This window comes from Pygocentrus nattereri, chromosome 8 (genome assembly GCF_015220715.1).
Source record: "Pygocentrus nattereri isolate fPygNat1 chromosome 8, fPygNat1.pri, whole genome shotgun sequence".
Classification (NCBI taxonomy): domain Eukaryota; kingdom Metazoa; phylum Chordata; class Actinopteri; order Characiformes; family Serrasalmidae; genus Pygocentrus; species Pygocentrus nattereri.
Window position 1 is genome coordinate 29,085,003 of NC_051218.1, and position 72,089 is coordinate 29,157,091.

A 72,089-nucleotide genomic window follows, 5' to 3' on the forward strand; every position below is an offset into this window, starting at 1 on the left:
CAGTTTTTTTTTCCAACACCAACTGAAATGTATGTGGACATCCAAAATTTCAATGATTTGCATAGAATCTTGATATAAGATAATATCGTAAAAATCAAATGCAATTTTTCAGATAATGAAAATGCAGCATTTTTTCACAAAAATGCAAAAATGTGTCCAAATATTTTCATGTTGTCTCAAAGTGTGACTTTCAGCGTGTAAAGTTGTTGACAATATTGAGCTAGTGAAGTGTGGAGTATATCCCTAGGTTAACAGAATAGTACTTTGAGATGGAAATAATACAAAATAAAAGCTTTGGTAAATCAGACTTTCTGGCTAAGGTGTATCCTGCCTTCCACCCAATGACTGCTAGGATAGGCTTCAACAACCCCCCGCTCCCACTGCGACCCTGAAGGATAATCTGATGTGTGTGGACATCGGAATTTTTACATATCAAAAAAATGCAACAAAAACACAACATCACTTGTGTATTGTGTACAATGTTGTTTGAGATTGTTGGAGTTGAGTGAGCAGTTTCTCTTTTGGGCCAGAGACTCTTGGGCTTTCTCTCTCTCTCTCTCTCTCTCTCTCTCTCTCTCCCTCTCTCCCTCTCTCTCTCTCTCTCTCTCTACTGGCCATCCGTAATGAGCCAACACTAATTATCCACCAGAGGCACTATGCTAACCTTGGGCTCAGCAGCCAAGGACTTCCATCAAACCCCAGCCAAGAATCGCCACGGAGGAACCCGTGCGTATTAATGAGGCAATAACACTACATTTCATCAAGGGATGAGGCGCACGAGTCGCTGGTATAAATACACTAGATGATGTCAAACCTCTATTTAAGCTGAAGACAACGGTGGAGTGTGCAAAGGCCAAAAAGGTCCACTCAGTGCAGTAAAGCACTGTTAAGCTCTGCAAAGCGCTGTAAAAACCTGATTGGAGACAAGTGATCATTATTAAATTGCCAGCTAGAACATAAATGGCATTTTCAGAGGGGTCAGAAAGGATATCATTAAGTTGTTTAACAAGCAGGCATTTTTTTCACCATGTCAGTTAATTAAAGGAAGTATTGGTGAAAATAGACAGCAGACTGAGATCAGAACCTCATGAATGCTGGATATGCACTAGTCTCCACTTGTCAATCAAAATACACAAGCAATGCTTGACCATGTGAATAATAATGTGGGAATATGTAACTTGTGTGTAAATGTATGTGTTTATTATTACAATTTATCATTATCAGAGATACATTTTTCTACTTTGTTTTGGATATTTTGATGCTCCTTTATTTGTAGCATGTTTACATCATGAATTATAAAGAAAACCAGCTTGATCAACTTCTTTAGATCAATCATATTATCCTACCAAGCATAATTAATCTAATATTGCATGGAGTTCATGGTCTATTTGTTGAATGTCTCATTTTCCAACTTGTGGAAAATAAGACATTTTGTGGATTCTGGCCTAATAAACTTGAGACCTATGTTCTGTGGTGTTCACTGAAGTGTTGTCATCATTGCAAATGTGCAAAGCGTCAAGCATAACCTCTTAAAAGAGATGGTTCTTCAAGGGATTTTAGTAAAAAAAAATGGTTGTATATAGAACAACCAACACGCACTCAAAGAACCCTTTGCATGATTAAATAGTTCTTCACATGTTGAAGTGCTTCCTCAGATTAATGGAGAATGCACCGTAGATGATTCTATATAGAACCTTTAGTCCTGGGGTTCTTCTTATGATGTCAAAGTTGTAACTACTAAAGAACACGTTGGTGCTATATAGAGCAATTGACCCTCTATAGCACATTGTCCATCAATCTGGAGAAAAAGGTTCTGTTTAGAAACTTAAAGCACCCTTTGCATGACTAAATGTTGAAATACTTCAGATTGATTTTCAACTATAAAATATAGAACTATAGAATCATCTACCGGATGTTCATGGTTCAATATGAAACCATACTCTTTATTTAAAAACCCTTGAAGGACCATCTTTTTTTAAGTATGTAGAAAATGCTCAACTCAACTCACTTCTGGGGTTATTGATCAACATCTCTACTTCAATTATATATCTCTTACATTGGAATAAAGTCCTTGTTTGCTTGTCAAACTTTTTTTGTTATTCATTTTTGTTATTCAAAGTTATTACTTTTTTGCTATGGCGGCACGGTGGCATGGTGGGTAGCGCTGTCGCCTCACAGCAAGGAGGGCCTGGGTTTGATTCCCCGGCCGGGTGATCAGGGTCCTCTCTGTGTGGAGTTTGCATGTTCTCCCCGTGTCTGCGTGGGTTTCCTCCGGGTTCTCCGGTTTCCTCCCACAGTCCAAAGACATGCAGTCAGGCCGAGTGGACATGCTAAGTTGCCCCTAGGTGTGAGTGACTGTCTGTGTCTGTCTGTCTGCCCTGCGATGGACTGGCGACCTGTCCAGGGTGTATCCTGCCTTCCGCCCGATGACTGCTGGGATAGGCTCCAGCACCCCCCCACGACCCTGACGGAGAAGTGGCTTAGAAAATGGATGGATGGATGGTTTTTTTGCTATATGTAGGCTAGTTCCGTTAGCAAAGCATACAACTCAGGTGGACTCTCTGGAAGTTGGCAAGAAGTCCACAATATTCCCTTTATGCTCTCCAGTGAATAACATAATTAGATGGTGCTATGGACTTTCTCCATAACTTACACATTACGCCTGCAAGTTTGATAAAGATCAGAGATTAGATTTGCCAAATCTCTATTTTTTGTTACCCACTGTATCATCCTAGCTCTCTCTCCTTGTCATTGTTCACACCTGTGTGCCTGTAACCTCTACTCATAGTCATTATTCTCAGCTGTTCCATGTCTGAATAGACACCCCACTGATTTCTGTTTCCCTGCCATTCATTGTTTGATTGTGTGTTGTTGGAGCGCTCATTTTTCTCCTTTTCTCCATTTTTTAGGTTTTTGTTAGTCTCTCCCAACGTCTAGGTTCCACGTGTTTACTGCTTTTGATCTTGGACTGTTGGTTTGCTTCTGGTTTTACATTGTCTGCTTTTTTGTTCTTAGGGATATTCCCACTGTCCTTGTTTCTGATTCCCCGCTTCACTGTAAAAAGTGCAGCAGTTACATTCTGGCACCTCAGGCACCATTTAAGGTGGAACGGTAAATTGAAGCTGGCAAATGAGAAGCTGACTTAAGCCTTGCAAAAATTTGAAAGTTGAGAAACATTGTACAAGAAACTGTTCTACTTTTGTTGAAAAGTTTCCTGCCGGAGGTGCGAGAAAAGCAGATATAGCTGAGTCAGAGCAAAGTACATCTTCGTTTAGATATTTTAGCCTATGCTAGTAGGACATATTGAGACATATTTCCAGCAAAGGTGGTAAAATGGATATAAAATTTTGTGTCTTCCAAGGTGGTGTGAATTTTGTTGAAAGAATAAAATGACTCTTATTAATATTTGGGTTGCCGACCCCTGAGCTGGTCACTCTCAGTGGTGTGTGCCACAGACAGACATAAGCAGCATCATTTAATGAATGTTAGCAAAATTTCATTTCTTACCTCCTTAACAAGCCATGTTTTATTACACACTTTTAAAGCATTAGAATAGGTCCATTAGCTTGCATCCCTGCAGTTACTGAATAATAAGCCTTTGTATGAAATAAACCTGGATTGTTAAGGGCTTAAACATTTTAGGCTTTTAGCTCTGGACTAGTGCTATGGCTTTTTTTCTCTTTCTTTCTCTCCCATTATTTAAGACAAATGGCTCAGTGCCACCGCCACCCTGACAGCCGCAAGGCCAGCCGACTCAGCAGGATTTTACTGGGTTTCCAATATTCTGTCCACTGCTAAAACTGGCTTTTTATGCCTTTGCACTGTTTTGTATGCATATGGCAGTAAGAGCAAGAAATATAAATATAATCCTCACTAAAACACTCACTAAAACATGACCTTCTATCCTGGTACGCATTTATGATGCCTGAGATATAACAGTCAAATCTCATCTTCTTGAACTTCAATTATTTCTAGGTCTCTGGTGCAACATTCAATACCATTTTAATCAATAAACATGTCATCTCACTTTCACCATGTTAGAGCTAAGCAGTAAAACGCAGGAGGCATTTTAAAATGGTATGTCTGACTGAGGAGCACAGGAACACCTCTGAAGTTGTCTGTGCAACTTTGCAGTGAAAAACAAATCAGAACTCCTATAGAGTTTGACAGTCTGGCAGCATATCATCATATATGTATGTACACACTGCTCAAAAAAATAAAGGGAACACTTAAACAACACAATATAACTTCAAGTAAATCAAACTTCTGTGAAATCAAACTGTCCACTTAGAAAGCAACACTGATTGACAATCAATTTCACAGCTGTTGTGCAAATGGAATAGACAACAGGTGGAAATCATTGACGATTAACCAGACACACTCAATAAAGGAGTGGTTCTGCAGGTGGGGACCACAGACCACTTCTCAGTACCTTTCTGCTTTCTGGCTGATGTTTTGGTCACTTTTGAATGTTGGTGGTGCTTTCACACTCGTGGTAGCATGAGACGGACTCTACAACCCACACAAGTGGCTCAGGTAGTGCAGCTCATCCAGGATGGCACATCAATGCGAGCTGTGGGAAGAAGGTTTGCTGTGTCTGTCAGCGTAGTGTCCAGAGGCTGGCGCTACCAGGAGACAGGCCAGTACACCAGGAGACGTGGAGGAGGCCGTAGGAGGACAACAACCCAGCAGCAGGACCGCTACCTCCGCCTTTGTGCAAGGAGGAACAGGAGGAGCACTGCCAGAGCCCTGCAAAATGACCTCCAGCAGGCCACAAATGTGTATGTGTCTGCACAAACGTCCACAGATGGGGATTGTGCTCACAGCCCAACACCGTGCAGGACACCAGGATTGGCAAATTTGCCACTGGCGCCCTGTGCTCTTCACAGATGAAAGCAGGTTCACACTGAGCACATGTGACAGACGTGACAGAGTCTGGAGACGCCGTGGAGAGAGATCTGCTGCCTGCAACATCCTTCAGCATGACCGGTTTGGCAGTGGGTCAGTAATGGTGTGGGGTGGCATTTCTTTGGAGGGCCGCACAGCCCTCCATGTGCTCGCCAGAGGTAGCCTGACTACCATTAGGTAATGAGATGAGATCCTCAGACCCCTTGTGAGACCATATGCTGGTGTGGTTGGCCATGGGTTCCTCCTAATGCAGGACAATACTAGACCTCATGTGGCTGGAGTGTGTCAGCAGTTCCTGCAAGATGAAGGCATTGAAGCTATGGACTGACCCGCCCGTTCCCCAGACCTGAATCCGATTGAGCACATCTGGGACATCATGTCTCGCTCCATCCATCAACTTCATGTTGCACCACAGACTGTCCAGGAGTTGGCGGATGCTTTAGTCCAGGTCTGGGAGGAGATCCCTCAGGAGACCATCCGCCACCTCATCAGGAGCATGCCCAGGCATTGTAGGGAGGTCATACAGGCATGTGGAGGCCACACACAATACTGAGCTTCATTTTGACTTGTTTTAAGGACATCACATCAAAGTTGGATCAGCCTGTAGTGGGTTTTTCCACTTTAATTTTGTGTGTGACTCCAAATCCAGGCCCCCATTGGTTAATAAATTTGATTTCCATTGATGATTTTTGTGTGATTTTGTTGTCAGCACATTCAACTTTGTACAGGACAAAGTATTCAATGAGAATATTTCATTCATTCAGATCTAGGATGTGTTATTTGAGTTTTCCCTTTATTTTTTTGAGCAGTGTATATATATATATATATATATATATATATATATATATATATATATATACACACACATATACGTGTGTGTGTTCCTAACATCTGTACATGCAAGAAATTATACTTGAATGGACAGCTTGCCAATGTTCTTTTAGTCCATTACTCATGAATTGCTCACACTAATTGGGTAAATGGAAAAAAAAGTTTTGTTTTTTTTTGTTATGACAGCACTGATATATAACTAATTACAATGACTGGGAGTCTAAAGTGATGCAGAGTGTGTTTACTGGGTATAATCCAGAAATCCAATACAGGCAACAGGGAGTGCACAAAAATGAGTGTTGGCACAGGCATATCTGTAAAATCAAATGGACATTCAGTTCAGTTTTGTTAATTCTCTGTAGTGCCTTTCGTAACCATTAAAGCAGTTTTATATGCATACATTTTTGCAGTTCTCATTCTACCAAAATGCACCACAGAGCGCCACATGAAGTTATTCTTACCTGTGGCCAACAAACTCTATAACTCCTCCCTCAATGTGTGATTCACAAAGTGTGGTTCATCTGTGCAATACTCAATACCAAACTGTACTGTTCATATGTGTAATAATAATAATTGTGTGCAGTAACTCAGAGGTGCAATAATTTGAACTGCTTTATACAAGATGTTTCATATTTATTATCATAGTCACTGTATTCATAAGAGTCTGCCCTGCGATGGACTGGCGACCTGTCCAGGGTGTATCCTGCCTTCCGCCCGAAGACTGCTGGGATAGGCTCCAGTACCCCCCCGCGACCCTGACGGAGAAGCGGCTTAGAAAATGGATGGATGGATGGATGGATGAATGGATTCATAAGAACTTAAATCTCATGCACATATTGCAAATTTCTCTTTTCGTTTTGGATGCCCCAACATGGATGCCCCTGTAGTTACTGAATAATAAGCTGTAGTATGTAAAATGCCTGTGAATTTTAGGGGTTAAACTGGATAAATTGAGCTAAATATCAATGAGATACAACAATAAAAATTGAATAAGTTAATTATGTGCCAATAAATATCTTCAATGGGTTAATTTATTATAGGATACACTTTTTCAGGTCAGTTTAATGTAATTAGTTTAACTTAAGTTATTCCTACAATCCTAGCTATTGTAGCAATACTAAATATGTTAATTATTAAGTTCATGAATGCAGTATGTAGGAACTATAGAGCAAGTTGTCTGACCATTAACCTAGATCATAAACCAAGAGTGTATTTTCCAACCAAGTTTTACTGCTGGAAAAAGAGAGGAGGTCACTGAAGAGGTTCAGCTTATCTTCAGTCCAGGGACTTAACCAGCCATAAAACGATGACATCATAATACTAAAGAGGAGCCCTCTGACATTGAAGAGTGTGTGACATTTTTCTTGACCTGTTCTGGGTTATGTGGACTGGCGACCTGTCCAGGGTGTATCCTGCCTTCCGCCCGAAGACTGCTGGGTTAGGCTCCAGCTCCCCCCCGCGACCCTGACGGAGAAGCAGCTTAGAAAATGGATGGATGGATGTTCTGGGTTATGACCAGAGCAGAGACATGCAGAATTCTACGGGAAAACATAGAAGTCACAATTTCACAAAACTTTTGGCTAACAAAGTTTATAACATCATGTGACATCACATGTTGTTTAATGGTATCATGTTGTGTAAATTCATTCTTTTTCTTTAATTGTATGTGAAAAACACAAAACATGCTGTTTCATCTCAAATGGAAAAAGGAAAAAAAATCATGTCTGAAACATTGAGATGATTTTCAGAATTCTATGATACACCAGTGGGGTGCTAACAACCTTAAATCGAAGCCTGTTCGTTTGGTGAAATAGGAGTAAACATAAACCCTGTTTACAGCACAGGTTTCTCTTTGAGTTGTGAATTTCCAAACATTGGGCATCCTCTCCTACTTTCTAATTGATCCCACTTTGAACTCGGTCAATCAATCAAACTTTATTTGAGGGTGATTCTAATTTTCATTGAAGACAAGCATTTACAACATTAAAGGGATTGAAAAAGAAATTAAAAACCAATTTAAAAACCAATTTAAAAACAAAACCAAGATAATAAACCACTTAATACGATTTCCACTTAATTGCTAAATAGTAAATAATAAAACTAAAAATGAAAATTCAAATATAACCCCATTTCCAAAAAAGTTGGGATGCTGCACAGAATGTAAATAAAAATAGGATGCAATGATCATGTACATCATATTTTTAAAGGAAAATATTAAAAAGACAATATATCAAATGTTGAAACTGAGAAATTTTATTGTTTTTTGAAAAATATTTGCCCATTTTGAATTTAATGCCAACAACACATTCCAAAAAGTTTGGGACAGGGGCCTGTTTACTGCTGTGTTTAATCACTTCTTCTTTAACAGCACTCTGTAAGTGTTTGTCTAAACCACCAGCAACAAAAGTGAGTACACACCTAAATGAGATTACACCTCTAAATGTCCAAATTGAGCACTGCTTGTCATTTTCCCTCCAAAATGTCATGTGACTCATTAGTGTTACTAGGTCTCAGGTCTGCATAGGGAGCAGGTGTGTTCAAATTTGTAATACAGCTCTCACACTCTCTCATACTGGTCACTGAAAGTTCCAACATGGCACATCATGGCAAAGAACTCTCTGAGGATCTTTCTCTGAGGAAGAGCAGGGTCCACTCAGAACAGACCTTGTGTTGGTCGTCCAAAGAAGCTGAGTGCACATGCTCAGCATCACACCAAATGCTGTCTTTGAAAGATAGGCGCAGGAGTGCTGTCAGCATTGCTGCAGAGATTGAAGAGGTGGGGGAGTCAGCCTGTCAGTGCTCAGACCATAAGCCGCACACTACATCAAATTGGTCTGCATGGCTGTCACCCCAGAAGCAAGACTCTTCTGAAGTCTGTACACAAGAAAGCCTGCAAACAGTTTGCTGAAGACATGTCAACAAAGGACATGAATTACTGGAACCATGTCTTATGACCAAGATTAATTTGTTTGGTTCAGATGGTCTCAAGCATGTGTGGCAGCAATCAGGTGAGGTGTACAAAGATAAGTGTGTCATGCCTACAATCAAACATAGTGGTGGGAATGTCATGGTCTGGGGCTGCATGAGTGCAGCAGGTGTTGGGGAGTTACATTTCACTGAGGGACACATGAACTCCAATATATACTGTGAAATACTGAAGCAGAGCATGATCCCCTCCCTCCGGAAACTGGGTCGCAGGGCAATGTTTCAGCATGATAATGACCCCAAACACACCTCTAAGATGACCACTGCTTTATTGATGAGGCTGAGGGTAAAGGTGATGGACTGGCCAAGCATGTCTCCAGACCTAAACCCAATAGAACATCTTTGGGGCATCCTTAAGCGGAAGGTGGAGGAGCGCAAAGTCTCGAATACCCACCAGCTCTGTGATGTCATCATGGAGGAGTGGAAAAGCATTCCAGTGGCAACCTGTGAAGCTCTGGTAAACTCCATGCCCAGGAGAGTTAAGGCAGTTCTGGAAAATAATGGTGGCCACACAAAATATTGACACTTCAGAAACTGTCTCTTAGGGGTGTACTCACTTTTGTTGCTGGTGGTTTAGACATTAATGGCTGTATATTGAGTTATTTTGAGGGAAGAATAAATTTACACTGTTATATAAGCTGCACACAGATGACTTTTCATTGTGTTAAAGTGTCATTTTGTCAGTGTTGTCCCATGAAAAGATATACTTAAATATCTGCAGAAATGTGAGGGGTGTACTCACTTTTGTGATACACTGTATATATAGTTCAGCATTAACGATACCTTCACAGATGTATACGTCAAACATGCCATGTCCACTAATGCCCCCCTAAACTATAAGGAATACCGGCTTTAGAACTGTGATATCAAGATGAGTGGTCTTTAGCCCGGAGGACACAGTGTCCGTGATTTCCAAAAAGACTTTCAAATGTTGATTCGTCGGCCCACAGGACACTTTTTCACTTCCTCTTAGTCCATTTTAAATGAGCTCAGGCCCAGAGAAGGTGGCAGCATTTCTGGATTCTGTTAAAATCTGGTTTCTTCTTTGTGTTTTAGAGTTTTAACTTGTATTTGTGGATGCAGTGATAAACTGTTTTCACAGACAGTGGATTTCAGAAGTGCTTCTGAGCCTATGCAGTGATTTCCATTACAGAAACATATCTATTTTTAATGCAGTGCTGCCTGATGGCCCAAAGATCACAGCCAGCAAATACTTGTTTTCAGCCTTGTCCATTACATACAGAGATTTCTTCAGCTTCTCTGAATGTTTTAATGATATTATGTACTGTAAATGATGAAAAGCAGTTCTTTGCTATTTTATGTTGAGAAACATTTTTCTTGAATTCTTGCACTATTTGATGGTGCAGTCTTTCACAGAGTGATGCACCCCTCCCCATCTTTACTTCTCAAAGACTGCCTCTCTGAGATGCTCTTTTATATCAATATAAAATTATATCCAATATCCATAGTCATGTTAGTGACCTGTTGCCAATCAACCACCAGGTGTTTTTTTAGTATCACACAACTTAAGCAGCCTTTTGCTGCCCCTGTCCCAACCTTTTTGGAACATATTGTTGGCATCACATTCAAAATGTTCAAATATTTTTCAAAAAAGAATACAATTTCTCTGTTTCAACATTTGATATGTTGCCTTTGTATTGTTTTCAATTAAATACAGTGTTTAAATAATTTGCACATCATTGCAATTTGTTTTTATTTACATTTTGCACAGCATCCCGACTTTTTTGGAAATGGGGTTGTAAAAAGGCTATTAAGGGTAGTAAAAATAAACACATATTAACAAGTGATAGAGCTGAAATAAAATAAAAAAATATTATACAATTCAAATTTCATGATGGTTTAAGCATGCAGTTAGCACAATACTAATTGGTAGGCTATAATCCTCTGTTAGTTGTTAGCTACATTAGCCTTGTAACTCTATTGCAAAACTACAAAAACAAACTTCTGACGCCAAAAAAAAATGTCTATGTGGATCAATCACAAAGGGGGAAACTGTAATTTTATTTTTTTGCCAAACTAACTTTGTTATACCAGCATTAGCATGTACGCTTATTGCTTTAGTTGTCATTTTGCTGAGAGCTGTTCCTAAAAATTGGGACGGAAACTAATTTAGGTTAATCAGGCAGGAAACAAATTTGTCCAGCAGTTTTTTTATGAAGACAGGAACACAGACACCTCAGACCAATAAAGATTAAAGCTGGTTTAATTTGCTGCTGAAGCTAATTTCACAGCACTTCAGAAGAGTAAGCTCTACAATGTGTGACCCTGATGTCATCCATCTAATGAGAGAGAATGTCATTTTTCTGCACAACATTTCATCATGACACACCATTGCATCAGGTCTTTGTTTGAAGTGAGTTAGCCAGGCAGCTGATCCTCTGTGTCAGCCAAAGAACAACTGCAAACAAATAGTAAACATGTTTTGTTTTTTTTTTGTTTTTTTGCAAAGTCTGATACATTCCCATTGATCTTGGCCTTTTCTTTGCTAGGTATTGGCTTTGCTTCTTTCTCTCTAGACGTTGTTTCAATACACACTCAGATGCTGAAGCTCTGGACAGCATTTAAAATAATGCTCTACAACTGGGCTTGGCCTTCAGCAAAGTGCTGATGAAACAAGGTGGCTAAAAATGACTGTGTATCATTTTTTACAGGAACAATGATATGTTGCCCCCAATGTTGGGGGCGAGTCGGGGGGTGGGGGCGTTGGAGGTGTATTTTGCAAACTTACACTAAATTTCACTGTAGCAAGTTGAAGCAAGACACTGGACAGTGGAGAACCATCAGAGGTACCAGGTAAATCATATGGAGTAAAATGATATCACAATCAGTGATATCACAGCAGTTCTTTCCTTACAGTCCACATTCAGTTTAGTTTATAGGTAATAAACAGGTACATTCTATTTAAGGTACTGTGTACTTTATTTTTAGCAAAATCTTTTGATGTCAGGTATTTTTTACCCAAAATAATTGCACATGTATTTTTTACCACATATTTACCCAATTAATACTTACATCTTGCTTGACATTATAGCATTATTTATTTACCTTGACACTTCATGTTACTACTGCGTTGTCTACAATAATTAAACTGGATAGTGACTAGAATTTAAGGGACTAAGTAGATAGTGTTACCAAAATCTGTTGTTAAAAATGCACAATCATATTACATATTACATATTTTATTTACTATAAAAATCCTTCCTTTATTGAAATAAGTTTGACAGACAGTTGCCAATATTTTGGATATCCAGTGCACATTGAATAGATGGCATCAAATGGTTGCACCAGAGATTGTTTTGGCCAGCTGGTGTTGTTCAAAATTGGAAAACAAAACACAGTGCTTCATTGTGAAGCTTTTAAGTATGATATTCAATGAAAGGGCAAAAAACAAAAAATTAACCCCTTAACATTACATACTAAGGCTTATTATTCAGTAACTAAACATTAATGCAAACTGGCTGAGCTATTCTTAGGCTATAGGAGGGCAATATAAAACTTTGGGCAGGCTGGTGGGCCCTGGTCACTTAAGGAGTTTCATAGCACATAAGAGAAGACATGATAAGAACAGGAGAAATCTTTGTGTACAAAGTTAAATATTGCCTTTCTTGATTTTAGCTAATCTGGTAGCTGTCTGGATTCCCATGGCACTCAGCTCTGCCAATATATATGCTTAAGTATTGGGCTACAACTAAAATCAAGAAAAGCAGGCAGGAAAGGACATATGTCAGCACAGACCCAGGAGTGATGCGTCACAAACAGCAAACCAGAACTGCTCCAGAATACCTTGATTTAAAAGTTGTAAAGCATTTGCCAGTTTACAGTATTTTCTTACAGTAAATTAGTAAATATGAAGTGTAGATATTTTACTGACAATCAGATTGTATATAAACTTGACAGTACCCAGTTGTAAATGATTTTTTGTTGACTTTTTTTGATTTATTATCTTTTAGAAACTTGTAGCTAGCTGAGCCTGTATGACTTTCCTATAGTTAGCATTACTGCTGCTGAGATACAGCTCCTGTGATTTTGACTGTGGGCCTGTAAACAGTACAGACAATACAGCTAGAATATCATTTATAGATGAAAAAATAGATGAGTTGACAGCACATGATGCTTATGCTCTGCTCACTGCAAATATGAAGGTTGTGATGAATGTATAATTTGAGTGATGCAGTGCAGTTAAAGCTTCTGTTAATGACGGTTATTTATATCTCCGCTGAATTGTGTGTCAATGGCCCAAACTGACTTAGAAAAAAGTCTTTTCATTAACAGTAAAGTATGTTTTTCCTTCTCATGTGAAGTTATCATAAGGAGATGTGAGATTTCATTCTGACAGCAGCAAAATAATAGTTACATATGCATCAATTGAGTTTTTTGAATTGTAGAAACCTGATCATTAATGGTAGTTTGGTAATAATGTTTTGAATACTAATGAGTTAAACATAATGTAACTTGAAATGTTATTAATATTATTGTAATATAATTAACTGTATACATGCATAACTATATAACTTTCCTATAACACTGAATGAAGATACATGGCCTATTTAAAACATCCATCCATCCATCCATTTTCTAAGCCGCTTCTCCCTCAGGGTCGCGGGGGGGGGTGCTGGAGCCTATCCCAGGGGTCATCGGGTGGAAGGCAGGATACACCCTGGACAGGTCACCAGTCCATCGCAGGGCAGATAGACAGACACAGACAGTCACTCACACATTCACACCCAGGGGCAATTTAGCATGTCCAATCGGCCTGATTGCATGTCTTTGGACTGTGGGAGGAAACCAGAGAACCCAGAGGAAACCCACGCAGACACGGGAAGAACATGCCACCTCCACACAGAGAGGACCCCTGTGACCCGGCCGGGGAATCGAACCCAGGCCCTATTTAAAACAATGAAAGTATTATTTACTATCTTGCTAATTTGTGATGCACAAATCTTAACTCAGTCTTTACTTAATCATTAGTAATTAAACATTATTAAACAACAGTTAGTTGTGGCCATGCAAGCTGATTGGTTGAGGAGCATTTTTTCACAAACACTGTATCACACCGCTGAGACGCCATTGCTAAGCAACAACTTTGAGCTGTAGACGCTCAAGCCATTTGAACATTTTTACTTCTTAGTTTGCCACAAACATAAAACGGATACATTTAAGATCACATTTCACAGACAGCCGATTTGGTCCCACTCTGAAGATGAGACTACACTAAATTTCCAAACTGTCATCACCACTGAGAAGCTTTTCAGCCGGCAGCTGTGACAGAAGAACAGCTAAAAAACCTGGAATTAGCCAGACATTACCTGAATAGCATTCGCCGAACAAAATGGGCTGTAAGATGCTTTTGCAGACTGGCTGGAACAAAACAACACTAACATTGATATAGCAAAAATGACAAAACTGAGCTAAACTTGATATTGTGACAGATTTATGGCTCAGTCCATACTTCAAAGGCAAGGCCTACAGCAGACTGTGCAAGGAGCGAGCGGAGCTCATTACCCTGACTTAGCAACAAAACACTTTGGCGGAATAATTTGGCGGAAGGAACTGTGAACATTAAAACATATTAAATTCCATGTTCATGGACCAATTTATTTATTTCTTATTTTATTCATTTAACTGTTGTATAAAATCAATAGAACACTCGAGGTTGTGTGTTATCGTGAATAACATCATGACCAAATCACAGCTGTGATGCTATTACATAATAACACAATCCCTCTCATGTTCTATTGCTTAAATATCATTAGCTGGGCCTCATTAAGCTGTTGTAATGATATTGAAAAATATGTTATTTCTTATTACCCTTTACACTGTTTCTTTATTAATTTGTATATCACTGAGTTATGTTTTAAAAAAATCACATTTTAATGTATAAGTAACAATTATTTATTAACAAACATAGGCCTGATAAAATAATGAAGTATTTAGTGTGTTTTCAAAAAAATATATATAGTTTAGGGCATTTACACCATATTAAGACCTAAAATGTCTTAGGAGGGTATTGTGGTTCCATTTAAATCTATTTTAAATGTAAAAACTGCTTAAACATTGTTCTTCTTTGGCGGCAATGACAGGAAAATGCATACTATGACACTTTAAGCATGCTCACATAAGCATTTGGGTGTCTTGCAGACGTGTCTGGAGTGTGTTTGTGTGTGTATGTGTGTGTTTTGACTGGAGCCGACTGCTCCACCCTTATCATATTGATAGCTAAGCCCAGCTTCCAGCCTTCCAGCTTAATTCTGGAATAGAGATCAGTCCGATTTCTCTTTTCCTTCATTCCAGGGCTGCTATTTATTTGGACTTCCTGCTGCCTGCCTTCCATCCTCCCGGTGCAATATGACTTCAATCTGTGACCAATTTTCAGCTCCAAGTCCAATGCACAATTACCGCAGCCACTCTAAGTGAATTTCTGCACCCCGGATCAGAGCATACATATGGAGGAGGCTTAATACAAATCTGTGCTCTGACCTAAATTCAGGCCGCCGACTAGCCCCCAGCACCCAGCACTTGCACCTCTTTTTGGATATTTACATCAATTTCACAATTACCTCATAAACAGACATAAACAGCATGCTTGTGAAATTAAATTATATCAGTATGTATTTGTGTCACATTGCACAAAAAAAAGAAAAATAGAGGGTTCAGGCAAGGAGGGAGTGAAGAAAGGAAGAGAGAACGAGAGAGAGTGAGAGAGAGAGCTTCTAAATTGGTTATTGGAGAGCACTTGAGGCAATTACTAAAACTGAAATCATTACATAAATTTCCATGTTTTTCACCCCCAAAGATCTGATCACATTAAGCAGAGTCGTTGTCTCTATTTCTATCTCCTACACCCACAGACAGACAGACACAAGCATGCATGGAAAGAGAGCGAATTACTAGGTTATTTACCCAGGCCGCGGCACATCTCCAGGGGCACGTTCTGGTCCTTTTGAATCAGGTCAGGTTAATGGCTAATTTCAAAGAAATCAAAATAAAATGTATTTAGGACGTTTATACTGTGAGAAGCACATAAAACTGTGCAAAAGTCAGAGACCACCAATCATTTATTTAATTTCTATTCAAAACAGTCATCAGTACAAGCATCAGTATAAAAAGGAGGCTAATACTGAAAATGTTCAGAACTGAAAACACAGAAGCTTTAACAAAGTAAATACAACCTAATTTTACCAGTATTAAGTGTGTACATCATTCACTTCCATTCCAGCAGACTCATGTTCAAAAAAATCTGCAGAGGTATTTTAAAGTCACTCCACAATTATTACTGTCAGACTGTAAAAACTTAATGCACTGCAGATGAGACTACACTAAATTACAAAACTGTCATCACCACTGAGCAAGTTTTCAGTTGGCAGCTTGACAGAAAAACACATAAACAACCTGGAATCAGCCAGAAATGACCTGAATACTACTCGCCATACAAACTGGCTGGAACAAAACATCATTAATATTGATATAGCAAAAAATGACGAAACTGAGCTAAACTTGATATTGTTGCAGTTGTATGGCTCAGTCCATACTTCAAAAGGCAAGGCTTACAGAAGAAGTAGTGCAGTCTGACTGTAAAATCTATACACAATTTAAATTCATACCACATAATACAGCTTAAACAGATCTTAAAGCATCAATGCTGACATCTGGAACTCAGAAGATCACTTCACTCATATGATAACATATTTTGCATGCATTAATAAAAGTTAGATGGCTGCCTCCAATGGGAGGACACTTCAGATCAGAGTTTAGACTCTTATTTCCGATTAAATATTTGAGTTCAGTCTTTCTTTTGTTTCTCAGTGCTAAATTGGAGGGCAGTCAATGCGGTTCTGAGGAATTGTACTCTTGCAAAGGAATCTTTTCCCATCTGGACTCACGGTTGCTGAGGCAGCTAAACTCAAACGCCTATTTATACCAGCCGTAAACACTCTCTCACACACGGAGCGGACTTAAACACCCACAATAAACATGGACATATTTCAGATAACTGCCGTATGTTTTAAAGGCTCCTTGCTGAGTACTGGAAACTGAGCCTATAAAGTTACATGTTTATGATATCTGCATCCAGAAAAAAAAGTTTTTCAGAAGCATAAAGCCCTGATTAATAAACAAACAAATAAACACAAAGCAAGATTTTGCATTAAACCTGGACAGCTTCAGCCTAAGGTGAGGACTGCTCAACATCTATATTCCTTCCCACACAATGATATTCAACAATATGTTGAATATATAAAATACAGTACATACTTCTGGATTGCCAACATCTTCATTTTTAGGTACACTGAGTTGCGATGTATATACTTTTTTAATATGCACTTACTATATATTTGCTTAAGATATTGGGAAATAAAATGTGGCCTTTCCAAAAGCTTTATTGATTTTATATTTTGTCTTTTTTCCAATATGTGGAACGCTATGTTAAAAAATAATATAATAATAATAATAACTAGGGATGTTCAATAATTTAACATAAATTTAATCTGCAAATGTATCCCATCAAATTTATACTATATATTTATTTATATATCTAAATAAAATGTACTTAGGCATACGATCAGCTCATGTTAATATCAATTGACCTGTGATGGAATCATATGTAGATTCATGATTATACAGACATATACTGTCAATATTTACTTTACTCTCAATATTTACAACTTTACGTACTCCAAAATAGGGACATATAAGGTGAAAGATCAGATTTAGTATGGATTACATCTTCTTCTACTGGACAGGCTTATCCTTGAGCTCAGGTTATCCAGCTAACTAAGAAATCATTTCAGGAATACATCCAAAACACTATGCAGCCTTTATTAATATTGATACCTAGAGAAGAAAGAGCTCAGTTGTAGAGAGAATGCCATCTAAAGTCTGCAGTAGCAACAGCAGCAACAGTAAAAGTCCTGGAGGGTGAATCTGAAGCAGTAATATATATTATTAATGACTTTCCATTACAAATAATATGAAAAGTGGTTTGCTTCCTTCTGGGATGTTCTACCTCTGAACTGTCTGTTGCAGTAGGAGTTGTTTTTCAACTGGAGGTTACGTGAGTAAACAGGCGTCAGCACGAGATGATCCTGCTGTGATCTCCGTCTTACTGCGGCTGATCCACTGCTTTTTGAGGAGGAAAAAATAGCTGACAAACAGCTATGGAGACTCCGAGGCTTTGGAGCTGCAGATTTTAGGGAGTGAGTGATCTCGTTTGGGGAAAAGATGTTATTTTGGCATATCGGGCCGTCAAGTATGTTACTTGCCTGAGGACATACAAGTTGAGTGAATATCCTTCATTGCTTTCTCTCAATCTTTCCTTGCCGCATCTCACTCTCTCTCTTTCTCTCTCTTTCTCTTTCTCTGATTGTCTAGTGACATATTCTTTCTCCACCTGCTGCAGGCGGTAATTTCTCTCTCAGGGTTGAATGTATGTACCACTGTCAGAGAAGATAAGGCCTAAGCACACCTCCCTCTCTCTCTCTTTCCGTCTGTCTGTTTTTCGCTTTCATAGATTCTTCTGGAAGCACAGCACAATCACCCAGGATTTAATTAGCCCAACTAATGTCATTTCAAACTCAATGCATTTCTAATCCTCCACAATTACCAAACACATCAGCACACTCATTCCTGTCTGCTAGTGAGCCAAATTATCTGGCCAGGCAAAAGAGCATCCCACAGGACTATTACACCAAGCAGATGAGACTGTTTGAAAAGTGCAACTCTGATCAGACGCAGTTTGATTTTTCAGACTTCGAACTTTGCAATCAGATTTAATGATGGAAAAACAAAACATTCTCGTTTGCAGGATTTACCCATCTGGTTGGATGTTTCAGGATTAGTTTTGCTTTTAAAACCTGCTCCTATACCAAAGTTGTGATATTGCGCTCAAATTGCATCGGTTTACTTAGTTTCTTCTTTATATTTATATTACTTTTATATTCATATACTATAAGAAAAGTAGACAGACACTTTAAACAAAGAAGCTGAACAATAGACTGACCAGTCCAGAGTCCAGGCCTCAACATCACTGATTATGTTTGAGATTAATTCGATTGTTAGAAGCAGAAAATGCTAGACCAGCTTCTAAGACAGAAGGTTGGAGGCATAGAAAAATGTCCTTGCAGAATTATATCTGTGTATCTGTCTGTCTGTCTGTCTGTCTATCTGCAAAAGCATTGACTAATACAATGGGATATTCTGGACCAGACATACATGAACCATGTCCTCTGCCAAGCATTGGCTTGCACTGGGCTGTGGAGAGGTGGAAATGCATTGTCTGCAGCGATGGAGCTCCATCCAACACCTTTGTGATGAGTTGTGGAGTGATGCAGAGCTTACCATCCAACATCAGTGCCTGACCTCACTAATGCTCGATCAAATCCTCCCAACAATATTCCAACATCTAGTTGAAAGCCTTCCTAGAAAAGTAGAGGCTGTTACTGCAGTGAAGTGGGAACAAACTATTAATACCCAGTTCAGAAGAAACTCTGGAATGAGCAGGTGTCTACAAACTTTTGGACATACAGTGAATCTATCCATATGGGGGCTGTAAAGAGTAGTTAAAAATCACAGCAAGAGGGAGAAGAGAATTTATGGGCATGATATTGCTTAAGCATGCCCAGAATGGTCAGTGTTTGAGTGAAAGTCCAGTCCAGAAACATGGCAGCTTTGGCTAGAGCAGAAGCAGTTTGGAAACATCGTTAAAATTGTTCTGGGAGAGAGCTGGCTTGGCTAAACATGTGTGCTTTCTGCAGATGTACATTCATTTATCTCAGGGCAGGTTTGTGAGTCAGCTCTGAGGCAAAACCATTGGGATTTTCAGCACTTAGCTTTGTCCACTTTGGCTCTTGGGCAATGGGACGCATTCAGAAGGCCGTTTTGTGGCTCAGAGGACATTCCCTTTGGGCGCTCTGCCCCTGAGATTGGGCGGCGTTAGCCGTAGGGCAGCCCAATGGGTGTTTTGTTGCTGAGAGTCGGCCATGTTGGCTCTGAGGCAGCCCTGTGGGTACAGTCTCCTGGGAGCCGGCCATGTTGGCTCCAAAGCAAACCTTTTCAGGCCAGCTGCAGTGATTGCCCTGTTGCTGGGAGCAGCCTGGGGGAATTATTAATATGGCAGGCCACAGATGACCAGTCTGTACAAATAGCCGTCTGGAGGCCTGGACAGAAATCTCTCTCTCACTTACTCTTGCTCTTTCTCTCTGTCACATACAAAAACGCACACTTATTCAACTGCATACACACACATATTGCTTGCATGGGTCCAAGTATGTGTTTGTTTTCATTTTTTTGAAAGCTTAATGTTTCACTTTTTAAAAAGGTTAAGGCCAAAAGATTAGATTTTTTTTATTATTATTATATGTATATACACCAATCAGGCATAACGTTGTGCTGGTCTGAGTGGATCAGTCTATGCAGTGCTGTTGGAGTTTTTAAACATCTGAGTGTCACTGCTGGACTGAGAATATTCCACCAACTAAAAATATCCAGCCAGCAGCATCCTGTGACCACTGATGAAAGACAAGAGGATGACCAAAACAAACTGTGCAGCAGCAGATGAACAATCATCTCTGACTTTACATCTACAAGGTGCACTGACAAGGTCTAATAGAGTACACAGGTAGGGGACACAGTGTTTAAAACATATATAATACATACAGAATCATTAATATCCTTTCATATTTTTCTCATCATAACTCGTCTCTGATTCATTTCAAGAATTGCCTCCAGACAATTGATGAGTATCCAGAACATTAGCTTGCCTACAGTACATATTTGTACCTTTTCATATCCTAATGTTTTAAAACAGAACAATAAAATAAAAAGCCTGGAGATGAGACAGGGTGTGTGGAGTCAACACAGCTTAGAAAAAGAGAATTTCAATAGATTGTGGTACAATCATGGAATTAAAAGTACTGAGATGTACCCTTGAGGGTTCCACTCCAGTGACAAGTGGGGTACTGCCCCAGTAACAGTTTACTACCTTTATTTCTGAGAGTATGGCAATGCACATAAACCATCTGGAGATGGAGAACTTTTATATAAGAATGCTGTTCATTGATTTCAGTTCAGCATTTAACACACTTATGCCTTTAGACTGGTGTCCAAGCTAAAGACCCTTGGAATCATTAACATAGTCTGCAGCTGGATTCTGGATTTCCTCACTGGCAAACTCTCGGATAGAATGGGCACAGACTCTTTTTCAAACCTCACTGTCAGCGTCTGTGCACCGACAGCAATCTCTTCCTCAGTGTAAACAAACTGATAATTGTAAACAAAAAGATGATTGTTGATTTCAGGAAGCACACACCTCTGAGCCATGGTGGTCCATGGTGGAAAGAGTGAACTACTTCGAATTCCTCAGAATGCTCATAGCTGAAGATCTCACCTGGTCACTCAACATATCACACCGCATCAAAAAGATCCAGCATTCCAGCCTGAACCACAAGTTTCAAGAACAGTTTCTACACTCAAGGTGTTAAACTAGTCACACCCACAGTACTCACCAGTTCATGAGTATGGCACTTTAATCTTATTTCAAACTCTCTCCTTCTTACATACTTGGACTAAACATGAGCAATTGGTATGCATTGGTAGACTTCTTAGTCTCTAGTTTGTTTTATATTTATTATATATTTTTGTATTGTCTATTCTTTTTGTACTTATTGTGTGTATACATATTGTCTGTTATTCCACTAGTACATGTAAGATTAGAAATGAGTAGATCAGAGGAACAGTGAAGGTGGAGCAGTTTGGAGATAAAGCCAGAGAGGCCAGGTTGAGATGGTTTAGACATGTGTTGAGGAGGAATAGTGGATATATTGGGCAAAGAATGTTGGCGATGGAGCTGCCGGGTAGAAGGAGAAGAGGTAGACCTCAGAGAAGGTTTATGGATGTAGTGAAGGTGGACATGGAGATGTCTGGTGTGAAAGTAGAGGAGGCAATGGATAGGGCAAGATGAAGGCAGATGATCCGCTGTGGCGACCCCTAAAAGGAGCAGCCGAAAGAAGTAGAAGAAGAAGCTCTCCACTAGTACATGTGCACTCCTGTCCTTGCCACGGGATAAGTAGCCCAAATGTGTTTTGTTAAACTGTACCACCATATATGCACAATAACAATATTAGACTCAATAACAATTCCACAATAAGTTAAATAGATTTTTTTTCATAATTCTAAAACATTCTGTTGATTATTTGGGATAAAAAATCCCAGATTCAGTATCATCTCAGGCTTTCAAAGTGATGTATATATATTTATAGATTTATATATTAAGATCTATGTTCTGATATACAAAAAGACAAATATAAAAATGTCCTGACATATAAAAATAAAGCTGTATTTTTGTTTATTTATGCCTGCAGATGTATCAGAGCAGGAGGTTGTTTATTCCTTGCTTTACACAGATAACCTTTACAAGTAGCAAGAGAGGAAGTTGCACTTATGAGTGACTACAAGTTTACAAACAGATCATTTCTCACTTCCCAGGACTGAGAACATAACAAACGCCCCTCACACACTACAAAAAAGGCACATGGAGCCTCAGCCAAACTGTCTCAGTAAGTCTTCTCTCTCTCTCTCTCTCTCTCTTCCTCTCTCTCTCTCTCTCTCTCTCTCTCTCACTCTCTCTCTCTCTTTCTCTCTCTCTCTCTCTCATTGACACCTCATAATTTTTGCCATACCTGGTTTAGACAGTCGATTAAAGGAAACTAGGAAACTGAGTCTTTGCTCGGGATCTGAAGACACATATGATGAAGAGTTCTTTGGAGAGAAATAAAAAGACCCCTGAGGAGACAGAGAGAGAGAGAGAGAGAGAGAGAGAGAGAGAGTTATCTTGGAACCAGAATTTGCCTGATGTAGAGAACAAAGTGATGCTTAATGCTACAGGGAGAGCTAGCTTAGAAACACTTCTTCTGATGTTAACATGCTTTCCTTACAGATCTCAAATATGTAGGCTTGCTGTAAACATGCAAAAACAACCTCCTCGCAATTCTGGCATTGTGCTGCTTAGGGTGGACTTGTATGTTTTATAGAGCGTCTGCAATCAGAAATGTGTGAAAGTTTAGAACTCAGGTTCAGCTAGACAGGCCTTGAACATGAACCCAACAGGCTCTATCAAGCATTTGTTCAAGCACATTTTTTCTTGTGCTAATCAGTTGTAGGATACATATACACATGCATGCTAGCATATGTACACTTTGTGAGTTTGGACCATGCCTTCAACATATGATAGAATGAAGCTTCTGCGTGTAGCTAGAAAGCCTGATCCCTCCTCATAGTTGTATTAGCACTGTTGCATTACTGAGGACCAGGCAGGAGATGGGGTGGTGGTGGGGATTGCAAATATTTCCCAATAAACAGAAGGTGAGGATGTGAATATATAGGGTCTTAGATTGGAAGAAGGAGGGGTTTCAGCCATGTTTTTCCAAGCAAACTTTATTTATAACAATATTACATTAAATATGCACACACATATAGCCACCTGGAATAGCTTTGCAACGGCCTAGCAGCAACTTAGCTACCACCTAGTAGAAAACAGCAATGGCTAAACAACATCAAAGCAATCATCTTTGATATCTTAGCAACCACTAAGCAACTCTAATATCATCCTAGCAATACCTTTGCAACAACCTAACAACAACCTATCAGTTCCCTAGCAACCATAGCAACCAGTTAGTAACATCTTAGCAACCATCTTTGGGCACTATAGCAATGACTGACCACCTTGGATACTTTAGCAACCACTTAGAGCATACTAGTAATCTAATATTAGCAACAAGCTAATAAACACTTAACACAAGCAAAGCACTAGTAGCCACCAGAAAAACCACAGCAACTATCTAGCAACAGCTTGTGATACCATAACAAACATTTACCAATGTCCTAGTAACCACCTAGAATACCATAGCAACCACCTAGCATACTATAGCAACCATCAAGTAATCCCTAGAGGTCACAGACATTTACCAACTGCATCCACCTCCAGTGCCATAACAACTTCATAGCAACAATCTGGCAATGACCCAGAATATCATTGCAACAAACTACCAACGTCATTTCAGCCACTAAGATTAGCTTAACATCTGTTGTTTAACCTCTTATGCTGCAGGGTATATTTTGGTTTATCCATCTGAATTTACATGACCAAATATTAAGGCAAATTATTCAGTAACTGCATGTAATAAATGCAACTATTTATTTATATATTAATTGGTAAAAGGTCCCCTCGAGTTAACAGAAAATGTGCTTTATGATCATACACATATTGCTATGTGCTTACAATTTATTTCTCAAAGCCAAATTTCACATCCTTTGTATTATTTTATTAAAATAATTTTTACAGAGCAGATCACTGAAGAGACACCATCTGTTTATAATTTATAGCCCAGATTTGTGGAAGAAGGGGTCGACTTTCAGTAGACAAAAATAGTGTTCAGCTTCTTTTATTATAAGGGTTTAAAATGACATCTATTTGACGAAGACAGTTACAGCTCTTATATGAGACCTAGTTTTTGAATGTAGCTTATGAAATATGAAAGTTATGAAGAATATGACAAAATACGTTTTGGAACCACTGGTGGTCTCAAGGAGCTTAAGAGGCTACACAACCAAATAATGAAATAACTGCATGTACAAAACATAAGCACTTACATTAAAAGCAATCTACAATTATTTAAACTTTTCCATGTCAAGCCTACTAAAAGCTATTTCATACCCCTTCTAGTTTATATTGTTTTCATTTGACAGAATATGCATATATGCATATGTTGTTATGTGTTATAGAGTCTTGTTGGGCTGAATAGGACATTGGTGGCCAACTAAAAGCAGCTGCTCAGTTTTACCTGTAAAAATCTACCAACATTGACAGCTACCTGTGACTCATCCATTTTTATCCCAGTTCAGTCTTCTGAGTTATGACAAGTAGCCTAAACCAATATGGTGGCAATATTGATACAAAATCCAGTGGCCATTGTGACATTTATATGTATATATACCTAGACACAGCATCGGCCACTTCAGCCCATCACTGTGATACATCAATGTGTCCACCATATTGGTCAATGCAGTTTTTCTGGATACAAAGAACTATAACATTCACATTTCTCAACCAATTTCAAATTGTTGTTTCATATTTAGAAGTTCATGATCTACATGGAGTACAAAAAAGTTCATTCAAATCTCAAAAGTTCTAATCGTTGCTAGGTGCTTAAGAGGCGAGTGTGTGTCAGCATTAGGCTCACATGAACTGAATTACTAACGTGGTGGAGGATAATTCATTATCACACAGAACTGCAAAAACTCACCATTGGCAGGCATAGACTTGGCTGGTGGAACGAGACTGAAGTTAGCTTCTTATTTGACTTTTCCATTTGGCTTTAAATGATACAGCAGTTACCTTAATAGCGCATCAGCGCCGAAATGTAACTGCAATGCCATTTAAGATGGAAAGGAAAACTTGCATAAGAACCTGGGAAATATGAAGCCAACTTTAGCTTCATTTTTCAGTTTACATCATCATCATTTTAGTTAGGACACAGTTAATTCACTATTAAATGCAGAAGAAAAAGAAGTAGTACATATTTAAGTACTACTAATAATATAAGTAACTAATAAATTTCCCACCACCTCATATTTCTCTTGAGAACCCTTCAAGTGTGAGAAAACTAACTAATAAATATTTACAGTCAAATAAATCATTTTAGTCACTCAGCCAACACAAGTAGCCTGTCATAAAAATCTGTTGGGAGAAAAGGCCAATATAGATGAAAATCTTGATTATGGCAACTTAGTTACTATGATTTCTTATAAAGCTTCAGTGTCAGCTTTCATAGTTAGCTAGCTTTAATACCTAACATCGGATAACAATAGTCCAAAATTGGTGGCCAACCAAAAGCAGCTGCTCAGTCTTACCTGTAAAAGGTAATTCCTCAACATCTACCGACATTGACAGCTACTCGCGACTCATCCAGTTATGGCAAGTAGCCTAAACCAGTATGCTGGCAATATTGACACAAAATCCAGTGGCCACAATGGCATCTATATGTGCATGTCTGTGGAATGGGAATCTACTAATGTTCTGTAAAGCTTGTCCAATCAGAAAACAGAATTAATTGAATTAATTTTTTTTCTCTTTTTTTTTTCTTTTATTTGGTTGGTAGGGAGAATATTGTATTGTCATATATCAGCAAAATCAACAGTGGATAAAAGGAAGGACATTCATGAATAATAATTTTTAAAATCTTATAAAGGTTTCTGGGTGTAAATCTTTTGATCTTTTGAAGTGTGGTGTGTAATGTGTGTGTATGTGTGTGTGTGTGTGAAACTATTCATGAGAGCTTTTCTCTGGCCAGTGAGGATAATCAGCAGTGTGAATGGAGGAAAGCTCAGTTTCCCCTGTGCTGCTCTTTTTGTGGTCTTTCAGCCTGAGAGCTCCACATCCTGCCAGTTCCTGCCTCTTCATTATCGCTCAGACGAGACCAAACGCTGGACCCAAATTCAATTATTCCTGCATAAAGAGCTCAATAACCCACCCAGGACATTATTGAAAGGCCCTGCAGGAGCATCCGCTACTTCTTTTTTCCGATGTAAATACAGGGATCTAAATATGGGGTTGGCAGGTATTGCTGAGACACCAAACGGCCAAAAAACGATTCAGATCATTGAGTTTATCTACATTCAGTAGTGTGAAGAATATTAAAATTACACTGCACAACTGAGGAAGCTTATACTTATTTAGTTTTTTTATTAGTACTCTTTTTTCTACACTATCAGAAATAAAGGCATCACAAAGGCCCTTTGGGGTGATACCATAAAAGAACCACCAGAGAAGAGCCTTATAGTGGATAGTTCTTTACAGAACTCTGTTTATAAATGAGATGTATGAGTATAAACTACTTTATATGCTTAAAGAACCTTCACATAATGAAGGTACATTTTCCTAGAACTGTGTGACCAATTATGAACCTTTTATTTCTAAGAATGCTTACTTTACCAGTATCTATGCAATTTATAAGGAATTAACCTCTTTTTTAATGAAAATTATATATAATTCAACAATGTATATGCATATAAAACATAAGAAGGAAGAGGTTATTGCTGCTATCAGATCAAAACCACATCTCCAAAAATACAATTTACAGAAGGAAATAATATCCTTTACTTTGAATGTAAGTCAATGTAATCAGACTTTCTTCCAAGTAATTTTGGGACAGTTATTTTCATCCATTTATTATGAAATGTATATACAACAGACATGTTCAAAATATGTCAAAAACTGAAAAACACATACAAGGTTTTGTTATGACAGCAGCAATATAACAGCTTGGGCTCTTGCTCTAAACACATATTTTATGTCATGTGAAGGTTTTTCATGCTGCTGTAATCACTGAAACTTCAGATGATTACTAATTAGTGCACATTTTTTGGGCAGCCAGCTCACACTATGAGAACTTTTTGTAAAATTAGTTAACACCGGCTGAGATTGTAAGGACTCAAAAAGAAAAGTTTTTTTGAAGACCCATTTGAGGGACCTATTCAAATTGACAGTGAGCATGTATGATGCTTATTTCTGAGCAGTGGTGGACAGTAACTAAGTAAATATAATACATTACTGTATTTAAGTTTTTTTTGTGTATCTATACTTTATTGAAGTATTTCCATTTTGAGTGACTTTGCACTTTCACTCCACTACATTTCAAAGTAAAATATCTTACTTTTTACTCTTTAGTCTGTTGTTCCTATTGGCGTATGTGTACATAGAAAAGCAACATGTCAAAAAGAAAGAAGCATGAAGCAAAAACACCAATCAGGGCACAGCAGCCACTTTGTTTTGAGCTTGTTTTGACCTGTTGGACATACTGAGCCAGTGCAAGCATACAGTTCAACGTCAGTGCGGCAGCGTCAACTATTGGGAGTGTCTATTCAACATAAATGATGAATTAATTCTGTGTAAATAGAGCACAATATAGAAATATGTACACATATCCAGTCGTTACTGACGTTTCTTTTTTTCTGAATCTAAACAAACACTATTTTATTTTATAGTAAATTAGTTTCGGTTAGTTTATGTTTATGAACAGAGGCCTACAGATATAGTAAAGGAAACTCATTTGTGAACCTGCGTTTAAAGAAAGTTTTTATTAAGCTTCAACTTGTAACTCAGTTGTAAATAAATCTTAAACTGAAACTTTGCTTGTTTGCAAAAAGTTATTTCAGAGCCAATCGGTTCTACCTAATGGAAATTGTTTGCCTTCAGTGTTTTGTGCTTATGATATTTTAATAGATAATTTAATAGTGTCACTAATTAATGACATTCTATTAAAAGACTGGTTTATCAAGAGAGACACTGGAGTATTTTCACCTAAAATGAGTTCATGAACCAAGTCTTGTTACAAAAATGGAAATAGGACATAGTCATATTTCATCTTTTAGTACTTTTACTTCTGATACTTAAGTACATTTGAAGGCAAATACTTCTGTACTTTTACAGAAGTATTTCTGTAAAGGGAGGACTTCTATGTACATAACCCATATATGTGTTCCAGCTGAGCAACAAACATGGCAAAAACAGTGAAAAAGCTCTTACAAAAGCTAAGAGAAGGAATGATTTCATTGCAACAAAAAGGTAATATCTACAAGAACATATCCCATCCAACCTACGTGGAAATGGCATAGGTTAGCTCTCCATCTCTGGAAGTCTCTTCCTCCACATGTCCAACAGACTAATTCAATCTCCAGATTTCAATATAATCTTATATGTATCTCTTCTGTCTTGCTTCTAACTATCCACAGCCTTAAATTAGCTCTTTACCAAGTCTTTTCATGTCTTGTGAACCTATGGTTTTGTGCTCTTGTCTCCATGGAAGAGATATAAACAGGAACAAAAGTATTGGTGAGCATGATAAGAAGAACACTACACAAGCAAGAACTCATGCCAAGACACCCTGTTGCATGCCAAAAGTAAATAAAATGTCAACTTGAATATGCAAGAAGAAATTTGGACAGCCCTGTGGTGTTCTGGAAGACAGTTTTATGGAGTGATGAGGTAAAACTAAATAAATAAACTGTGATAAAGTAGAACTGTTTGGACTCATGGATCAGCGATAAGTCTGGCATAAGAAAAGCAAGGCTTATTACAAAAACAACCCCACAGGGGTGGTTCAGTCATGTTGTGGGAGTGTTTTACTGCTGTAAGAACTGGCAATCTTGACCATGTAACTGGCATCATGGATTCTTTGAAATACAATTTCAGAGAAGAGTGTGGTGCCATCAGTGCATAGATTGAAGCTTAATGATCATTGGGCATTGGACATCCAAGTCAACCAAAGCTTGGTTCTGGGATTGGTCCTGGACTGTCCTTGAGAGAACATCTCAGTCCCCTGATTAAAAACCCTTTGAAAACCTTTGGTGGGATTAAAAAACTGGCAACGTGGAAACCTAGGAGCATTAATGCACATGAGGAATGAGCATAGATTCCAAAAGTGGAGCGCCAGAAGCTTCTGAGCACCAACTGCAAACGCTGACATTATAGGTTATAAAGTGTGAAGATGAAATATGCCATGAAATACTTACTTTATTTTTGTTTTTGTTTTTTTTTTGGAACTGTTGGCAGGAAACCCAACTTGAAACCCAACTTGAACATGTTGTAATAAACTGTTTATTAAAGTCTTCATTGATAGATTTTCTCCACGTGCATAGTTGTGTGAGCTGGGAGTGCAGTTCCCAAGCTTTGTCCAGCAGATTGTTAGAACGATAAATGCTTAATGAAGTTTTGTAGATTGTGCAGAATACTTAAAAGCTGCTTAGTTTAGGGCTGTAATGCTGCAAGCTTAGCCAAAAAGATATAGGATTTTACCATTTACCTGCTGAATTATCACATTTTACCATGATTATTATTAGATTTTTATTAACACTGAGCCTTTATATAAGATGATATTAACTAGTTTGAATCCTGTTTTAAAATTGATTACAACCACTGGTGCATTTGTGAGATCCTGCTGGTGTGGCATTCCTCTCTGTGAGAGGAAGCCCAAAAAAACCAAATCCATTGCTGATAGTGTCCTCTTGTGGGGGATATTGTGGAGGAAATGAATTATCTCTACATTTTCTTAAATACTTGTAAAATTTTAACCTTTTGTTTCCAGTTAAAATGACCTATCAGTCTATATATCAGTTTTTTTAGAAGTATTACTAATTTTTCCCTTTAATGCTTCAGTATTTTAATTTGTGCTCCACTAACTTTCTTAGTACCAGTGCTACCTGCTCAGAAAGTTTAGTTACAGACCCTGTATTGTATGTCTGGGAATGTGTGTTGCAGCACACAGAAAGCAATGACACTGTCTGGGTAATGCTCATGCATGAAAATAGTTATTACCATTTTAAACCTATCATATAGACTCTCATACAAATGTCACCTCTACCTGTCCTTTTCTCAGTCTGTGTGTGTATCATAGGTCTGTATGCAGGTGTGTGTGCAGCTCAATGTGTGTTCTTTAGAAGTCATGCCCAAAGCATGAAATCTACATTTAAAAAAGAAACATATAAAAAAGTCTCATTTCACATATTGTATATGCACCTTTTTTTCCTTTCTTTTTTTCCCTGTTGGACAGATGAAGCAAAACCACAGTGAAATATAACCATTTGGAATTCAATTATTAATCATGTCAACTTGTGCTTGGCCCTAGCTCATTGTGGACCCCAGAGCTGAATATGAATGCATTTGAGATCGCTCTAACAAACCCCCGGTCACACACAGCGGCTGGTGGGCAAGCGAGCCGTGAAGCGGGAGGGTTCGGGGGGCACGGCTTCTGTGGGGTTCGTTTAAAAGCATGCTAATGTACTCCTCTTCAAATCCTCCCCTGCTTATTAATATACATATTTAAAAAGAGAACATTATGCAAATCAAGCCCCAGCTCCAGATCAGATTTGGAGATTCACAGTTTGGTCTGAAATGTAATTCTGTACACATTAACCATCCACCTAAGGCAAAATATTGCTGTTTTCCACCAGTTTAATCTAATTACTCCACAAACATTAAAACTTCATTTCAGGCTGTCTTGACTGGGGAGGGGGGAGTTATTGGGGGTTGCAAATGGGGGGTTTTCATTCCATGGGGGGGTGATGACCTGTAAAATCTATTCTTATGAAAACAATGAGCAAAGAGAGCATACACATTTTGGATTTGGTTTCCAATCTCACTCTGTACGAATGAGTGATTTGATGGCACCGCGTGGTAAATAAGTGACCCATGCTGACCCTATGGCACCAAACATCCTCACCCAGCAGTGTCTAGATCATAAAAGATTTCAGGACGTGCTTGAAATGAGTCGCTGCTAATGTTCTTGGTTTTTTGGGGCTTTTTTTGTTGTTTTTTTGTGTTAAAGTAAGCCCCTCGGTCCTGTTTGCCACAAATAGTAAGACAATAACAACTCAAAGCTTTACGCCCCCTTGAAATGCACATTTACAACCACAGAGCAGTTTATGAATTGCACTTGTTTTTTGTATTTCAGTTTTTTTTTTTTCCAGCGTCCCTACTTTCTGCTCCTGCTGATCGTCTTAAGTTGTGTGTTTGCCTGGCAGTCAAACTTCCGTACTTTTGTCTGTGTGTGTGTGTCTGTTTTTTTAGGATGCTCAGTCAGTTGCTATGGTAACCAGGAAGTGGGGTTTTGAGGTCCCTGTTGCTAACCTGTCGCCCCCGGCGATGCCTCTTAATGCTCGGTCGCTTTCCATCATTCTCCGTTTCTGAGGGTCGCTTTGAAAAAAAAGGAAAAAAAAAAATGCTGCCCAATCATGAACACGGCGCAAAGGCGGGAACAAAGGAATACGTTAATCCGTCCTGCTGCTGAGACTGGTTCTGATGTTCTTTCAGGAAGCTGGCACTTCCTAACCAGATTTAGGTTGTCACGACCTGAGCATTCGCCTAACACCATCTTCTGGCCTGGCTCTTGAAGAACAATGTTCTAGATTTGCTTGGCAGGAGCAAAGTCTGCAACAACTCGCATTAGGTGCGTCCTCATTCCAACAGGAAGCCCAGCATGAATTATTCATCGGCGGAATATGAATATTTAACACTCGCTTGCTGATTAAACTGCTTTAAAGTTTGAAGCTCCAACACAGAATGATGGTGTCATATAGCTTCCATTCAGGCCCTTTATCCCTTTGCAGAAAGATAAATTTCCTTAAACGAAGCTTAACTTTTCCATCCGTGTTACGATAATAGCGGAGACAGTGCATATTCTAAAATATTCCGGAAGGGGTGCGCACGTTTTTACAGCACTATCCCTCGAGGCTGTAATCTTACTTTTCTCTGTCTCACTCCTTTTCTGTCATACGCACATCGAGGCAGTTAGATCTAGATCCCTGTAGTGTCAAGCTGTCTCTTCCGTTAGCGACACTTCGGACATGTTCCAGTCTGAGTCCATCATCCGGGCAGCCATCAGACGTCCACTCTTCAAACCTCTCAGCAACTCCTGCCTGTTCAGATTAAACCACACTCCAGGTGTCCGCAGTGTTTGTGTGCATGTGGGTGGGTGTCAGTCAGTTTGAGTAGATCAGTTTGTTGATAGTGAGTGAAGGGCTGCGGTTACTGCTTTAAGTCTGTATTGACTACATGTTGATTAGTCCAGGGTATTGCTTGGAACAGCTGGGATTAGAAGTGCTTTCATGACTCTTTGTGGGTGTTTCACATGTGTTTGCATGAATGACAGGAGGAAAGAGAGTGAAGAAGAAGGAGAAGAGGGAAAGTTCATGGCAGCTTGTCGCTCTTTTCTTGCTTTCTCTCAGGCCTTTAAACAGGCACTTTGAGCCTTGCAGAAGCACAATGATCATGGAACCATCTGCCACCATGTCAGTGTAACCTTCACAGCAAGTGGAGGTTTCTTTTCTATAAAATCTGAAAATTTTCAGTGCGGTTTTTCAGGTATTTATCAAGCTCAGGCTTTAAAATGAGATTTTGACTCATTTCTAGAGACATGAGGTTCTCTTAGAATCACAATGCTGAGTAGTTTCATCCTTTTATGCACAATATGAAGACACTTCTTCTCTTTAAGCACATTCTTTGAATACCAAGAGTACAAACCACAGGAACTGTTGCAACAAAGCTTGTATCTACAAAATGGTACATTTATAGGAGATTTTCCATGTAATTTTCAAATGCTTCTATTAGTCTACCCATTATGACATTTTCAAGGAAAGCATGCAATTTGGTAAAGAATAATAATAAAATAAAAACAAATGTACAAAAGATGGAGAAAAGGTTTTTTCTAAATGCATTGATATGCATCCACCAACTGCAGCAGACCTGTGTCATATATACAATATACTAGAAAATAGAAAGCAAAATTTGCATGAAGATACATTCAACCAGCTAGAAATGGAACAGACTGTGTCACTCTGACCGGTAAACAATGCAGCATATCAGGAACTGCTTTACTGTTTTATTTGCATATTAAAACAGTTACCAAAACGTATTCACACATCTTGGTGAACTATAATGTGTTTTGTAGGGTATATGTGTGTCCACAGTGAATGTTTATGGTAGAGCTAGTCACAGCAGGCATATGAAGTTAAAGCAGGACATATTGATCTGTTGTGAAGGGCGTAGGAGACTGCATTGAGTGTGAGTGAGTTTGTGAGTTTGAGTGTTTGGAGCAGTTAAGCTGTGAGTGCTCTGGGGTGATGTAGGGTGGCTAACCTTTTACTCTTCTAGCCTCACCTGTCTGAGGAATGAAATCCAGTTCATTTAGAATAAAAGCACGGTCTGGAAGATGGGCCAGATCAGTTGGTTAAGGAAAGGGATAGGTTAGAGGGGCGGTTAAGGAAAGGCGTAGGTTTAGGTGTGGAGAAAGTTATGTCTAGGGAAGGTTAGGCATAGGTGTAGGGTATGTGTAGGTTCTGTAGTGTTACGGTAGTGGTAGGTTTATGGTAGGGGTAGGTTATGTGTTAGGAAGTTAAAGTTAGGGGTAGGTGTATGGTAGTTAAGATTAGGAGTAGATGTAGGAGAATGTTATGAGGTAGTTAAAGTTAGGTCTAATGTAATTAGTGTTAGGGTAGGTGTAGGAAAGTGTAAGTGGGCATAGGGTATAGGTAGGTTATATGTTAGGAAATTAGTGGTAGGTGTAGGGATAGGAAAGGTTATGTGTAGGGCAGGTTAGGTAAGCATAAGGAGAAGGTATGTATAGGGTATGTAATGTAAGGGGTAGGTGTCTGGTAGGAGTAGGTTATACTGTATGTTAGTAAATTAAAATTAGGACTAAGTGTTGGGAAGATTATGCATACGCACATTAAGATGTTTGGGTAGTTGTATGGGTAGATTATCTGGAGGGCAGTTGTCGGTTATATTTAGGGGAGTTAATGTTAGGATATGATGTAGGTTAGTTGTTGGCATAATTAATGAGGGGTAGATGAATATTAATTGTAGGGTAGTTCATGTTAGGGCATATTGTAGGTTATGTGTAGGGTAGATAATGTTAATGGTAGGTTTGGAGGTAAGTAGGTTATGTATATTAGGGGTAGATATAGGGTAGGTTATATGTAGTATGCATATGGATATGTTACGTGTAAGCAAGATAATGTTGGTGGAGATTATGTGTAGGCTAGGTAAGGTGTGGAGGTAGGTTATGCATAAGTTAGCTAAGGTTAAAAGTAAGTTATATGTAGGGACGTTAAGGTCAAGGGTAGGTTATGTGTAGGGTAAGCAATGTTAAGAGTAGGTTATGTGTATCTAGAGTTAGGAGGAGAGTCATTTTATACCATTCATAGGTGGAGTGACTTGTACTTTGGGCCATTATCTTGCTGTATAACCCAACTGCACTTGAGTTTTAGATCACACACTGTTGACCGGACATTCTCCTGTAGGATTTTCTGGTAGAGAGTACAGTTCATGGTCCTCATAATTAGAAATGTATCCCCACACACATCCCCATCACATTACCACCACCATGTTAGACTGATGGTATGGTGTTCTTCTTGTGGAATGCTGTGTATTTGCCAGATCTAACAGAAATCCCTGTCAATTCTAAAAGCTACATTTTTTACTCATCAGCTCACAGAATATTTCTCCAAAGGCATCTAGGTGTTTGTCACAGGCTTTATGGCAGACATCTTGGTGTTTTCAGGATTTATTATATATGTCTCTTGGTTTGTAATGATCCATTTTTGCCCAGTCTCTTTCTGCAAATGGAACCATGACCTTATCTGAAGCCTGCAGTTCGTTTTTGTCTGGTTCTTCATGTCACTTCCCAGAGTTGCTGCTATGCTCTTGGAGGATTTCGGTAGGCTGGCCACTTCTGGGAAGAGTCATCACTCTTCCAGGTTTTCTCCATAAGGAGAAAATGGGTGACCTATGGGTCACTAGAGTCAATACTTCTCAAATCGCCTTTTCTGGAATTTCTTTTGATTATAGTGTTCCTACTTTTCAGCCTACCATTTAGGTAGGTATGGTTAATTCATTAATTGATTGAATAACTAAGGGGGCAATTGCTTTTTCATAGAGAATCAATCGGTGGTGTATCAATGTTTTCCTTCAGTAAATGTAATAATCATTTGAAAACTGTATTTTGGGTTTTTCTTTCATTATTTGGTCTTATAATCAGTTTTGTGATAAAACAAAAATAGAAGAAATGATGAAGGAGGAAATATATATATATATATACACACTTTACTACCTTATTTATTTTATAACAAATACAAGTAAAATAAAAACAAACATAAAAAGCGAGAGTTAAAAAAAATAAAACATTCAAACTAATTTTACTCTGATTGAACTCCCAGTAATTTAGCATGAGTGATTCTGATATACATGAGGGATATTTGGCTGATATTAACATGAAATCCCCAAGATGAACCACTGCGAGGGTCACCACCTGTTCCATGGAAGCTTCTAATGAGAAATTATTCCAAAATTAGGCAGGGGAGAAAGTCATTCCAATTCAATATGAAATATGACCTTTTTCCATAAGTTCCTCCATGCAAATCTGCCAAACAACTAATACTGTCAGTGTCAGTGTATGCTTTACTTTGAAAAATCACTCAGTTCAGACTGTGACACATAAAAAAAAGATGGTTATATATAGAACCATGAACACTTATATAACCCTTTGCAATATGCTTTTTTGCATGTTGAAAGGGTTCTTCAGATTGATTGAGAATGTGTTGTATATGGTCGTATTATAGAACCTTTTTGAAAAGGGTTCTAAATAGCACCAAAGAGCGTTCTTCTATTGTGATGAACTTAGTTAGATTTTCCATCTTCCCCATCAGCCAGTGTGAGGCTAGTCAGTGTGGGTTCCTGTCAGCTGACAGAACTGCTCTTTTCCAAACACATGTAAAAAAATACAATGGTGCACTTGCTAGCCTGCACTCTTCCAGCTTGGTAGCATCTTATGATAGGGGAATATCTATCTAACAGGTGGAATTGGCCATGACTCAATTGGAGAGAAAGTGGAATTATACTTTTGTAAGCCTACACATGTTTAGTATTGCTGTTAAAAGTATGCAAAACATTCTGGAAAATTATACAGCTTTTGAAATGCAATGGATATATGTGTGGGGGTGTTATGACTCTGTTGTGATCTTAGCAGTTTTTTTTTTGTATGTATTGCAGTGTCATGACAACTCTAGTCAAATAGGGGCCTCAACCTATAAAGGCTGGATTGCAACCAGGCGTGAAGCAAGAGAGAGTTACATGCTGTTGCTTCCTGGTTCCCTGACCACCAACTTGAGAAATGCTGATGTTTCATTAGAACTTTACAACTTTCTAGAACTTTACAAGGTTTTCAATGTGGTATGTAAAACCTATATTTCAAATTGTATTGAAACTTTAATATACAGTAGATAGATAGATAGATAGATAGATAGATAGATAGATAGATAGATAGATAGATAGATAGATAGATAGATAGATAGATAGATAGATAGATAGATAATATTTGATGGAAAGAAAGAATGGGAAGCTTGGATTGATTGAAGTGTGAAAGGAAGAAAGGAAAACAGAATGAGGAGAGAGAAATTAAGAAAGAAAGAAAGAAAGAAAGAAAGAAAGAAAGAAAGAAAGAAAGAAAGAAAGAAAGAAAGAAAGAATTGGAAGGTCAAAGAAATGGTGGAACGTACACATTATAAAGAAAGAGAAACAAATGGACTTGGGAAAGATAGATAGATAGATAGATAGATAGATAGATAGATAGATAGATAGATAGATAGATAGATAGATAGATAGATAGATAGATAGATAGATAGATAGATAGATAGATAGATAGATAGATAGATTAGTTTGCTTTGAAGTCCCTGTAGCTACTTAAAAATAAACCTTAGTATATAGTCAACCTGGATTGTTAAGGGGTTAAAGAACTTTAAGGGGTTCATTCTATAAAACATCATTATTTGTAAATGAGATTGCAAATTTAAAAGACCTTCTATACAAAGTAAAGGTTTTTTTATTTCCAAGAACTGTGTTTCTAAGCCAAGAGCCATTTAGAAACCTTGATTTGTAAAAGAGTACAGTGCATTTATGGTAACCTGTATTTGCAGAAGCAAATAGCAGTTAATATCACAGTGTTTTCCCAAAGCTCTCCAGCATTTTTTCTTGCTTTGCACGGTATTAGACGTGGCAGTCAGACCAGGGTTTATTTCTCATACTCCTAGTTTGGGCCCTCATTGTTTAATGCACTCTGTTGTTATCTTTATCACTGAACAGCAGGCAGATTCGGCCCGCTTGACATTTTCGTATGTATGCCGGCCTGCAATTTGAAAAACAGCCGAGTCATGGTTTTCATTAGAGTCAGTTCCCAACGGAGGCTGCTACGGTTCCTGCTGTCAGAACGCTAAGTGACCGCTCGCGAGATTTCTCTGTTTGAGAGACGCGGCGTGAATACAAAGAGGGCAGCGGCGGAGTGTGCTGAGATACTGTATGTGCTGAGCTGGCCAAAAAAAGCCAGCGCTCTTCTGCATGCTGGATTTATTGTAATACACTGTCAACGGTGAGCTGTTAAATATGTCCTATAAAGGAGGCTGGGCACGGTGTGTAGATCGAGATGGAGGGAGTGAAAGAGAAGAGAGAATGTGAGAGAGAGAGAGTGAAAGAGAAACATATAATTGGAGAGAGAAAGAGAGGAGCAAGAGAATGAGGAAGAAAGAAAGACAATAATTAAGAGAGACAGAGAGACAGAATAGGAAAAGAAAGATAAATTGGATTGACTGATATTACAGCAAATGTGTGAGAAAGAAATAGAGTGGTGATAATGGGAAGAAATGTGAGACAGAAAAAGTGAGATAGAGGAGTCAAGAAAATACATAGAGAAAGAGAGAGAAATTGAATGTGAGAGATAGATAGATAGATAGATAGATAGATAGATAGATAGATAGATAGATAGATAGATAGATAGATAGATAGATAGATAGATAGATAGATGTGAGATGAGTGACTGAAAGAGAAATAGGAAAGAGTGGTTGGATAGTGTAGTGGTTAACACCTTTGCCTTCTACACTGTAGACTGGGGTTCAATCCCCGACCAGGGCAAGCACCCTACACTATACCAATAAGGGTCCTTGGGCAAGACTCCTAACACCACCTTGGCCTACCTGTGTAAAATGATCAAATTGTAAGTCGCTCTGGATAAGAGCATCAGCCAAATGCCATAAATGTAAAGAGTGAGTGAGAAAAGAAAGAATGAGAGCACAAAGAAGGAATAAAGAGACAGAATGAGGAAGAAGAGAAAAACAAATCAAAGAATGTATCTGAAAATAGAGAAAGAAAGAGACAGTTTGAATGGGATAGATAGATAGATAGATAGATAGATAGATAGATAGATAGATAGATAGATAGATAGATAGATAGATAGATAGATAGAATGGGAAACAAAGAGAGTACGTAAGTGAAAATGGAAGGGCAAGAGAAGAGAGACAAAGAGAAAAAAAATGAGAGAGAGAGAGGAGAGAGAGAGAGAGAAAGATAGAGAGGCATCCTAAAATAAATCTCCCTCTGCTGAACATCTGGTCACACGGTAATGGGATCTGTGAGTATCAAAAGCCATTGTTTTACATTGACAAATATTGTTTGCATAGCAAAGTGTTTGATTAATGAATTTTCTCGCGCCATTGTCACCGCAAACCCTCCGCACTTAGAAAAATTGATGGCTAAAGGACTTCCGCAGACAAAGAGGGGTCAATGGCTCGGCGCGTTTCCCCACTGAAAATATCAAGCGTGCCCAGCGAAGGCGGTGTTTACGCTGCTGGATGACGCTTTGATTTAGTGGGCGATGAGCGGCTCCTGCAGAAGGAGGCCAAAGTCTTCATTCATCATGTCCGTCCCGGAAAAAAGGAGGAGAAGATCTCTGCTGGATTATCTGCTGGAGATGCTATGAAGTGAGTCAATAAGAAATCTGCCCCAACTGCAGAATCGTGATTGGCCCCCACAAGGCCAGAACCAGGAGTTATGTCAGTGAAAACATCGGTTTACATGGGAAGCGCAGCATGCGGGGAGTCTCCATGCAGATAGAGGGAAAAAAACACCTTCCATCTCCAAATTTCAACCTTTAATTAAAAAGGCACAGCTGGGCTGTAGTTCCCTTTCAGCAGGAGACGAAGGGTTGGGGGGGTGGGGGTGAGAGAAAGATAGATTAGACAGAGGTAGTGATGTAGAAAAAGATTGCGAGGAAGAGAGACAAACAGAAAGACAGAAAGAGGAAAAAATGTGAAAAGGAAGAGGGAGAAGAGGGAAAGATAGACAGAAGAAAGAGGGAGAAACAGAGAAAGGCTGGAGAAATGTAGGCAAGGAAAGAAAAAGAGTGAGAGAGACAGTCTAGCAGAAAAAGGAGAAGGGTGGGAGAAAGAATGAAGTTGGAAAAGGGAAAAGAGAGTGGAAAAGTGAGAGAAAGAAAATGAGAGGAAGAGAAAAAGAGGGAAGGAGAGAAAAAGAAAATGAGAGACATAAGAAAGAAGTAGAGAGAGAGAGAGAAAGCATTGTTGATTATTATTGTTATTACATATTTCTAAACTGTCTTGACTCTTTTCTTTTCTTTTATTGATTAGTAATGAACCAGTGATAACTTAATTTCTAGTGTTTTAGTGTATCTATATTATTTCTCTTATTCATGTCCACTGCTGAACTGAACTGAACTGAGAAAGAATGAATGTAAGAGAGAGGAGAGAGAAATAGACAGAGAAAATGTGAAAAAGACAAGGTGGAAAGTGAGAAAAAGTAAAGGCAAATAAAATAACCAAAAAGAGGAGTAAGAGAATGACAAGACAAGTAGAAAAGAAGAGAAACAGAAAGCACAAGACAGTAAGAGAGAGAGAGAGAGAGAGAGAGAGAGAGAGAGAAAGTGCAGAGCTGCATATTGTATTGGGAGTCTATAAAGGGAAGCGCTGACGCTGGAATAACACACTGGAGGTTTAGGCTCAACCCTGACCCTCAGAGAGAGAGAGAGAGAGAGAGAGAGAGAGAGAGAGAGAGAATGTGTGTGTGAGGACAGGTGGCTGCTGGACATAATTCATGGTGTCATACACCGGATTGCTGAAATCATCACGGCTGTTACGTGCTTCGCACTTTTATTCCTCCAGGCCGCTGCCTAGATATGAGAGAGAGAGAGAGAGAGAGAGAGAGAGCGAGAGAGCTTCAGATGTCACAGTGAGTGTGTCTGTGGTGAAATTGTTCCAGCCCACTGAGCCTCACACTCAGCTCCGATCTCCTCACCAGCTGGACCACCTCTGGACACCATCATTCAAATCAAGCTCTGAAGCCACAGCAATTCAAATCAGTTACGATTCTTCACGAAACAATTCAGTGCATCATGAAATCTCCAATTTCAGCATGGTTTGATTCAATTCAACTCGATTACATTCAGTATATATTCTCCCTTCCAAAAGTCTAAATTTCCAACCTTACAATGATTCACATCAGTTTAGAAAACAATCCAGCTGCACTGAATCTCAATATGATTCAGTTACATATCTTTAAGAAATCATTCAGTGCAAAATCCCTCAAAACAAACATGCAGTGAGAACAACAGCAGAAGTAAATTAGTCAGAACTATTTACCTGAGAGAGAAGGTGTAGGATATAAATTACACACAGGTGTTGGGTAGGAATAACACTGAGGGAGATGTAATTCAGACACTTGCTATCCTGATCATCTGGAAGGTGTTGTCTTTTATTTCATTCCTGAAGCTGAAAATGTTTTTGGGCACTGTGGAGAATCCATGCTCACAGACGAATACTATCACCAGGCTCTGTTTAAGATAAACTTAATCTAGATGACAGTATTTGCTAACATTAATTCAATATAATGTCTAGCCCAATATTTATATAGTTGTATGCAAATGTTTGAATATGTCTCAATCAAATTACATGTAAACATTTGATCATTTCAAAAGTGAAAATAAATGAAAAAGTGCCATATCCTTTGCACTGGCCTCATCCATCCATCCATCCATCCATCCATCCATCCATCCATCCATTCCTTTAAATACACTGAATTCTAGACCATACTTCTTTCTGATAAAGATTCTTTAGAAATTGATTCAAAGCCTGAAGAAATCTCAAACTCCACAGTAATTAGATTCAGTTGAATCAAATAAATAGTATTTCATAATTACTTTAAAAGGTGCGATACCTGAGAATCTATTTATAAAAAACACTTTTAGCATTAATTGAGGATTCTTTGTGCAACGTCACATTTGGTTTCTGAAAGAAGCTTTTGATTAATTGTTCTTTAAAGATCCACTTTTGCAAATGAGAGGTGGAGAGGATCTCAGAAGAAACTATTTCATTGCGTGATTTTTTAAGAAATCTTTAAAAAGTCTTTTCTGGTGTCAAACTGGTGTTTTATTGGTACTGTGACCAATAAAAAGAGCTCACACTTTCCTGAACTTTATTATTATAATACGTTGCAATGTATTCTAAAACTCTAAAGTTAATGTAGCAGAAGGTGTAATCACCACCTTCAGTTGAATTTTTACACCATATGTTAAATATTTCATAATCCAAAGATGGGCATGGAGGCCTGCGGTTCAGACACTAGCCATTCTTATTTACAGATCCTATTCAGTAGAGTTTTGGGGTGGCGTTTTTAAACATGCTCTCATTCAGAGGTTTATGGTAATGTGACCCTTTTGCCTGGCCAAACAGTGGCTGCTGCCCGGGGGGTGTCCATGCCACTCTGTTAGTGTGACTCGAAATACAAAAACACGATGGAATTGATTTGTATTTGTGAGCCCGCTGGCCCTGAGGGCTTGTCGTGACTTTTCTGGTGTCATCCAACTGGGCCTTTTGTTTGTTGTGTGCATGTCAACATGAGGCCTCTCTGCTGGCGTCGGAAAATATCGCTAAATATTTGCATTTGATAACATTTGGACAGCATGTCTCGGTATTCATATCACTCAGTTGTGTTAGGGTGTGTGACTGGGATAACAAGCATCAGTGTCACACACACACATACACAGGGACACAAACACACTCACACATTTGACAGAAGCTAGGTTTCCATCCACATAATTTTGTCCATATCTTTAGCATATTGAATGAAATACGTTAGATGGACATCTCAAATATTTAATAAAACCACCAAAATTTGTATGGAAATTTGTACTTTTATTTTTTCACATCTGCAAAATAAATCACAATATAGTTCCTTAATTAATGCTTAAGAACTTATTAACTAAGCAGTAATTAACCAGCTGTTACTTTATCTAGTAACTATGTTAACTGTAATAATATAGTAGTTGATCTTCAACTGTGGTAACATGTTTAAAGCTCCATTAATTGATGCTTAAGTACTTAATGCTTAAAGTGTAGTTAATCAATTAAACCTCACCTACCAAATTGGTACCCAATGCTGCTCTGCAATGCTGAACATTGGTCAGTGGTCTGGTTTTCTTCTGAATTTTTTTTTTTTTTCGATTTTTTTAGTTTTTCAAAAATGTCTGGTTCCATTGACTTACATTAAAAGTCAATATGTTAAGAATAGGTTAATGCAGTAAATTACACTAAATCTCAGGAGTTCTCTGTACACTGTCCTCAGAATAGCAGTTTATTACAGTGATGAGTAATTAATGACCTAACAGAGTAATGCCTGACTGACTTACTGGTTAGTTAATTAGCATTGATTAAGAAAAACATTTTACACTTCAGACCCGTAGTGTGTATGGATGGCTGTGAGTTCTTACAGAAAACAAAATAATAGAAATCAACTAAACTGGTTAGCTAGCTTGTTATCTCTGTGTTTTCCACTTTCAAGCTTGTGTCTGTCTCTCAGCCACACTGATGTGAGGTTGATTAAATTAAATATTCTATGATGTTTTATAAACTCTATTCATATTTCATAGAAGTGTGATGTAGACAGTCTTGCACAGCAGTTGGAAAGTGAGTCTTACTTACTTAATGTTTTTTGTGACTTTTCACTTGAATTTAAATCAACAGCTGGATACTAAAGCACTCAAACACAAAGGGGGCACCAAGCTGCATTTTTTTTAGACTGGCTTCAGTGGGTGGAGGGTTGAAAAGCTGGACAGGTTTGGATCCCCCCAGTTCACCCTGGTGGTGTCCCCCCAGATCCAAGTCAATACACGTCTCTCTGAAAGGCCTGGAAGGGGGCGGAGGTGGGGGGGTCAGCTCCAGCCTCCCACAAAAGGCCACTCAGCTGACATTTCATGCTCACTCAAGTGATTCATGGCAAAAACCAGCTGTGCGCCTTGTAGTGGATCCCCACTGATATTTCTTTTTTTCCATAAAGGTGAAGCATTATGAAGGCTTTTTTTATTATTTATTTTTATTATATTATTTATATATTTTATTTATTTTTTTCCCAGCACATTCTGCCAGGCTGTGGAATGTGAAGACCTGTTTGTTCTCTTGTATGAGAGCAGGAGAAAGGCATTGCACGCCACAGCAGCAGCAGTGGTCTGGTGACATTCTCCATAAATACCTCAACAGATTCTGATATTTCATCATGGCAGCAGCTGGAGATGACATTTCGGCCGACACCCAGTATGGCTGCATTATGAGTTTAGCACCAAAGCGCCCCCCCAGTAGCTCAGACTGGGGCCATCTTTTTTCTTCCCGTCATGGAAGTGTTTATTGGGAGCGCGTGCCATTTAGAAAATGCGAGGGAACATTCCAGCAGCCTAATTGCATAAACAGATTCTTCTGAACAAATACCATCATGTTGGATGGGCTAATCCAGCTGGTACATCACCGCTTGCCGGGCTTTTTAGTGCTCCGTGTCAATACCTCTCACAAGCGTCTCAGCATGACTCTCAGCTGCGACGATGCTAGTGTGTCCATTGCTAATCCTCTTTATGGGACGTCTGTCAGAGAAACACCCGAGCTGACAGAATCGCTCACGCCCGCCTCAACACTAATCAGCCTAATGACATGATAGCCATGAAAAGCAAACAGTAATGCTGTTTTCCTTCATTGCTCTACTCTCCTGTAGTCTAATCAAGCCATATTGGTAGACATCTCCATGTTGGTAGGCAAGCTGCAAAGGTCGTCTCAGCCCTGCAGGTGGATTAACATCAACAAAACAGACCAGAATGACTATGAAAAAGATTTAAAGATATATAGATGCTTTAGATGCATTTCCAGAAAATGCTATGAGAAGATTAGCTGGATTGATGGATCCGTACAGCCTGTACATCTCCAGAGTCCAGATCATTCCAGTGTGTGTGACCTTTTATAAATACTAATAAAAGTGGCTACCAAAGCTCTTAAATAATAAACTCATACATCAATATTAAGCTCAACTCAGCTTCTTTTTTGCCAGCTCCTTATTTGAATCTTCCATTCCAAGTTACACAGAGATCTTGTAACCTCTTATGCTCCTTGGAACCACCAGTAGTTCCAAAACAGACTTCATCATATTTGAAACTTTAATATTTCATATGCTACATTCAAGAAGTGGGTGTTATGTGAGAGTTGTAACTGTCTTCTTTCCAGTCAAATAGATGGGTGATGTAATTTTAAATAAAAGAACCTGAACTCAGTTTTTTGTCTACTGAAAGTCGACCCATTTTTGGACAAATCTGGGCTATAAACTATAAAGTGATGGCATCTCTTCAGTGATCTGCTCTGTAAAAATCATGTTATAAAATAATACAAAGAGCGTCAAAGATTTTTGCCTTTCTGCAGTAAATTGTAAGCATATAGCAATATGTGTATCATCATAAATCACATTTTCTGTTAATTTGAACTTAATAACTTAATAAATAAATAAATAAAATAAAAATCTGCATTTATTTCATGCAGTTACTGAATAATTTGCCTTAAGATTTTGTTATGTAAATTCACATGGACAAACCAAAATATTTCCTGGAGCATAAGAAGTTAAACATAGAATGAAGTTGGCAAATGCACCAGTTAACCTCAATAAATGCAATATTTTACATCAATATACACATCCTTAATTAACAAGTACTTTCGCTTGGAAACGTTTACTGAGCAGTTCATGTGCAGCACAGCAGAGCTAATCAGCCATTGGTGCTGCAGAGCGTGTCTAACTGGCTGATCTCATGCCGCACACCAAACCACACACTTTCGTACTTTACCTACACTAGATTCATACTTAGTACACTAATAAGTGCACTCCTAATGGGATATGCACTGCTGTTCTTTATTCTATTTAGAGAGCTAGTGTGTGCTTTCGAATGCTTTTGCTGGACTGAAAGAATGTGAAGTTGATGTTTTTTGGTCTAAAATTTTTACTTCACATTATTTAAGATTTAAAGTAGTAAAGACGGAACTCTTTACTACCAGATTTGGTTTCATACAATCACGGCACTTTGCATCTGCAGAAACCAAAAAAATTGAAGTTGGGTTAAATTTTGTACATATAGACCAGTTCTTTGTCTTGGCAAACCCTTTTATACAACACCAATGTTTGTGATCAGGACTTTGCATTTGGCAGCAAAGCATATATCATAAATTAGATTTGCAAGCCAGCAAGATAATTTAAGATATGGTCATAAGACATGACCATATCTTAAACAGGCTATATAGAACCATGAACACTCAGAGAACACTTGCATAATTAAAAGCTTCTTTGCATCATAAAAGGGTTCTTCAGGTTGTCACGGTTGGCTCCTCCCAGTCCTGTCCATGTGTTCTTGTTTTGGTTTGTAACTCCGCCCCTGATTGTTTTCACCTGTCCCTCATTGTTATGTGTATTTAAGCCCTGTGTTTGCCCCTTGTGTTTGCCAGTCATTGTATCCCTGTATCGGTCTTTGTTTGAAGTTGTTTGCTGGTCGCTCTGGTTTTTGTCATGTCTACTTCCCGTTCCGTCCGCATCGGCTATATGAACCTGGACTGTTCTGACCACGACCCTGGATTTGCCCCTAATAAATCTCGCTTATCTCAGCGTGTGCGTCCGCCTCCTCGCTCCCCCTTACACAGGTTGATGTAAATTATGCATGAATGTGCTATAGATGATTCTAAAAAGAACGCTCTTGAAAATGGTTCTATATAGCATCTGGAAGTGTTCTTCAGATTGATGGAAAATGTGCATGGATGTGCTGCAAGCATCAGTCGAAAGATCACTTTTATGATGCAAAGAACCCTCTAATCATGCAAAAGTTTTTCTTGGTTCGTTATAGATATTTTTTTTTTTTATGAAAGAACCCTTCTCTTTTAAGATTGATTAATAAATAATTACTCTTTATCACCATTTATTTATTACCATTGTGCTTGATCTTTATAGCCTACATTATACTTTTGGGGTCACTTGTCTTTACATTAACTGTTATTCAGTAATAACTTGTGCAGTGTAGATTAAAATTCTATAAACACCACAGCTTAAACCAACACAATACATTGGGAGCAACATAACATTTGGGCAGAGAAGTGTTCTTAAATAATAAGCTGTTTTTTTAATTAGAATATCATGAATAGTTGTTTAATTAGCAAGATTTGGTTATCAGTTTACAATATAGGATTATGGATATCAGTTTCTTTATACGTTCATTCTCATAGCTGTACAGATTTTTCAATTATTTAATCATTTACAGCTTCACTTATTATCAAAAATGTCATTTTCACAGGTTCCTATAAACTGTCTGAAACATGTAAGAAATGAGTTTAGTTATATATATATATATATATATATATATATATCATCCATACTGGATTTCCTGTCTACTGTACTTATCAGTCATGATACCAAACAATATGACATGCAGTACCACTCAAAGTTTCACTGATTTCATTCATAGAAAATAATTTTTTGAAGATACATATATATATATATATATATATATATAAATAACTTTGAGTGGTACTGCATGTCATATTGTTTGGTATCATGACCGATAATTACAGTAGACAGGAAATCCAGTATGGATGATTGATTTGCCCGTCTAACAGTTGAACTGCCGGCAATGTGAAAGTATTTAAAGCAGAAAATGAAAACAGTTGCATGTGATATCGGAAATACCAACTGTATTCAACTGTAATTAAGCTAATCTCCTTTCAGCAAAAACTTTACTTTGTGTGGATGTCAGAGCAACTTGATATATGAATGCAGCTTATTCAAGACCCTGCAAAATGATCATTTATAGAAGGTAGTGAACTCTGGGGAGTCAGTAGATTGTAGTGGGCTGGTTATTTCACTTTAAGACATAAAAACAGAAGTGGAAAAAGGTTATTCCACTTAATAACTTCAAACTTATTTATTCAGAATCAAAAAATAAAATGTTATTTCAACCAATATACCAACAAATAAACACATTGCAGGAGTAGATTAAATAAATGCCATTGGTTTGAAACAAGACAGCAGAGAATTAGAGAGCCAGAGATGAAAATTGCTCATGGTGCTTTCACACCTGCCTTATTTGGTGTGGATCTACCAGAACTTTGGTCCATTTTGATATCCGTGAATACCTGTACTGAAGTCCGCAACCGACAGCTGAACCAGTCGAAATTGTGGATCTTGTTCCACTTCCAAGCAAATGCTAATTCAGTTCACTTCTGGTGGGAAAGCATTCTATGATGAATCGAAAGATATCGGTAGAGCTTGCTGTGCTTTTCTTTTAGCAGCATGAGGAAGTTAACTATCAGCATAATCTGCCTGTTTTCACATCTTACACTTTACAGACAATCATTTGCTCTCATATTGTTCCTGCAGCATGAGCAGCTGTAAAATAAAATCATAGTGAAAATAACAATGTATATTTGGTCCAGCATCAGCGACCTGATGAATGCAAATTGATAAATTGATCCTAAAGAAGCAGATTTCAAGTAAAGTTTATTCTTATTGTTGATTGGATGACGCTAAACCAAAGACCTTATGAGTCCAGCATGGTTTGTCCATTTCCAATGAGGCATAAAAACGAAAGCAAGCAAGCAAGCAAAGCAATGAAAGAAAAATCTTGAGACAAAAATGAAAATCTTGAGACCAAAGGCAGCGGAGAATTTTTAGTAAAAAAATGCAATGTAGTACAGTTGCAAATCAAAGTCCACATCTATCCATCCATTTTCTAAGCCGCTTCTCCGTCAGGGTCACGGGGGGGGTGCTGGAGCCTATCCCAGCAGCCTTTGGGCGGAAGGCAGGATACACCCTGGACAGGTCGCCAGTCCGTCGCAGGGCAGACAAACAGACACAGACAGTCACTCACACCTAGGGGCAATTTAGCATGTCCAAATGGCCTGACTGCATGTCTTTGGACTGTGGGAGGAAACCGGAGAACCCGGAGGAAACCCACGCAGACACAGGGAGAACATGCAAACTCCACACAGAGAGGACCCTGGTCGCCAGGCCCTCCTTGCTGTGAGGCGACACCATGCCACCGTGCCGGTCCACATCTACCTCATGCATTTTTACTGTTTTTGCTTTTCCCCAATTTTTTATTCTCTTCAAAAATACATTTTTCAACATAACTGCAATTTTTTATTTTATTTTTTTTTTAATTAACCGAAAAAGGACAATATGATCTTGATCTTTTTTATGCCCTGATTCTGAGGTTTTTAGAAAAACAAAATTGTACCTAAAAAGTTTTTGATGTGGGCTGCTACGCGTTGTACTTATAAACCAGTGGGGGTGGAAAAGATTGAGAACATTAAACTGCATTAAACTGTATAAGTAATAATCACAATAAGAAGCAGAAACTAAACAGCCCTTATCAAACACTAAGTGTTAGATAATAAGTGCTGTACCAGCATCAGCAGGAGGAGAGCAGATATGAATAATCAATAAGGCGCTGAGAAACTCAGCCGTCGTGACCTTCAGACTTCAGCCAAGGACGCAGTGTGTGTGTTTGATGCCTTATTGTCTTAACTTGTCCATAAGACGAGCTGCTGTCTCACTGGTGTTCGGGTCCATGGAGAATGGAAGCCCCGTTAGCATTCAGATGAGAGAGAATATTTAAAGATCAAGCCTGGATTATGTCATCACAGCACTGGTGTTGACGGGGGAAGATTAATTTGTCTTGAAAGTGTGCTCCTGTCTTACAGTGGGTATCAGCCCACTCTGCGCTACAGTTTTGTGAATGCAAGCAATGTTCATGTCAAATATTTCCCCAACTCTTAACTATTTACCAACGCTTCAACATCCTTTTCAAATAGTGGATTTGCAGCTGTCTGGCATGACTGACAGAAGTACGGTGTGGAACGTCGCAGACAAGATCCTTTTAGCGGGATTCTTTCAAATAATCTGTCAGTCTTCAGGCAAATCCGCGAGACTGTTTTAAAACGGGGTTCATTTGAGCAAGTCTGTGGGTTTAAGATGGTGTGGCAGCTAATCTCCAGACAGTTTGTCGGTGGCTGGCCTGTTGGAGGCTGCGCTTGAGTGGGGAGCAGATCGGGAGGAGAGCATTCATACCAAATCCTGCCTTACAAAGGGCACACAGAGTGGGGGAGGCCCAAAGTAGCTTTAGCTGGGATTGCATTTCCATGCAACGAATTCTTGTGAAAGCTCTTGCCTGCCTCATTCTCAAAAGTCAAAATTGAGAGCAAGAAAAGGAAAGGAAGCCAAAAAGTTCAGTGTTGTTGGATTAAAGAAAAAAAATATTGCTTTGTAATGAAATGGAAACTAGTGTGGACCACTAGTAGTTCAAAAATGGTCTAAGATTATATGATCGTAGACATTTTGGGCAAATAAAGTCCAGAAATTTGGACAAAGAAAAGTAGATAGTTCATATCTGTTTGACAGGTGGGTGTTTTTATGTGTGCTGTTTCTGATTGTTTCTAAGAAACAATGATATCATAACTGTAAATTATCATTACAGTATGTACCCGTAGAAACAGGTGCTGTTAGTAAAAACTTGACTGTGATCACTAGATCTGGGAGTCATCCCAAAAAAGAATTTATTCCTCAATTCCAGATAAGTTCAAAGCTGTAGATTCAATTCCACATATACAAGTTCAAGATTTCCTGCTCCCACATGCACATATAGAATGAGATATTCTGCTGTCACTGTATAGGCAGTTTATGTAAAGCACATCTTTCCATAACTCACACATTGACAATCCAGCTGTATTTCATTTTAGACCACCAGTTCCCACCCTTGGTGCTGTAATACATCCTGCCCTGCATGTGTTAATGTTTTTCTGCTCTAACATGCCCACTTCAATTTAGGAATGGCAGATTAATAAGATGATCAGGTGTGTTGGAAGAAGGGATAACGTGAAGATTTGCAGGGCAGGGGTTACTCAAGGATCAGGGTTTGAAACAAATGCTTTAGGCAAAATGTAAAACGAAGAGAAATGTCACACTTCTGCCAGTAATGCCAGTCCCCAAACATCTACCCAACACAATAACTGAGTTTAATGTTAAGACTCCACTCTAGGACTTAACTCTGGATTTCCATTGCTTGGACCTGGATTTGCTGTACCCTACTAATCATGAATTTCTGCTCCATTACTCTACAACCCCATTGAGGGCCTTCACCCTCTCAACCCTTGTGACAGATTTTATATCACAAATCACACCTTTTCTTCTGAACTTTATAACTCAGGAATGCTTTAATGCAGCAGTTTACTACCCATATCATTAGAAACTCCGGAATCTACCATTTCTAAAAATAGCAGCACCATTGCAGTCCGATGAAGCATCTGTGAGTAATCAATTGTGGAAAGGCAGCAAAAATAGACTCTCCTTTGAAGTTTGTTTTATTCTTCAAGTAAAACTCAATTTCGGTGCTCATAAACTCTGCATTTCACTTTATTTCCACTACTATAATTTACTTCTAGGGCTTCTAAACTATTTACATGGTGTTTTAAACCAAATATTTGATTAGATCAGTCAGTATTATTCACTGAAAACGCCTCTTCGGTGCCTCCATCGCTTAGCCAGCTCTAAAGCTGTGCACGCAGCTCATCAGTTTTCCTCGTCTGTTTGTGTGCGTGTCCTCACACCAGTGCGTTGGACACATGCGCACACATCTAGCACTGAGGAAATGCCCACGCACCTTCAGAGTCTTTTGACGTCTGTCCAACACCGCTGGACTGATATAGATTTCAAGTTTATATTATGGTACATAGTTCGTTACTGTGTATTTTCTAAATAAGCCAGTATTTATCTAATCATCTCTGGAAGGATTCTTTATTAAAATAATAATCTAATAATTGTTATAATAATTGTTATGTCGTGGGCTGGAGGTTAGGGATCCAGCCTTGTGACCGGAAGGTCGCCAGTTTAATCCCCAGAGCCGACAGCACATGACTGAGGTGTCCTTGAGCAAGACACCTAACCCCCAACTGCTCCCCAGGCGCTGTGGATTGGGCTGCCCACCACTCTGGGCAAGTGTGCTCACTGCCCCCTAGTGTGTGTGTGGGCTCACTAGAGTGTATGTGGTGTTTCACTTCACAGATGGGTTAAATGCGGAGGTGAAATTTCCCCATTGTGGGACTAATAAGGGAATCTTAATCTTAATCTTAATCTTAATCTATAAGCAGCTGATAGTAAACAACCAGTGTACTAAAACAATTTTTTTCTAATCAGATGGAATATTAGCCCTATTGGCTCTGAATTCAAAAAAGGCCTAGCTGCTGTGACAGTCTGTATCCTACAGGTTAGAATATCAAGAAAAATAAATCTGTCTGATGCTACTCATATACTGTGTCAAAGTAATAAGCCATATAATGAACAATCATCAAAATTCTTATATTTTTAACTCAGACACTTTATAGTAAAACCTTTTAATTTGCATTTAAGCTGTGAATTGATTCTCTGCATACATACAGTCAAAAATAAGTAAAAAAAAATCAATAAAAAAAACAGACGCTTGGTAAAATTTTGATCAAAACATGTCCAGTTTCATAAAAATATCAAACTTCTGTGGACATTTACAACTCAGGTGATTACATATTTGAGAAACCATGTCTTCTGAAAATAAAACAACATAAAACATTGGGCTGTCTCATATAATTACTAGAGTTACAAAAACTGAAAGAGAAGCTGACAAAAATGGAGAAGCAAAACACACCTAATAGCCTTAGGCCCCTAAGGGTTAACTTTCATCTGGTTATAATTCCCCTTAATAGTTCCTACAGATTCCTCAATGGAATGGAAATGGAATGAGTGATGAAATGGAATCACTCAGAATGAAAACATTCAAAATGTATATTTCTGTTTATAAATAATGGAGGACATATGTGAATATGATTTGAATTTGATGAAAGGTAGGCTATTTTATGAAAAAAAAACATCGTCCTTTAAAGTTTCTTCATGTTTGAAAAATTGAATCTGCAGTTTTTTATTGTGTGATTTAATTAACCTACTCAACAGGATTTTTGTCTTTTTTTTGAGGAATCTATAGAAATATATGGAAGAATTATAACCAGATCAAGGTAAAGCAGGCTTTTAGTGATGCAATAAATCAGGTAATTGTGTTTAAATAGCATTGTACTGCCATAACAACATCCCTAGACTTAAAAGGGTTAAGGTAAAAACAAGGCCAGAGGCAAGTTTAGCACTATTTAGTCGATTTCCTTTTCAACTTAATTCATACGATCTCCATTCTCTCTTTTTATTCATTCTTGGGAAGATCTGGTCTGCACTTCACAAAAGCAGTATTTGATCTATAGCACACAGTACATTGCTCTAATCAGCACTGTGAATGATTGCTTCATTGTGATGTGTTTGCTCCGGGCTGGTGGGGGTCTAATTGGGCCGAGGTCTTAACTGAGTTTCACTTTACAGCAGTAATTCCCGCATATATCCCATCTTTCCCATATAAAACCCTTCCCCTCTGACAACAACAATGGCTTTAAAGTTGCATTTAATTGGACTCCGTGTGAATATAAAGAATGCATTCAATTTCTGCTATTTACTTTTAATAAGTATAACAAATTGAATGCACTCCAATTAGTCTGAAGCCATGACTGTTGTATTTTCTATTCAATTTAAATGTAATTTAAGGGGGCTATACTGTTATAACGTAGACATTACCATGTCATGAGCACCTCGTAGCAGATGTCATGTGCTATCATGACTGATTATGTTCTGTTCTGTAAAATAACAGTCTCATGCCATGATGTCATAATATTTGAGATTGTGATGGTCTGTGATAGTGTAGCTAGGAAATAATAGCATGTGGCAGACCTCCATGACTTTAAATATTATGGCAATTGTCATGACAATCACTGGTAATGACAATGGTGTTACTGTTTCATTACTGAACAAAATCTGTCAACTCATGACAACATATGACAGCTGCTATAATATGTTCATGGCATGGTTATGTCAGTGTTATCAGGTAACAGATAAAGTGTTACTCGGTCTTCTATAATGTAAGAAGAACTTTGCTGGTTTGCAACATAGTCAATGTAGTTACTGTATAATAAAGCTTAGCATGTAATAAGCCTTGGATTTTAAGGAGTGAAAAAAAAAGATAATAAATAATAATAATAAATGTATTATATTTGCATTTGGTTTACATTGAGCCTATATTTCCTTCATGTTTTTTGTGTTTTTTTTTTTTTTAGTTATGATGGTCAGGGATAACAGAAACATGGCTAAAATATTAAGCATGGTTGGGCTGGCTTTAGTCTTTTGGGGCCCTGAAATAGAATTTTTTAGGGGCCCCATTTTGTTAAGTGAGGTATTGCAACACTAGAGGCTAACTAATAACAATGACTACCACAAGCTGTCTGAATTATAGAACTTTATAAATGGCTAATCAGTGCAATGCTGATGTTAAATGCTCGTTTGGGGTCCTGATGAGTTCTGATTTCCTTCTGAACATTCTCAATCCATGGGTCTGCTTAATCATGCAGTATTTCTTGCTTGCCCAGCTAACCTCAAGCTTAGCGGGATCTAATCCTGGTGGCCAAAGCAGTAACGTAGGTTTTCACTGTTATAAGTGTTTTACGAGCACTGGGCTTCATTCACCAATATCTTCCAAAGTTTGTTCTTAAAAGTGTTCTTGAGAAAGATCCTAAATAAAAAGTACACATCAGATTCAACGTTTTCTTAATGAGCAGAATTGTACTTGAGTGTAAAGGTTTTGTTCTTACCTAAGGGCAAATCCCAAATAAAACATTGGTCAATGCCAGAATCTTCATGAAAACTGCATAAGTGGATTTTAAGAAGAATTTCTTCTCAAGAGCAGTTGGTGAAATTTAGTGATTTCTCTTTCCTACTTAGGTGACTCCTCTTTGTGCACATGTAATAATCACAGTCAGAGTATCTAAACCTTGTTTAACAGAGAAAGTTGTTACCACAGTTGTAAAATGAAGCATCTGTTGGGTTTGGTGAAGATAGAGAGATTGATTATTTCTTGTTGTCCACCAACAAGCAATAGAGGCCCCTGGCAGCCACAAGGCTGTAAGCTGCTTATGTTGTGTTCCACACAATTCCTCCACTTGTTTGCTAAAGTCACAAGTAAAAAATATTGAATCTAGTATTTCAGCATGCTTTTGTTATTACTGGCAATATTTGCATCCAAGCAACGCATGGAAAAGTAATATAACTGACACCAAATCAGATCAATCATTGCAAATATGTCAAAGCCAGTAGTTAAACTGAGGCATCAGAGAAAAATCAAAGTGCCCTGTCAGTTCTGTAAGGTATTCAATATAAATCGAGGACCAGTTAGGGAAATGTGTAATGATGTAGTGGCTGCTCCGTAATGGAGTTACGCCGGCTCACTGTTTGCCGTCTCTCTCTCTTCCTCTGAGGAATGATTATAGGGCACAGACAGCAGCCATTTCAACTCAATCGTACACATAATGACTCTGTTTGTGTTTGCACTGCTGGGAGAATGAAGGAATACAAATGGGAATATTACAGGGTGGTTTTGGAGGTCCCTGTTCGCTCAGACTTACCCTGGTGGAGATTTCCTGGGCTAACACAGGCTGTGTTTTATCTCAAATATGGAGATTCGTTTGAAAAAGCAAGAGCACAGTCCTGGTTGCTGAGAAAAAATGACAGCATGGCTGTGGCAGTCAGGATTGAAAAAGGATGCAAAATTGAAAGTGAGATGAAATGGGGCTAAAATTGAAAGTGAGAAAATTAGGCAAGTGGTACGTTCTCAGAAGCAGCATCGCTGGAGGGAGGAGGAGGAGGTGGTGGTGGTGTGGGGGTGGGGGGGGGGGTTCTATTTTAACCAAATGTCCCATGATGGGTTCAATAGAGATATCTAAAGTGGCACATTTGCACTACCAGGGCAAATGTATGTGTGTGTGTGGGTGTGTTTGAGAGCACGTGCATGCTGGCATGCACATTTGAAAATCTCTTCAGATGTCGAAATCCCCCCTCTTCCTAAATAATAGATTTGGAGCATCTGTCTGGTGTTCTGAGGCAGGGATTGATCAGCAAGAGGAAGAAAGAAAGGAAGCTTTCACTCTGTCTCTTTCTGCATGTGCGCACTTCCTTCAGCCCCTACAGGCTGTTTCTCTTTCTCTCTTTCTCTCTCTCTCTCTGCCATGATTTCTGTCTCTGTTGAGCCCTCAGGGAAGAGAAGGTGACATATCCTGTCTTCGTGTCACATTGACAAACAATCTGTATCTAATAACCATGATAATAGTCTGACATTTATTATGGAAGAACAAGGAAAAGCAAAAGCTCAGCCTGACACAGAACGAAGATGGACATAGATATATGAAGAGCAGTAGAGAGCCCACCAAACAGTCAGCTGTCCATCTCCTCGCACCAGCACATGATTTAATGAACGTACAATCAAAACTCATTCCCATCTCTTCCATCAAGTTGCAACCAAGCCATCTCTGCAACTCTAAATTAGACAACTGCAGTAAATTACAGCTAAAAGCTCCATAACCTTTGTAGATGCACGTTCCTCTTTGGAGAACCTTGGAGACCCTAATTAAAGAAACCAGCGCTGTAATGGGATATGTACATTACTGCAGTGTTTAAAACGATCATGCTGCCTGCAGTGTTACTGCGTGCATTACTGGCTTCAATATCTCAAATAATAGAAAATGGATTGTCACCCACTAATGGCTTTTCCTCATCAAAATTCATGACCACTTTCAAAGCATAACAATGAAAAATATCAAAGCTCAAATATATTGACATCCACGCTCACAAATGAACCCTCCCGCTGCTAGAAACTGTTGAGGCTGGTGAGATGTTGCCATGGCAATACTGAATTCCAATGGTTATGGGATGTTCAACGATATATATATTTTTTTCTGTACACTTGCACATGTTTATGTTGACCAGCTATTTTACTGGAAAACCTTTTAGACTTTAGCCCATCTGGTGTGCCCTATTGCTTTGTCAGTGGTCATTTTCTGACCACTTCCCTCCACTTGGTTGGATATTTTTGGGTGGTGGACTACACTAACATGCCAGTGTCATTGCTGGTCAACAAAATACTACCTGGTGTACAGCAGCTCTGGGAACAGAAATTGACCGCTGATTATCGTGGAAGATGGTGGCTGACCAATTGTGCAGCAACAAATGAGCTATAAGGGACTTATAGGGGGTAGAGTGGGTGGAGGTGGACCTGTGATATCAAGGGAGGTGTTTCTCATAAAGTGGACAGTGGGCAACCTAGGCATGCTCAGTGAACTAAATGTATGTACCTGTATGTGGTGCTAAAGATGACCTGCACTGCCATCTAATGGAGTTAGCATGCTGCATATTCAACAGTGACCTTACAACAGATCCTGCAATGGCCAGAAACAGGGTCACCAAGAGTCCCGTTTTGAGCTGTTTTTTTTTTTTTTTTGGTACCATTGACCAAACATAAGGCCTAGCTGAGTCTCACTCTAAATGCATTCTATTCGTTGAAGGGGATGAAGTGCTGTTCTAGCCTCTCTATATCATTCTCTCTCTCTTTCTACCTTTACTATTTTTAACATACTGTTCAGCAGTGTTGTATGCAAAATGATGCAGAGCCTAGTTGAGGACAGCCTAGGTTATGTTATGATGGGATGCAGTAAGGTAAGTGAACTCATTATTTCTCATTTACAGCTTTCAAAAACAATTAAATATGCATCTTCATCAGTTCTATGGATCAGTAAACAGTGAATAAACAATAGGTTGATAAAGGTTAGGGTGCTTCTCTTTGTGCTACACAATGCAAGAGCAAGAGTAGGCTAGGAACTACATTTGTACTTACAGTCATGGATTGACTCCTTTTTATTAGATTAGTTTTATTAGACATTTCTATGATCTAAGAATAGATCAACCAGTCCCTGTAGTTACTGAATAATAAGTCTGGTGACACTTTATTTTGAGTGGTCCTTAATAGATTAAATAAAAACTCAACAGATTATCCGTAACATGTGAAAAACATGAGGGTTAGGGTTAGGTTTTGGGTTGAGGTTGAGGTTAGGGTTAAGATAAGGACTAGGACCAGGGTAGGGTTAGGTTTTTTGTAATATTGGGTAAGTTTAGGGTTTAGGTAAGGTTGGGTAGGTTGGGTTTGCGTAATGGAAGTAGCAAACATAACAAAACCTCTACTTAATATAAGTAATGTAATAACAGAGCATCTTCAAGATATTATCTTCAGTGAATTCAGTTGCTTCACTACTGCTTTGTCACTGATATGTTGATGTCTTGCATATAATCTGTTAAGCATTAAACCTTAGTTTGTAATAATCCTGGCAAATGACCTGGAGTGCATTTTCCTTTCAATCGATCTCTGTTCAGAGTACTGTTCAGTCCTGGACTATGCTTCTTTCCTATCCATGAAACTGGCCCTAAAAGCTATTTTGCTTGAAGGGATTAGGCCTAATCTTAGACTAAATTGCAGTGCCAGTGGTGTACTCACCATTTGATACGCTTTTGTGCAATATGAAGAAAATGAACATATTTTTAAAAATCAAAAGAAAAAAATTACAGACTGGTGATATTGAATGCTTTCTGAATACCACTGATCACTGACCACTTACTGATCTGTATGTTTTTTTTTGTTTGTTTTGTTTTTTTTTTTTTTTCTCAGTGAGGCTTCTTGACAGCTACACATACTTTCATACACATAGTGCTGAGATGTCTTTTCACAGTGGAACGATGGATAGAAACATTTTTTCAGAGACAGATCTGAAGCAGCTTGATCTTCTCCTCTCTCTTTAAGTGCTATTTATCTGGTGGGGGCAGTTTTGGGGTCTACCAGGTCTTGTGTGTATACTCCACACTCCACTACAGTAACCTTCACTAGAGCACTGGCCGTTCACACAACACTAACCACTCGTTTACCATAAAGTAAGAAACAATTTGTTAGATTGTCTTGTGGGAGTTGCTTGGTATGCAGTAATCAGTCTTAACGTTCTAAATGAAATGTTCAGTTTTACTGCCAGTTAGAGAGAGGATTGAGGCATATGAGGTTTGCAGCAGAGCGAGAGAGAAGAGAATTGACATTAAGGCATGGCCATATGGCTAATGAGTGTGTTAATTCAATCTGCTTACTTATTCTTCCTCTCATATTCGCTTATTAGCCACAACATATCTCTCACGCTTCACCTAACTGCTGCAACTTTTACACATACACAGCTATTCTGACAGACACTGGAAATGAACAATAAAGTATCCCCATCTGTCTCTGCCTGTCTCTCTCTCTCTCTCTCTCTCTCTCTCTCTCTCTCTCTCTCTCTTTCTCTTTCTATCTGTCTTTCTTTTCCTTTCTATCTTTCTGTTAGAAAGTCAAGGTACAGAGTGCACTTCTGTCTGTGGTTTGTGTCCATTTGCATAGCTGTTACATATGTATTACGTTATTAATTTGTACTTATGTCTGTGAACCTGGGGTTCCTGTTTTTTTCCTCCTTTTCTTTATTCCAAAATCGTGTCAGTGTCTCGAGGTTGAGTGTCTCATGCCGACTGATGAGTGCAGAACACCCTTCACTTCGCTTCACAACAAAGGAAATCACAAACTGCTGGTTGTTCAGAGTAATTACATATGATTTCATTCTGACCTTGCAGCAGCCGTCAGTGTGATGTGACTCTTTTTTTTCTTTTTTTTGCCTATTTGTGCCTTTGATTACGTGCTCTTGGGTTAAATAGCCCTTTAGTTGCAGGAGGGTGTGAGTACCAATGTAAACAGACTGCTTTATTATAAATGAAAGCGTAACAGCAGCTGTACAGTAATAGAGCAGCTGTGGCTCAGTGAGTTTGTGCTTTATTGCAGTATTGGTTTAAGTTCTGAGATGTTGACCTGGTAGAATGCTAAAGGTTAAAACGTGCTGACCATGCCCATTTGTGTCTTAGACCAATGCTGAGTTCTCTTTTTACAGTGGAAGGATGGACAGAAACACCTGTGGATTTTTTTCAGATCTGAAGCAGCTTGATTTTATCCTCTCTCTCAAAGATTTAAAAGCTATAAGTGCTGTTTATCTGATGGGGGCAGTGTTGGTGGCTATCAGATCTTCCAGGTGGTTGTTAGGACTAATATTTTCTCTTTTTCCTTATGCACATGGATTATCTGATCTAATTTCTTTAATAATATCACCTGAAAAATCTTGTGCTTAATGTTTATTTTGGCAGGAATTTTAATAAACAATGGGTAATATCTGACTTTTGTACAGTACTGTACTGGGAAACCATCCAAGGTGAACCCTCATGAAGCTGCTTTGAAGAATGATCCAGAGTGTGGGAAACTGCTCCAATGGCAAAGAGGGGACCACTGTAAATAATCTAAAAGGATTTTTGATTTGCTGAACACTTTATTTGATCTCAACAGCTTTGATATCTACACAGTACTTTTCAAGGCACTTTTGGTGTAAGAATTTTCACTGAGCTTTTGTGAGGTTCTATGGGTTTTAACAACAAAAAAAGTCAAATCATTTGGTAAAATTTGCTCTTCATAAAGGTGTTTTGATTAACATGACGCTGAGTTTTGAAGCTAAATATAACTTTTTTTTTTTAATTGATTGCTATTTTATGGCAGCAGAACTTGTCAAAAGCAGGATTGTCATCCCCAACCTTTTGCCAGGCAGTCATAAAGAAATTGAGTCTATATACTAAAAATCCACCCACATTCTAACTATGTTAAACTGAAGCTCATTCTATCATCTTCTGATAATCTTTGTGCTGCTGCCCAGCAACATGTCCAGTGCAGAATTTGAAACTTCAGGACTTAATTAGCACCAGCCATGTTTATTTCAATCCATTGAAAATGGAAATTGTTTAAAAACAGTATAAAACAAGTATTCTAAAACAAATGTTTTTTTAGGATGTTTAGAATGACAAGTTTTATTGATTTTCTAAGTGACAATTTGTTAACACATCCCCTACAGGGAACATACATTGTAATGAGCAATTACGAAATGAAAGGTACAAAAATATGGCATACTTTAGATTGTATGTTATATATTTTTCCAATATGTTAAACTTATAAAAATAACATATAAAAATGTGTACTAAACTTAGCCAAAAAATGCCACATTTAAGTTTGTTCTTTGTAAAGTAGCCAATGTTAGCCATTGTGGCCCTGTGTTAGCTGACAGTAACAGTATTAGCAATTAGCATTTTTCTCCAAGCCTACTGAGCTGTCCAATGACACTATGACTGAGCAAGTATTAGCCTTCACCCTCTCATCCTTGATAGGCTTGTGTTATAGTGCAAGATCTTTCTAGTGGGTGGAAATCTGTGACTGAAATGGGAAGAAAACTAATAAAAAAATAGTGTACAATTTATACTTAACAACCACCTGGGATACTACAGCAATGGCTTAGAAATATGTTAGCAACCACTTGAGATACCACACCAACTGCCTCACAACACCTTAACAGCCACTAGCCTGGCAACCAATAAGCAAACACTGTGAATATGATAATCACTGCCTTGCACAACCTAAGCCACCATTTGGGATAATATAGCAATAGCCTAGCAACATCTTTGCAATTACCTGGGAAGCTATACCAATGGCTGAGCAACATTTTAGCAACCATCTGGGATACCATAGCAACTGCATAGCAACGCATTAGCAATTGCCCATGATACCATAGCAGCTAGGGTGCAGGAAAAAAACGATTCTTAGATGCATCGCGATGCGGACATGAACGATTCTGAATCGATTCACAAATGTTAAAAATCAATCTACATTTTAATTTATAATGTAAATGTTGACGGGACGCAAAGGGCGGAATTTGGAAATGGGTAAGTGCAGCAGCCAGATAGTCTGTGGCAGCACATAAGAAAAACACAACTGGATGAGCAAGAAATCCCTCTACATTAAAAGCCAGGTTAGGTCAGGAGTCACAACCTAAATGTTTAGAAGATCCATTTTGTCCTTTCAACAAAAATCAAACCACCTTGGCAGCCACAACATTAAATGTCCAGTATATCTCAATGTGTGCTGATGTCCTAGTATAGGCTAAAATATGAAACGCAGACCTAATTTTAAGCTTTAGCTCAGCTATAGTGGCTTTACTCCAATCTCCGCCAGAAAACTTTTCCTCAGAAGTAGAGCAGCTTATTGTAAAATGTCTTTCATTGTTCGACTGATTTACGAGGCTGAAATCATTTCTTATTCTTCAGATACTTTTTCGAATTTTTCCGTACCACCTTAAATTCTGACTGAGGCACCGAATGTAAATATGGCACCATTTAAGGTGGAACGGGAAAATTCAAAAAGAAGTTTCATCTTTGCTACTTTTTGGTGTTTGAAAGTCTCTCGTTGCAGATTTAACATTCCAGGAAACAAACTGCACTTCCTATAAATGCGAATAAGTTAATTAGTCTCCAAATGTTCATCTTAAATATATTTGCCTTTTCGTTTGGTACAAGCGATGCACGCCAGGTCACTGAGAACCAGGGCTTTCGTGCTATATTGTACACGCCCCATCTCGCAGATATTCTGTTGACGCAGTGACAACCCCAACTCTACAACGAGATCAAAACCAAAGTTATAAAATCACTAAAGAAAACGGGCAGGACAGCTGTCACATGTGATGTGTGGACATCCATTATCACCGGATCTTATTTTACCCTATTTCACACATCTTATCGTAGATGAGTAGCAGCAGCATCTAATGTGCTCCAAACAAAAGCAGTGAATGAGAGCATTCCAGTTCACTTACCACATCACTTCCATTTGGTTCATTAATAAAATATATTGGAAGTAGATTAATTATAGATCATTACAAATACATCACTTTAAAAAGTACCAAATTGTCACACAGTGAGAAAAAGATTCTGTATAGAAAAAAAGATGCACCCATAATCTTTTCATAATCACATTGCAGCCCTCTGAATTGTAATTGAATTGGATTGTAAGGTGCCAAGAGATTCCCATTTCTAATAGCAACTGTCTAGCAACACATTAGCAACTGCTTAGCATACCACAGCAAGTGTCTAGAAACACCTTAGCAACCATCTGGGATACCAAAGAAACTGCATAGCAAAACTTTGGCAATTGCCTGTAATATCATAGCAACTGTCTAGCAACTCCTTAGCAACTGCTTGGTATACAATAACTACTACATAGCAAAGCCTACGCAACTGCTTGTGATATCATAGCAGCTGTCCAGCAACACCTTAACAACTGCCTGGGATACCATAGCGACTACATAGCACCATCTTAGCAACCACTTGGGATACCAGAGAAAAGTGCATAGCATAGCAACTGCATAGCAACACCTTAACAACCACCAGGGATACCAGAGAAAAGGCCTCGCAACACATTAGCAACCACCAAAGTTTAACCTTTTAGGGGAAAATAAATAAATAAATAATGTGCCAGAAATTTTGCAGAGGTCAAAAATGTTCAATACGTTTTAATTCTACAAATAAACAGTTCCATTATTCTGAAGTGTGTTCTCTGTAGTGAATGTGTTACCTTAATTTTTTGCCTTATTATTTAATATATGCATACAACTGTAGCTCATAGCGCCTGAATTGATACACAAGGTAAGGAGTATGTTCCAAACTTTTGATGCTCAGTGTAATTTGTTGAATTTTCACACTCAAACTGTTCAGCATTCACATCTGTGAGCAATCTGACCGAGGTACGCTTTTCAGGGTGGCTGCTCCTCAGAGCTCTTTATCAGCCATACTTCTGCAGCAGTGATGAGACAGCAAACTGACAGGCTAAAATCAGAGCAAGCCTCATCATTATCCATTGGTAAATAAGGTAAATATGGAGCGGTGGGAGAGAGAGAGAGAGAGAGAGAGAGAGAGAGAGAGTGTTTCCCCTTCTCTGGTGAGCAGCCACGCATGGCCAAGGTAATCACAGTTTCATTTCCAGCACGACCACGACGCCATGCTTTAATGATTTTAATCAAACTCATTCACACGCGCTCTCTCAATAAACAAATATGAATAGTCTGTTTTGACTCAGGGCCTTCTCTCCTCCTCCATCGCCCAGGCAACATCAGAGCCTGCGTGTCAGGAATTGACAAACGGCTGGTTTTGTGATCCCATTTTGTCTATTCAGGTAGCATTCAGTGTTACGTGAGAGAAAGGCAGTAAGGGGGGGAGAGAGAGAGAGAGAGAGAGAGAGAGAGAGAGAGAGAGAGAGAGAGAGAGCTAATTCATCATACAGAAGTAATCAGAAAGAAAATCCGTGGCATCTGACTGCAGTTTGAGGGCTGGGATTTGTTTTTTCATTTCCATCTTTCACCATCCTGATCATTTTGTTTCCATTCTCTGTATTGTTTTTCTCATTACGCATTCATGCGCATCACGTCTACAGCGCACCTGCACACGCATGAGTGTGTCCACAATGAGTTTATCAGAATCTGAATGTTTTTGGCCAAGAACATGCACAAAGGATTTATGCATGATAGACATCTTCAACTGTTTCTCTTGGCTATATATATATATATATATATATATATAAAACACGACCTTGAGGGTTCTATTGCTTTTATACAGCAGTTAAATAAACAAAGCAAGAAGTAAATTCAGCCATGAACATGGCATTAAATATATATTTTAATGGTAGCAATTCCTTCCGCCAAATGTTCCTCTGTTGCTACGTCAGAATAACGAGCTCCACTTATTCACTGCGCAGCTGGCAATTCGTTCTCCACTGAAACGATATGTTCTAAGTTGTATTTACTCCTCACGCCCCGTCTCGTCTTCAGGTTTTTTATTTCATTGTTCTGTTTTAAAAAATGAGGACATGAAAAGGTACAAGTACTTTTCACCTGGAAAAACTTATTTAAGGTGCACAGATGGACCTTAAACCCACTGTTGTACCTTTGCGGGAACATTTCCATTGTTTGTACATTGATGAACGGAGAATGTACCTGCACAGAATCTGTATTTCTAACAGTATAAAGTACATAGTGAATGGTAACACACGTCATGGCAGATGTCACATGCTGTCATGAGTTGTCATGACAGATTATGTTTAGTAATATAAGTATTCACTGTTACTAGTAGATGTTATAATGTTTGAGGTCATGAGAGCTTGTCACATGCTAATTTGTTGTTTATAGCCATCATATTGGAAATACTAGAAGCGTGAGACTGCCAGTGAAAATGCTTCTATTTACATTGCTTTCTAACTCAGTATAAGATCTTTCATTAAAAATGACATTATCAGTATTTTTGGTTTTGACATTTTGACATTTCTTTATTTTTGGTATGACCCCCTATTGCTTCTTTGGGCACTCGAGCTGGACTATACACGTTTATGCATAAGCTTCTGACAAGCTGATTAACTCCACCTGAGAGTTGTCTGAACATGAACTTCAGCCAGTTGCCTGTTGGCCTTTACATTGTGTGTAAATTACTTAAACAAAACATCTGGTTTTATATATATATATATATATATATATATATATATATATATATATATATATATATATCCATCCATCCATCCATCATCTTCCGCTTCTCCGGGGTTCGGGTCGCGGGGGCAGCATTCTGAGCAATGAAGCCCAGACCTCCCTTTCCCCAGCCACTTCCACTAGCTCCCTGGGAGGGATTCCGAGGCGCTCCCAGGCCAGCTGGGCGATATAGTCACGCCAGCGTGTCCTGGGTCTTCCCCGGGGTCTCCTCCCCGGTGGACTTGCCTGTGACACCTCCCAAGGGAGGCGTCCAGGAGGCATCCTAACAAGATGCCCGAACCACCTCAACTGGCTCCTCTCGACGTGAAGAAGCAGCGGCTCTACTCCGAGTCCCTCCCGGATGACCGAACTTCTCACCCTATCTCTAAGGGAGAGTCCAGACACCCTGCGGAGGAAACTCATTTCAGCCGCTTGTATTCGCGATCTCGTTCTTTCGGTCATTACCCAAAGCTCATGACCATAGGTGAGGGTGGGAACATAGATCGACCAGTAAATCGAGAGCCTTGCCTTATGGCTCAGCTCTTTCTTTACCACAACAGACCGGTAAAGAGCCCGCATCACTGCTGACCCAGCACCAATCCGCCTGTCAATCTCCCGCTCCCTTGTACCATCACTCGTGAACAAGACCCCAAGATACTTAAACTCCTCCACTTGAGGCAAGAGCTCATCCCCGACCCAGAGAGGGCTCTCCACCCTTTCCCGCGTGAGAACCATGGCCTCGGATTTGGAGGTACTGATCCTCATCCCGGCCGCTTCACACTCGGCTGCAAACCGATCCAGTGAAAGCTGAAGTTCACGGCCTGATGTCCCCAATAGGACCACATCATCTGCAAACAGCAGCGATGTGACCCTGAGGTCACCAAACCGGACACCCTCCATCCCCTGACTGCGCCTAGAAATTCTATCCATAAAAATTATGAATAGAATCGGTGACAAAGGGCAGCCCTGACGGAGTCCAACTCTCACTGGGAAAAAGTCTGACTTACTGCCGGCCATGCGAACCAAGCTCCTGCTTTGTTTGTACAGGGCCTGAATGGCTCGTAGCAAAGAGCCATGTACCCCATACTCCCGAAGCACCTCCCACAGAATACCCCGGGGAACACAGTCGAATGCCTTCTCCAAATCCACAAAGCACATGTGGACTGGTTGGGCAAACTCCCATGAACCCTCGAGAATCCTGGAGAGGGTAAAGAGTTGGTCCAGTGTTCCACGACCAGGGCGGAACCCGCACTGCTCCTCCTGAATCCGAGGTTCGACTATAAGCCGGACTCTCTTCTCCAGTACCCTTGCATAGACCTTACCAGGGAGGCTGAGGAGTGTGATTCCCCTGTAGTTGGAACACACCCTCCGGTCCCCCTTTTTAAAAAGAGGCACCACCACCCCAGTCTGCCAATCAAGTGGCACCACCCCCGATGTCCATGCAATGTTGAAAAGGCGTGTCAGCCAAGACAGCCCCACAACATCCAGAGCCTTGAGGAACTCGGGACGGATCTCATCCACCCCTGCAGCCCTGCCGCCAAGGAGCTTTTTAACTACCTTAGCGACTTCGGCCTCAGTAATGGACAAGCCTATTCCCGTGTCCCCAGACTCTGCCTCCTCACTGGAGAACATGTTGGTGGGATTGAGAAGGTCCTCAAAGTATTCCTTCCACCGCCCAATGACGTCTTCAGTCGAAGTCAGCAGCACACCATCTCCACTATATACAGTGCTAGTGGCACACTGCTTTCCCCTTCTGAGTCGCCTGACGGTTTGCCAGAATCTTTTCGGAGCCGACTTAAAGTCACTTTCCAAGGCCTCACCGAACTCTTCCCACACCCGGGTTTTTGCCTTGGCAACGACTGAAGCCGCAGATCGCTTGGCCTGTCGATACCTGCCAGCTGCCTCTGGTGTCCTACAGGCCAACCATGTCTGGTAGGACTCCTTCTTCAGCTTGACGGCATCTCTCACCTGGGGTGTCCACCACCGGGTTCGAGGATTACCGCCCCGACAGGCACCAACTACCTTGCGACCACAGCTACAGTCAGCCGCTTCAACAATGGAGGAGCGGAACATGGCCCATTCTGAGTCAATGTCCCCCACCTCCCCCGATATCTGGTCAAAGTTCTGACGGAGGTGTGAGTTGAAGATCAATCTGACAGGTTCTTCTGCCAGACGTTCCCAGCAAACCCTCACTATACGTTTGGGTTTGCCTGGTCTGACTGGCATCTTCCCCCACCACCTGATCCAACTCACCACCAGGTGGTGATCAGTTGACAGCTCAGCTCCTCTCTTTACCCGAGTGTCCAGTACACATGGCCGCAAGTCCGCTGACACGACTACAAAGTCAATCATTGAACTGCGGCCTAGGGTGTCCTGGTGCCATGTGCACTTATGGACATCCTTGTGTTCAAACATGGTGTTCGTTATGGACAAACTGTGGTTTGCACAGAAGTCCAAAAACTGAACACCACTCGGGTTCAGATCAGAGAGGCCATTCCTCCCAATCACACCCCTCCAGGTCTTACTGTCATTGCCCACATGAGCGTTGAAGTCCCCCAGTAGGACAATCGAGTCTCCAGGAGGAGCACTTTCAAGCACCCCTTCCAAGGACTCTATGAAGGCTGGGTATTCTGAACTGCTGTTCGGTGCATAAGCACAGACAACAGTCAGGACCCGTTCCCCAACCCGAAGGCGTAGGGAAGCTACCCTCTCGTCCACCGGGGAAAACCCCAACATACAGGCGCCGAGTCGAGGGGCTATGAGAAAGCCCACACCTGCCCGCCGCCTCTCACCATGGGCAACTCCAGAAAAGAAAAAAGTCCAGCCCCTCTCAAGGAGATTGGACCCAGAGCCCAAGCTGTGTGTTGAGGTGAGCCCGACTATATCTAGCCGGTATCTCTCGACCTCGCGCACCAACTCAGGCTCCTTCCCCGCCAGTGAGGTAACGTTCCAAGTTCCAAAAGCCAGTTTCAGCAACCGAGGATCAGAACGCCAAGGCCCACACCTTCGGACACTGCCCGATCCACAATGCACCGCACCCCTACTACTGCCCCTCCCATCGGTGGTGGGTCGATGGGAGGGATATATATATATATATATATATATATATATATATACACACACACCCATTGGCTGCTGCACATGAAGAGTGTAAAGTCACATTAAGAGTGCAAAGTGCCTGTGTGTGTGTGTGTGTGTGTGTGTGTGTGTGTGTGTGTGTGTGTGTGTGTGTGTGTGTGTGCGTGTTGGAGGAAGACAGAAAGAGAGATGGACAGATTGAGGTTAGAGGTCCTCCTGGGGAGGAACTGCAAGAGTGACACCGAATCCCTCCATCCTCTCCTCTCACTCTTCCCTTCATGCCTGAGAGAAAGAAAGAGAGAGAGAGAGTTAGGGTTAGGCGAATCTGAGATTGAGATCTGGACACTTCAAGGGATATTTTAGTTTGTATTTCATTGTACATTATCATTTGTTATACCATTACATCATAGAAATGAATAAACAAATAACCAGTTAAATCACAATGAAAAGATCAATTAGATCTACAACAAGCAGTGAACAGTAGTTATGTAAACAGGCAGGCAGAGCTGGTTTTATTCGGTTTTGTTGATATTTAGTAATAATAGGAAAGAAAGTTCAAGGCAAGTTGAAGGCATCACACTCAACTTGGTCCGAGAACAATCTCTGAATGAACCTTGCCCCGAGACCAGCAAGACCACATCAAAATGGTGTTGAGACCAAGACTGCACTTGAGAACTACAGCACTAGAGCGTTGATGTGATTCAAAAAGATTCATCCGATTTCAAAGTGCCATAGTTTTACAATTGTGAGGTGCCTATGAACCAATTACACACCAATTGAAAGGGGGGGTCACAGAGTTTCTTGGAAGATGGAAGATGGCTCCGTCATAGCTGGATTGGCTGTAAAGGAGCCCACGATTTGGCACGCAACTTCCGGCCCCCAAGATCACAAGATCTCATTTCGTGTGACTTTTTTTGTGGGGGTATCATTACGGAGTCTGTTTATCTGCCACTCCCAACAACACTGGATGTTATCTGAAAGCACTTTGAAAGAGCCATGAATACAGTGACACCCAGCATGCTCTATCGAGTATGGGATGAATTAGATTATCATGTTGACGTTGTCCGTACAGCTTCTGCAAGAAGTCATATTGAGCACTTGTAAAATTACATACAAATTTTATGCTCATTTAACCATTTAAAATTTACTGCATCGTCCTGTAATGATTTAGAAGAGAAATAAGTCATTTTGAACTCAGATTAATCTTTTTGAATCACTCTGTACTGTATATGTGTCACAGTTTAATGAATCACTTCCAAAGCTCTCCTATATCGGCCCATCATCTTTGCATACCATTAAATATCTGCTTGGGCTAATCAGTGCTTTACATCAGTACATAATAAAATAATTAGTTATATCAGGTGTGCTGTTGCTGCAATAGAACAAACATATGTGGAGCTGCAGTGAGGAGAGATGAACCTGCAACTGACAAAAACAGAAAATCTTGTTCTTACAGTTTTGGGTATTTTTTACAAGTCAAATGCATTTAATTCCCAGATACACATTTCAAACAACTTTTTGGCTGACTTTTTGCACAGTACTGTATGTGGGTGTAGGTGTTTATTTGAGAGGGAAGGCGAGAAAGTCAAGAACTAAGAACTTCAGTCATCTCATCTATATAGAGTATACAGTGGAAAAAATGCTCCTTCAGGGCCTCAGTGCACCATACTAGACCACAAAACAGCACACTGAGAACAAAAAATTAAATGGTAATAAAACATTCTGAAATTAAGAACTTTCTAAATGTATAATGGACTTTTTTATGCCAGTCTGAAATTGATGGTGCATAAGCTGAATTCCATTGCTGGCCAAGCAATAGCACTGCCCAACATAATAGCACTCTGAACCCATTCAGTGTAGACAAACTTTGTTATTTTTATGGGTCATTTTTAAGTTTAATCTTATACAGTCTAAAGGGTGTCCAATACATTCCGTTAATAATCTTAAATGTAATTAACCTATTGCGATTATCACTTGACATGCTCTTTGAACTACATAGGATGTTGGACCATTTTTCTGTAAGAGTAACTCCAAAATCAATCTCACATACAGTTTTCAGGGTACTGGTTGTGCTTTATTTCTGTTTACCCCTCTGAGTAATAAAGTGATGCTTCATGCCCCCTATTGTAATGGAAATTAACTTAAAAAGATACTGGACCATTTGTACTGGCCAGTTCATCATGGAATTTTCACACATTGTAAAGGCCAGTTGCCCTTCCTGGATCGGGGCCTTGTCGTTGGCAGAAGGGCTTGTGTGGTCTAAGGATCTTCAGAGCTAAGTCATCGGGAGCAATATTCTCCTGGTAGCATCTCCCAGGGCGAACAGGTCTGGAGTGAAGACCCAGACTAACACGATCCAAAGTTTCTCCATGCATATTGTGCACAAAAAATCGTGTACCCTGCCCAGGAAAGGGTCACCGGGACCTACCCCTTGAGCCAGGCCTGTGGGTAGTGTTCCACGGCGAGCGCCTGGTGGCCGGGCAGCCCACGTAATCCGGCTGGGCTGAGCCCAAAGAGGCAACGTGGGGAGTCCATGTGGGCCCACCAACTGCAAGGTCCAGCATGGGGGAGCGGTGCAGTGCCATATTGGCAGTGGGAGATTGCGGGGAGGCCCTAGGTGGCCTAGGCCCCTGCAGCAGAAACTAGCTCTTGGTACATGGAATGTAACCTCACTGGGGGGAGCCAGAACTTGTGCAGGAGGTTGAGCGGTACCAACTAGATATAGTTGGGCTCACCTCCACCCACAGTGTCGGCTCTGGAACCAAACTCCTGGACAGGGGTTGGTCTCTCTCCTACTCAGGGGTTGTACAGGGTGAGAGGCGCCGGGCAGGTGTGGGGATACTCACAAGTCCCCGGCTGGTGACCATGCAGTTGGAGTTTGTCCTGGTGGACGAGAGGGTCGCCTCAATGCGAATTAAAATCGCAGAGAGGAAAAGTGCTTATGCACCAAACAACAGGTCAGAGTATTCGGCCTTCTTGGAGCGAGTGGGCGGGGTTCTGGAAAGGGTCCCGCCTACAGACTCCATAGTCCTACTGGGAGATTTCAATGTTCACATTGGCAATGACTGGGAGACCTGGAGAGGCGTGATTGAGAAGAACAGCCTGCCCGATCTAAACCCGAATGGTGAATTGTTATTGGACTTCTGTGCCAGGCATGGATTGTCCATAACGAACACCAAGTTCGAACACAAGGATGTTCATAAGTGTACATGGTACCAGAGCTCCTTGGGTCAAAGGTCAATGATCAACTTTGTTGTCATTTCATCTGACCTGGGACCACATGTTCTGGACACTAGGGTGAAGAGAGGTGCTGAGCTGTCAACTGATCACCATCTGGTGGTGAGTTGGATCAGATGGCAGGGAAGACTGATGGCCAGATCCGGTAGGCCCAAGCGAATAGTGAGGATGTGCTGGGAACGACTTTCAGAGGCCCCTGTTCAGAATGATTTCAACTCCCACCTCCAGGAGAGCTTTTCTTACGTCCCGGAGGAGGTAGGGGACATGGAGTCTGAATGGACCCTGTTCAAAACCTCCATTGTGGAAGCTGCCAGGCGTAGCTGTGGCCAAAAGCTTGTGGATGCCTGTCGGGGCGGTAACCCAAGAACCTCCTGGTGGACACCAGTGGTGAGGGAGGCTGTCAAGCTGAAGAAAGAGGCCTTTAGGGACTGGTTGGACCGAAGGACTCCCGATTCAGCAGATAGGTACCGACAGGCAAAAAGGTGGCAGCTGCAATGGTGGCAGAAGCAAAATCCAGGGCATGGGAGGAGTTTGGTGAGGCCTTGGAAAAAGACTTTTGTTCGGCTTCAAAGAGGTTCTGGACAACTGTCCGGCGACTCAGGAGGGGTCGGTGTGGCTGCGCCCAAGCTGTATTTGGCAAGGGTGGAGAAACTCTGACTTCAAATGAGGATATTGTCAGTCGGTGGAAGGAGCACTTCGAGGAACTTCTTAATCTGGGAGTTGTGCCTCCCTCATGGGAGTCAGGGCCAGAGGCTTCTGGGGTGTCAAGTTCCATTTCCCTGGTGGAGGTCACTGAGGTAGTTGGTAAGCTCCTCCGTGGCAAGGCACCAGGGGTGGATGAGATTCGTCCAGAAAAGCTTAAGGCTCTGGATATTGTGGGGCTGTCATGGCTAACACGCCTCTGCAATATTGCATGGACCTCGGGAACAGTACCCTTGGAC